Source organism: Primulina tabacum, chromosome 3 (genome assembly GCF_025594145.1).
Source record: "Primulina tabacum isolate GXHZ01 chromosome 3, ASM2559414v2, whole genome shotgun sequence".
NCBI classification, from domain to species: domain Eukaryota; kingdom Viridiplantae; phylum Streptophyta; class Magnoliopsida; order Lamiales; family Gesneriaceae; genus Primulina; species Primulina tabacum.
In genome coordinates, this window is record NC_134552.1 from 39,289,106 (window position 1) to 39,361,194 (window position 72,089).

The following is a 72,089-nucleotide window of genomic DNA, read 5'->3' on the forward strand; positions in this document are numbered from 1 at the left end:
ATGCACGTATATGCTTCCCTTTATTGAATTCAGATCATTAATCGTGACTTCCGTATCAGTTGTTGGTCGATTGATCAATCTTACATATTACCATCGCACCAGACGGCAGTAACATCGACGACACTCTCACTCGTCAACTGAGCCTTGGCCTTACATGTCATCATATCATTTCATATTAGTATTCGTATTAGTCACAATCAAATCACCTCCTTCAAAACCATTCATCATAATCATCACTTATAAAAATTCATGCATAAATATCATTTTTATTTTAAACCAAGCATGCAACACATCTTTAGCATTTATCGTTTTTTATCATGAGTTCCCATAAGCTTTCAAAATAAGCATTTTAACATTCATTATGGCATTCAGGATACTGCCAGGATGTCTAACAGTTTTCAGGTGTAAAATGACCGTTTTGCCCATGAAACCCTAACTTTTCCAATTTATCCTTGGACCTTAAAACGACGACCTGAATCCATCCAAACTTACCATAACAATTTAAAATACACCCATAAACATTTCTTAGACGTAAAATTAAGCTCCTCAATTAAATTCGTCATTCGTTTTAAAACTTGAATCGAAGTGTCGATTTTAACCCGAATCGACTCGAAACTTAACCAAACTTTAACCATAGCTTTTTAACACCTAACTAACCCTTTTTCAACCCAATTCAAGCCACTTAGAACCCTCGGAGTCGCTTAGCAACCTACTGAACTTTTCAGCACCAATTGAACTAAACCCTAGCCCAACAAATCCCAAGCTCCTTCGTCCCTAGCCCTTAACCAACGTGACCAGCCCCTAACCACCCACCCCAGGACCTATACCGAGCCCTTAGGAACCTACTGGACCGGCCTCTACAGCTCATGCACGCTAGACTCCTCCTCACGCACACACCATGATCCTGCGGCCAAGGGGCTTGGCTTCAGCCTTTGCCCACAGACCAGGTACGACTCCTCCCTTCTAGGATCACATCATGACCCTTCGAGACCCTCTGGATGCAGCATAACCCTTGCACGCAGCCTACTCCCTTCAAGACCCAAAAACTGGAACCCTAGCTCTAATGAAATCCAATTTCGTTCAACTCCTTTACCCTTTCTTTTCAGCCTTTCACCATGCCTCTATGGACCCGTAAGCATACTGAAAAACAATTCCTACTAGTATCCCTACCTTGGTAGCCCCTTTCTGCATCAAGAACATGAATTTAAACGATGAAATCAAAGTTGATCATGTATTGGGCATAAAAACGAAATAAATAGAGGATAACGTATTTTTCATGCAAACATTCTTAAACACACATAATGTGAGGCCCAGGGCCGAAGAGGGCGGGCGGTGATCGCCGGTGCCATGAGGTTGCACGGATAATGAGAGGCTCCTGGCAGGCTTTTAAGCGGAGTGAACATGAATGAACCGATCTTATACCGCAAGGAGAAGGATTTCGAAACTGCTCAGGTATGGAACTGTGTAGTTGAAGAGGGCTTAAAAGATTTGATATGTAATACTCATATCAAGAAGGTCCATCTTCTTTTCAGTAGCTAATCACATAAGAAGTCCAATGTTAAATATTCTTGACTTGGGGCAATTTTAATTTTGGGATGGGTGACCCCCTGGGAAGTTTCCTAGGGTGCATGTGAGTGAGGACATAAGCACGCTGGAAAGACTCGTCTTGATACAGTGATGACAGTCGTCGAATTTGGGACATTACGCATAATATGGTATAAACGATGAGTAAAGAAATATTAATGTGTGCCTTTACGTGATTCCCGCACGAAAATTCAACTCTTGATGCGTAGGAACGTTGTCGGAGAGACGGGGGAGAACTTGCAGAAATATCTTCTTCAAAACTCACGTGAAAACCTTATAACGTGGTGTGTGGGCTGTGGTTGCTAGGGAGAGAGTCCTAGTTTTCTAGTGTTATGTGCGTGTGTTGTGGTAGACCATTAGGCCCATTAGAATTTGGACAAATATTTCATTTAGGAAAGTTTTCAAAAATATTAGTCGAGTTCTCAAAAAGTCCTCATAAAAAAAATTGATTACCGATTCAAAATACAACTCTGCGCATAAAAACATCTCGAAAGACACCATTTTCGAAAATTCCATATAAAATATATCATATGCTAAATAATTAAAAATAATCATTAAATAAAAAAATTTCCTTTACGGTCTCTATCCGTTCCTCGATCGCGTTTCGAATAACCTTTAAAATACAATTTTATGCATTCTAAAAGAAAACAATACTTAAACATGTTTACCACATTTAATTAATGCAATTTAATTAAGAATTTTCCATTTTTTTTCTAGATTTGGATGCATTTGGATTACATTATCGTATTTTGGACCTTACATCAATATAAATTAAAAGGTTATTAGAGGAGTTCAGGCAAAAAAGAGAAATTTATGTGTTTTGTGATATTCAGAGTGCCATGCATATCACAAAGAATCCATCATTTCATTCCAAGACTAAACACATTGGAGTCCAATTTCATTTTGTTCAAAAATTAGTAAAAGAAAAAAGTGTAGATATGAAGAAGATCTATACAAAGGATAACATAGCTGATGTTCTGACCAAGTCAGTGAACTCTGATAAGTTTGATTGATGTAAATCTTCAAGTGGTCTAGTAGAAATGTAAGCAACAGGGAAATGCAAAATTTAAAGGATGTGTGGAGAAATGTTTGATTCTCAATCAAATTTTCAAGCGGGATAAATGTTGTCATGTGAATGGAATTTTGGATCGTTGAAACGATGAATGCTTTCGGCGACAGGCAATGTTGATTTTCAAATATGGCAACTAAACATTAATTTCAAGAGGATATAAATTTAGACTTTGAAATTGCGTTGAGAGGAGGAAGAGAAAATATAAATTGGTGCATCCCTTCACCTCATTTCTCATCCTATTTGAGTCCTCTCTTCACCTATCGCATAGTATTTGAGTGTTATTTTTTAAATATTTGTGATAAGTTTGTTCTCATGTATTAAGACAGTGAATATGCTATTTGAAAATACGGTGATTGTAATCTATAAAATGTTATATTGGAATCTTTGTCATCTTCTCCGTGTTCATTATTATAATAATTTTATGTGTTTTATCCTTTATTTTCATATTTATATTTTAAATTGCTGCACATGCCACCAACATAAATAGATTTAATATAACTTCAAGCTAATATCGTAATAATAGACATTAAAACTTATCCGATTGATGTTGAATGTCACACTTGTTTCCCTCGACACATTTATTTTTTGACATGGTTCAACGTTTATTTGTATCTACATCGTTTTTATAAATTTGGCACTTATTTTCATCGTATATCATGATTTTTGCATTGATAAGACACGTAAAGTGTCAAATATAAAAAATACAGAAGATGTGAATCCAAAAATCTTCATCTTATAGTATTGTTGAACTCCTCTTGCCACGAAGGATTTATGCTATAAAACCATATTGATGAAAATCTTTCAAATCACATAGCATAGTGCAATAACTTCTTAATTGACCTCCCATTAAAACTCGTCATATTAAAGGGGCCCGAGGCAAACTATTCGCTTGAGAGATGGATTGCTTTTTAAAGGGGTGTGGGGATATACGGACATGAAAATAAGCAGAAAAATGACTTGCATTTTGGAAATCCCAAGAAGAAATTCACAGTTACCACACACCATCGGATGCATCATATATTTGCAGAATCAGAGAAATTATCTATACCCATTTGATTCAATCCAACGAACGCTTGTCAATGAAAGGTCGGCTTGGCAGATCCAATCTTGAAAGTAAACTAATTGGGTAAGAGACCCGAGGCCGAACTGATTGTAGTTCCTTTATTTATCAAAAGTTAGACAAGACACCTTTGAGTGTCAATCTATCGCCCCTCAACATTTCCTCGCACCAACGGCTTTTGAGCGAACAAAAAAGACTAATGTTTACACACTATTTTCCAAACATAGTCGTGCGACAACTAGTATCTAGCTAGCAGGACCATCTTCAAAACCTACAGTTCTCGAATTAACTAATTATGACACGATGAGACAAAGGCGGGGGTGCTGAATGGTAAAAGGCAAATTTGGCTGATCAAAAATCAATGATCTCAGGAACCAAGACCAGTTAGGTACAGGCTCAGAAAACTAACGCCTATTGAGGCCTGCGGTTCCTTGTCAAGAAAACTGTCCTCGAGGACACATTAGACATGGCAACACAACTTAATGCATTGATTGAAACGACAGCATTTTACACATTTAATAATAGCAAAATCTAAAATACCTATGGCTAATGTCCGTCACTGTAAGCCAAAGGCATTTAAAGAACTATCTTCAGAAGTTAACGGCCCAATTCAAATGACCCAACTGAGGTTGATGATAGGCACCAACTTGTGCTCCAGGACCTGGTGCAGCCACACCAACTCCAACATTACCGCCCAAGGCAGAGCCCAAATGATGAGGATTCGCAATTGCAGCAGGCTGTGGGGATGGATGGTACATGCCAGAGAACTGCATATGAGAAGATTGTGCTGCCGCCGCTGCATGTGAGGGCAAATACGCAGCATGAGGTGTCTGCCCGGGAAGATTGTAATATGAAGCAGACTGCAGACTTGGAAGTTCCCTGGGGTTCATCCAAATCTCAGATGTCTCTGCCTGCTAGTCAATTAAATTGGAAAATGGCAGCAATTAAGCGACGAATGGAATTTTCAACAGGAAAATATGCAAAAGCATTTTTAACTTTTAAGGAGAGGAGAGTGCACTCATATACTTACATTTTTATCATATACAAACAGTCATCAGCAGTGCTTGAAATATTGGAAATCCAAGATAAATTAAAACTCTCTGTCTGATATCATTATCAAAAAAAATGGATTTGAACAGAATAGTTGGGAAAAATCAAACATCTAGATGCACATTAAACAGTCATTCTCTCCCTCATTGAAAACTAGCATGGGAAACCAAGCTAACAAAGAAAAAACAACTTCTACATCTTCTTAACATTTTGCAAATCACATCAATAGATGAATTTCGTTAAGAAAACTCTCATGATACACTACTCTGAAACCTCATTTGCTAGTCCATGTGTAATAAGAGAATAAACCAAATATATAATATATTTATGCAAACCAAAATATTAGTAAACTCGCTCTATCATTTTAACAAGTTAAGATAAAATTTGAATGTGGCCTCCACAATAATGACTACACAGATAAATAAATAATTAAAGAATTTACGCTTCCATTCACCTTTATTCTGGTATATTAAAGTAGAACAAACTATCAATTTTCTACTATGTTGCATGGATACGGGTACGAACACGTCAAATTTTGAAAATATAAGACACGATACTGTTAGGATACGACAACCATTAAAATGTATATAAATATTATATATATTTATATTTATATTTATATAAATTTAGTATTGAAAAGTAAAAATTATAGAGATAGAATGAAAAAGAAAAGAAGGGCGACTCGATTGAATTGAGAGCCGCATTGAGCAGAAATAGAATGAAAGAGACGGACAAATGTATTTAGTGATTTAAAAGCCCAAGCCAAATTTATTTACAATTATTTTCCTTTTAGTCCTTAGAAATTTTAATTTTTTGAATTAATCCCTAAAACTTTTAAATATTTGCAATTTTGCCCAAACGTATCCGAAAAACGTATCCACGCCGTATCCATGGCATGTCCGTATCCGCGTCGAATCTGCATCCGATACTTAAAAAAAAAAATTAAGGTATCCGTGCTACATAGATTTTCCACAAGCCAAATTCATCATTAGCAAGTCATGCATGATAAATTGATAATAAGGTTAAAAACGGGATGTAGTCACCTGAGGATTTGGAGCATAAAGACTATCATTATAGTTGAGCCGAGATGAATCCTCATGCCCCACTGCGTTTCCAACCCCAGGAGTATTGATGGCATAACCTGCTGGACTGGAGAAATTTCCATACCCTGTTGGACCACCAGTTGGGACTGGCTTAAATTGCTGAACACCATACTTGAGGCCGCTTGGAGATATATGTGCGCCATTTCCAGGCATCAGCAAGTAACTGCTTCCGTTAGAGGGATGGGGGTAGGCAGGACTGTTAGAGTAACCAGGCAAGGGCATTGGCGGAACATATACGGGGGAGAGGAACTGGCGATATGGCATTAAATTAGCGTAATGGAAACATGAAGTTGGGGATACATCTGGGCCATCTGTTGCTGTAGCTGCTGTTGATGTTGCGGATGCTGTACCATTGCAATTGTCGAAGTAGGAACAGTGTTTGTTAAATGAGAACTCAGGACCTGTAAAATAATTAATAAATAAAAATCTAAAAGCTAAAGATCAACCCATGATAAAGCATTTATTGAGGAAAACATATACCGAAATTTGTAATACTTCAGTTACCATTCAAAATAAACCATCCCCTATTTCCCCTTGTCATTCTATTCATGTGGATTACCACAAACATGAGAAAGGCAATCACCAAACAGCAGCCTTTCGCTACTGTTTTTTTACTATTTAGGGCAAACACTAGGACTCCAGCATTCATTTGGTTCCAGCACACAACCTAATCTCCACTACAGAAAGCAACTAAGTGCTAGTAAAATCTAAAAGGTCCTACAGTACAGTCAAATGAGTGACAACACACCACAGTGACTGAATGTTTCTTGGAGAATGCCAGCCGAAGGGCAAGAAAGGTGAGAAAACAAAGAGGTGTAGAAACTCATGGCATCTAAATATTTTATTCTAACCTCTTGAGAAGATGGTAGAGCTGGCCCTCGAACCGTGTCATCATCCAATGGGCGAAAATATGGCATATCATATCCCATATGAGGGTCATAATCCTGCTTCCAGTAAAATTATAGTTAAAAAAGTGTCAAGGGCTGCTGATATTAACATCAATAGTTAAAATTAGCTTGATTAATGAAAATATGTAGCGTCCCAAAGTGGCAATCAAATCAGTCCACGAGACATAAAGATAAACAAGAATGCTATTTAATCAGCAGGATTAATCAAATCTGAACTCACCGAAAAGTTAGATAATTCGGAAGTATCTTGATGTATCAATTCCTGAGCATAGGGTGGCGGGTTGTCTCCAACCAACCCAATATCAGCATAGTTTTCCAGGTTCTGTGGGCTGGAAGCCTCTTTCTTCTCAGTTAATTGAGAATCAGACACAGCATCTGAAGCAGCAGGAGAATTGAATCCTGAAGCTTGGACTGAATCATTTTTCATCTCTAGCTGCTTGCTATCACCAGACTCGTCTCCTGAAGCTTCTGGATTTGAGACTGACACACTGCCAATTAATATGGCAGTCATTCAACCAGGGCTCCAAATAAATCGGACAAATCACAGATTGCAAGTCTGAAAGAAATTTATAATGTTGTATCACAAAAAATGACTGGACCATCTAATTCTAGCAGAAGACCCAAATTGTGATTCCGGTATTATCAATGCTTCATTTTCAGGAAATCAGAAAGCACGTCCAATAGATGTACATAAAACTTTATTTGACATGGCAAGCTTATACAATCTTTAATGACTACAACATCAATAGTAAAGAACCTACGGAAAATTTGCATGTAAATGTTTTCATGCCGAGTTGACTCAATTTCTTAAATAAGGTGACACTACATCAGGAGACAGTCAACAACTAATCCTAATAAATGACAGAAAAATGGAAGTTAGTAATAAAAGAAAGCAACCTCGCAGAAGGTTCTCTGGATAATTCTTCAGCCCCCTCGTTGACCTTAAAAACTAAATTCCTAGATGTTTCTAATTCAGTTCCAAGGCTACCAAAAGTCAGACGATATCTGTCAGCATCGGAGACACAGATGTGTGCAGCTATAATAACATTTTGATTCTCAGAGACGGCCGACCCTGAAATGTTATCTTGCATCTCTGTTGCCTCCTCTTTCAATTCTTCAGGACAGGCAGCAGGAGAAACAGTTTTAGCAGAAGTTTCAATAACCACTGGAGTGCTAGCAATTGTTTTGATGGTTGACTTTGGCTTCCACTCCTTATTAGGCTGGGGAGCTACTGCAAGAAAGCATTGGTAAGTTCCATCATAACTTCACCATAGATGCATAAGTATTTCACGATAGACTGTATTATCCATAATGCTAGAAAACACCAACCCTACTAAGAGGGAAAGAAAAATTTTATACAAAGAAAAAATCAAATCCAGGACTTTCTTCCTCATTCTTTTGCTTACATTTCTCTTTGAGAAAACATTCCCTCCCTCCCTCTAGAGTCTAGACATCCATCTTTCTGCATGGTAACTTTACCCAATCACCAAAGAGTTCAGATAACATGAAACCATATGCAGTAGGATAACAAAAACGATTTCAAGGTAGAACTTTGATATCCATGTTATACTGCTCAATTCCAGCTAAATACACAGCATATACCAATTATTATATTATTATTATTATAATAAAGAAGCAAATCACCATGTAGCCAACTTATCAACTCAGTTAGGTCAAACTGCTTTCCATGATCATAATTATAAGTATGAGCAATAAATCCCAAATTCAATAGCATCGACTTTGAAATTAAAGGGAAGAACAACATTTGAAAAGGATAGTAAGCAACAGTTACCTTTCTGATGACCAGTCACTTGATGATGAGATCTGCTGCCAGATTGATTACTTAAAAAAGATCTGCTCGTGGATGGACCAGGTATAGAAGATTCTGGCACCATATTTTGTCCGGATTGGTCACTTTTAGATAATCCACTGGATGGCCTAGCTGATTCCCTTGAGTGGCTTTCCCTAACTAACTGAGAGTTAGAATTAGAGGTGTTTTGAAACGCTGAAGACTTGACAGAAAATTCAGACTGAATGCCGGCGAGGACCCGCGACTCCAACCTCCCGCCTGATAGCCCCGACATTGATTGCTGGTTTAGAATGAAGGGATGGCACATGGACGGGATCCAAAGAGGACGAATAAACCCCAATGATAGAATTATTAGAAGAACTTTCAGAATATGGTAAAGCATCGTTTGCCTTTGTTTGCACTCGCAAATCAGCACTAGGAGTTGGAAGATGCTTCTCCACAAGCAATTCTTTACTGTCATCATCACCTGCTGTGGTATCTTTACTTTTCTTCGCTAGTGAATCAGCAGGACCATTCAAAGCCTGAGATGAATGTTGACCAGCAGGAGAATTTTGATGCCCAGAAGGGCTGGGTGAATCTCTGTAAGAGCTAACAGTGTAAGATACATTTCATGCTCAACAAATTTTAGAGAAACTCACACTTGAATAAATGTGGAGGTTATAGATAATTCAAACTTCATTTTGTGTGTACAAACCAAATATATGAGAAGTTCCTAAGAAATCCCACCAGACATGTACTAAACAAGCAAAGCATGTTAATAAAGCAGGTCACTGCCACATCCCCGAGAAGTTGAACAATGATTCAAAAAATTATTACCCTTTTCCTGATTAGTTATATCAATTGTATATTAATTTCTTTTGATTTTTTACAAGTTTAAAGTACATTTTATTAATTAGCAATCAGACAATTCAGATTAGCCATGAGTAATTAAAAACACCAGCAGTAGAAAATAAATCATTTGAATCAATTATCAGTACCTCTTCACAGGCCCATTAGATATTACTCCCTCACCTCTGGAAGTTGAACTTTGAACAAGCTTTGAATCTGAACTGGCATTTTGACTAACTCTATTGTCCCGAACAACACGGAACTCTCGAGCGGTCCCTGCATCTAGTCAAACCATATATCTCAAAGAAGTTGTAAGAATGCCACATGGCACCTATTCTAACAAGCATATGAGAAATATACAGAGCAAGATGAACATGATTGACACAATACATTGAAATACTCACGAGTAAAAATGGAAGCTTACGGGAAGATTTTTACAACATTGACAAACAAATTTTCCTTCGACACCACGATCTCAGATAAAAACAAGTTTTTGACATTTGATTGTAGGTTTATACGAGGGATAGTCACATATCCTAGAAACATGTGTCATCTTACGGACCTATCAACATTTTGTGACAGAGAAAAGACGAATATAGGAGAAGTTTTGGGATAACTAGGGCAGAATAATCTCTTCAAACTATCAGCACTTTCGATTTAAGTTAACCAAATAGTCATACATCTCAAGTCAATGATACTTTTTCATCTGAGGTTTGATCCATGGTCTAAAAACACAGGACAATTATCCAGAATAGAAACTGTGACTTCCTTCCTTGGCAGTTTTAGATGCAACATAGACAAGATCTATTACATAATGGAGCTAAAGCATGGTAGAGTTATTGTAAAATTAGACCAAACATCAAATCCCCCTGTGATCAGCCATTAAGTTATTTCTATATTTAAGAAGTTGAGCATGTGCCAGCCACACTCGGATAATATTTTCCCTAATCCATCAATGTTTTCAAATATCAACAAAAGCATAAGAAGAATTCCTGCCAGTTTGAAAAAACATAGCATGGGTTAGAAATTGTCTTACAAAACCAAGTTGCTCAAAATGTGTTAATTTACAATATGTTTAAAGTTTTGCAGGAGGCAGAACGAATAGAATGCCTTCTAGTATAAGTATAACTATCAGAATACTGACCATAACAATTCCTCAACACTCATCTAAAGGTTAAACGAGAATATTGACAGAAGAGCATACCACCATATATGACATTTCTTCCATATCCACCTCTTTGCGTATCACGGTCAGAATAAGTATTATACTTCACTGGTATACGTGCAACATCAACGTTATTCTTGGTCTCTGCAGCAACAAAATTCTTATACCCTGAACTCTGAGGCAAAATACAAAATATTTTAAAATTTAAACATATTATCTATCTAAATTACAAAAAGTATAAAACCTGCAACATCTTAACATCTAAATAATAGATGAGACCATACGTATATTGCATGCACATAGATCAAACTCATACAAAAGGCTTTAAAAGGGGGAAAATATTTCAAGAACACCACCTGATGAGCAAATAAAATCTTGACAAGAATGATAGGGGAGATGGCATAAATGGTTTACTGAATAGTCTACAAGGCATATTGGAAAAACAGAAAGTGATGACAGAAAAAATACCTCTTTTCTCCTGTCTCTTTTTCTCTTCACCTCATGAAATGGATCTGAATGAAAACATAACGTATGACATAGAACTTTAAGAAATAAATTAAGCAAATAGGAAAAAAAAACAGAGTGCTCAATTAACTAAGTCGAGGAATATAGATCTACAAAAAAAATAACTATGATGATCATGAAGTACATCTTGAGAAGAACAAAAAGTGAACTCTCTAAAAGAATGCAATTAAGGTTGCAGTCGTTAAGATTAAGACTTGTACCTAACTCAATCCCAAAAGCTAGCTCAAGGGATAAGGATTGTCCAAGTCCATATATACAAGTCTCAGGAATTTTATCCAACCGATGTGGGACAACTAACACACCCCCTCACGTCCATGAATGAACATCTAGAGCATGAAGTTTACAAATGACCCAAATATGGGCAGAACGGATGACCCAACTATGGACAATCCAACACATAACAGTGAAATCTGAGCTATGATAGCATGTTAAGATTGGGACTTGGACATAACTCAACCCCGAAATCTAGGGAAAGGATTGTCCAAACCCATATACACAAGTCCCAGAAATTTTATCCAACCGATGTGGAACAAGGATTTTAAATCCTCAACTATTTATTTTTGAATTACTTTTGTGGATTTCAAATCTACCATAATATATAATATGATTTCAAATCCTTCCTCAAATCTAAATACTTCATTTCAAATGCAAACTCAAAATCAGATGAAACACCCGAGTCAATGCATCAAGGAAATAAAGACACTAATGTTAAACTTAACAAATATCAACTACAGTAAAAACTATCCCACCTCCAAACATAACGCAAAAGCATTCCTTAATCAGCTGTTCCCAGAGGAAACAAGGTTTCCGCTCCTCAATGGAGAATTACAAAACTAACCTGGTCCACGGTCTAAAGTCATCCAAAATTGAGTAGAAGGAAAAATAATTTGTAAAAAAAAACACTTTCCTTTCAAATCAGATTTTAATTCTAACGAAAAGCCTCTATTTGGAACAAAAAACAATACACACGACATTTAAGTAGACTGAAATCACCGTCTAACTAAACATCTCAAAAATTCTCCACCAGAGTCAACAATCCCACTCCATTCTACCAAATATCAAGAGACCACCAAGAACTACAAAACGTAAAGAAAAAGGCACAAATAAAAAATGCTAGGGTACAAATTTAAAACAGAATGAACTTAAACCCAAAAAAAAGGACCTTGATTGAGCAACTTTTGAGTGGTTTCATTAGGATCCATGTCTGTCTCTTTAAGAGCCACGTAAATATCAGCATCGGAGTGATTCCCCACGATTTCTTTGATCGATTGTATGGTCTTCCGTACACTCGCCGATAAAAATTGCGCCCCGCCCTCGTTTTTTGAGCCCGACACCATTTCCAAATCCAATTCAAATTAGTAATAGCCAAACAGTCCAATATGGCAACTTATATCAAGATAAAATTGCTATAAAACTCAAAGACAACCCCTAGATTGAGAGACTCATCGTTAGAATATGAATAGGCTATGAATTGGGAGAAAGAAGACGAAGAGCGCGTCTCGGAGTGAGTGATGGGGATTCAAGGTTGGTGAGCGAGGGTTTTGAAATTAAAATCTCTTTTTCTATTAATTGGGAAATTTCAATCAATTAATTATTGTAGTAAAATGAACAATAACAACAAATTTTTCTTTGTTGGTGGTTTCCAAGTAAGACCAATTTGTGTTCCCACTTAGAAAATTGTCATTTCTCTTGCTCAAACGACTTCATCCAGAGCGAGAAAAAACATTGATATCCGATGAAAAACTTGCTAATACAAACCTCATCACTGGATGACGAGGTGAATAAAATTTTCTAAAGTGAAAGAAGTTATAAGCGCAACTAAGACTCGAAAGTGAACAAAGGAAAGAAATCCAAAATAGTTCCATTTTTTCTTAGTAAATTTTTAATCAATTTTAGAAATCGACCAAAATGTGATTTTTTCGCAAGTAACTAAATGAACAATCAAAATAATAAGTAGACTTTTATATAAAAAAAATCTAATCATTATTGGAAATGGAGGAGCCATCTTGAATATTTTGAACTATGATTTAAATATACCAAATGTCCGCTCTATAACATTCCTCAAAGAAGCATGACGAAGATTGAACAACTCTTTAGCATCTTCAGGGTGACGACCTTGACCTGTGAATTCTTGAAGATGATAACGTACACCTCGAAAAGGAGCCAAGAATTGACGTCGATTTTAAGTCCATTATTTCTTGATAAAGCATCAGTCAACACGTGTGAATCATGAGCAGATCTCTCCCATTCGCTGAGTACGTAAATGAATTCTAAATCAAAGTTACAAGCTGCCAAAACATTTTGAGAAATTACTCCGTTGCGATTACGGTAACTGTTATTGTCACGCCCAGACACTGTCGCTGGAATATGAGTTCCATCAATAGCTCCAATGCAATCCTGCACCAACAACATGAATAGCAATAACAATAATTACAACAATAAAAACAACAAAAATAATAATATACGAATTTCATTACTTACTTTAAAGTAAGGGTAGAATCCTGTACTCCCTCTAATTCTTTCTGGTACAGCTGATGCTGGCTTAGCCATCATATCTACTGCAATGTTGTTTAATGCTCTCAACATCTTGTTGAAGTTTTGACTAGTATTGTAGTGTGATCGATCAAATGTTTTACGAATCAAGCAATATCGAGTATTTTGACCAACAATAAGTAAAAACATGGCAAGCATTTCTTCAACACAAATGTATCTTGTGTCTTGTAAGGGTGTTCTTTCTCTAAGAATGGTGCATAATTTTAAAAAAATATCGGGGTACATTCTGTAAATTTCTCGAAAATTTGTTGGATCCTCTTTTAATATTCTACGAATATAATCGTATTCACTTGTAGTTATTGATCGTCTAGTTAAGGGAGGATGGACACGTTCTCTATGAATGTTAATTATGTGCTCATTTAACACATATAGGATCTCAAAAATTTGGATCAACAAATACTCAAAAGTTTCATGTAATTCTTCTCCTAGTTCTTCTTCTTCCATTTATTATCTACGTTGTAAAGGCCCGTATTTCGTATTCAGATTTTCGTAGTCATATTTTAGCGGAATTATTAAAAATTTTCTAAATAAATAATTATCTTGCTTCATTTATAAAATAAACATGAAAATAATTTTAACTTTAAAATAACAGTGGAAGTCAACATTGTATTTCCGACAACAACTAAAAATAATCCAACATAATAAAATTTAGTTTGAACGTTAAAAGATGCATAAACTAAAACATGAGTTCCTGGGGTTTACTATTGCTGCCCCAAAATAGCTCACTGGTCTCCGCCCGCAGTATCGACCTCATCAATACCTACAACAATCAAGTCTAGTGAGTCTAAAGACTCAACATGTATATATCGTGAATAACAAGTAAATATATCATAAAATCGCATGCAAAGTAAAAATATGGTATCGTAAAACGTACAGTGAAAGTCGTATCATGAATAATTATAACTACGTGCATATCTGAAAATCATACGTAAAAGCTTTGCTCAATAGAGCTTTGTCATATCATATCATAATTTTCTGGTAGAGATAATGTTTCTAAGCAAGTGGCCCATAACATAACGTGAGCGCCTGATCAGACTAAACCACAATATACTGGGCGGTAGAGATCACCACAGTCCTTGGACTGGATATCCGTACCCATACATAATCATAAACCGGTCGTAAGTCACCGGGTGGAGAGGTCCTCGGTTGCGCCTACCGACTTACAAACCCATAAATATAAGGTGGCCACAAGACATATCACATATATCTCAAAAATAAACATTTTATACTTTTATGCACGTAATATATTTATAATCTTGTTTTTTTTTTACCGGATGAGTTGGATCGCTCCCAGGCTTGCTGCGACTTAATTCTAATATGTGACACATGCAATAAATCTTATCTTGACCAAAACTTGACAATCAAACCAAAAACGAGACGATTAGAACAAATAACTTGATTTTTAATTATGGCTTCGTACCAACCCGAACCAACATTAAACCAATGTTTAACCATGATTAAAAATACCCCTAACATACTGGAAAATGTTCATGATGATAGCTGTACACGAAATTGGTGAATGGAATCCAAAAACATAAAACACTCTTTCGAGAGTCATTTTGGCACATTGCACCGTAAATTCTCGTACGACCTCTAAACTCAACCAAATCACTGAACGGCCAAAAACATGACTTTTCTAACTCATTAAGGTACTGTCCAGTCCAAGGCCATGGGCTAAAAGCCAACTAGGAACTCAAACAAGCACCAAAATCAAAACTGAAAGTTACTGTCAAAATACAGCAATAGCAGCTTGTGTGTTTGTGGTGTAAACTCTGAAATTTAATGACCATTAGCTTGAACCACCGACCAAGGACTCTTACCAACATCCTAAGGCATGGCTTGGATCATGGCTAAGGGATAAAAGCCAACCACAACCCAAGCAACCGCCTAGGACAGTCACAGCATACCAGCCGAGAGCATCCCTTGTGGTGGAGTGTTTTGTATTGAAATCTGTTACTGTCTTGTCTCGTTCCAAGGGTCATTTAATCGACCTATGGCTCGATCTAGACATGATGGAGAGTTGTATGAACCATGGCTATGGGCTAGAAACCAACCACAATCCATCCAACACCCAAAAAACCGAAACCATACTCACACAAATCAGAAACTAAAGAAATTTTCGAGTGATGCTTGTGTTGCTGTTTTAAAAATCTGATGGAACCATGAACCAAGTTTTGAAAGGACACCTTGGCCACGTCCTAGACATGATAAGTGAGGGTTCTAACCATGGATACAGTCCCTAGGACAGCCAAGATTCGAACACACACCTTAACCACTCAAATGGCCAAAACCGTGACTCATTTCTGCACCTAAGGGAAAGTTGCTGTCATTTCTTTGTTTGTGCGTGTATGGACTGAAAAAAATGACCCAAAAACACTCTAACACATTCTAAATTATGCCTAGAAGCATCCTTGGGTGCCTGGAATCGAACAACATCCTGAAATCATCAAAACTCAGCAACCATGAATCACAAAAGCAACATGGCCGAGAGACCTGTACAGAATTTTCTTAACAAATTTACTTGCTGTCATTTTCATGTTCTTGCTTGAATCCTGCTTATACAATGGTTTAAACATATCTATAGGACTTGATTGAAGAGCAAAGAAACAATATATACATGCCTGGAATTTGTTTTGACAAAAACAAATCAATACGACGAATACGAGCGGCGGAGTCGGAGTTGGTTTTCTTCCTTGTTTTTCAGCTGTTTTCTCTCGATTCTAGCTGATATTTTTCTGATGATTTTCGAAGGTAATGGTGTGTGATTGCTAGACAATAGAGATGAGTATTATAGGAGGTGATAAATAGGAATTGAAGTGCATTTAGTTGAGAGGTTACAAGTGAAGGAATAGAATGGAATTTGAATTGTTTTTCCTCCTCTAGCTGTAGCTGTTCTTATTCTCTCATCCTTGCTGCTAATTCACGATTTCAGTAGTTTATTGTTTCTGATATTTTCGAGTTTATAGGATGTAGGAATGTTATGTAAGGGAGATGATGGTTACAATAGGTGTTAAATATGCCATAAAATGCATTAAGGTGGAAGGTTACAAGTGAAAGCTTTGAATAACATTTGAATGCTTTCTCTCCTAGCTGCCGTTGCATGTCATTCGAATTCTTGCAACACATTCAAGCTCATTTCATAGTCTAATAGGTTGGGGGAAATTATATGAATTATAGTATTTGAATCTACTACCTATTAGTGAATTAAAATGGGAGAATGAATTCAACTTAATGAGCATTGAAGGTGACTTGGATGGATTTACTACACTTTTTAAATGTCTTGACCGAATTCCTAAAATTTTTGCATGGTATGTTATGGTTTAAATCTTGCATTTTAATTGTTTAAGATTTTAAATACCCATTATACATTTTAATGAATTTACACATTAATTTATAATAAACTCTTGCATGACATTATATGGTTTAAAATTTAAGTATTTAAATGTTATGTTTAATTTCTTGAATATATTATACCTAGATTAATTCATCCTCATTTGTTCACATATTTTAATTTAAGCTTTAATTAAATATTGAACCTAAAAGAATTTATTTAACAACTTAGCTCTAATTAATTTAATAAATCCTAGAACATTCTTTTTCTTTAAATTAAATTATTCCTTGACTTAATTTAAATTTAGGAATATTTTTCTTATTATTAATCTTATCTTCTAATCTCCAACTCCGGTCCGACCTCGCGTATTTATCCTGAAAAGATAAAACTAACCATCTATTTTTAAAATAAATAATCATGATTTAAAATTATTAAAAATGACTTAAACACTTCATATATTTAATTAAAAATTCATTTTTAATTTAAATAGTAACAATTATGCATGGCTTATATGTAATCTGATTTTCGGGTTCTACAACTCTACCCCCCTTAAAGGAATTTCGTCCCCGAAATTAAATCTTACCGAATAACTCGGGATATCGACTCTTCATCTCTGGCTCAGATTCCCACGTAGCTTCCTCCTCCGAATGATTTAGCCACTTGACTTTCACTAGCTTGACCAGTTTGTTCCGAAGCCTTTTCTCTTGTCTGTCTAGGATTTGCACTGGTCTTTCCTCATAAGACAAGTTCGGAGTGAGCTGCAACGGTTCAAAGTTCAAGACATGCGATGGATTCGTCATATACTTCCTCAACATGGAGACGTGAAACACGTTGTGTACTCAGGCCAGATTCGGCGGAAGAGCAACACGATAAGCTAATGTCCCAATTCTGTCGAGGATCTCAAATGGTCCAATGAATCTCGGACTGAGCTTTCCTTTATTCCTGAACCGCATAACACCTTTCATCGGTGCTATCTTCACGAAAACATGGTCACCAACAGCAAACTCTAAATCTCTCCTTCTCTGATCCGCATAACTCTTCTGTCTACTCTGATCAGTCCTCATCCTATCACGGATCTTGACTACTACATCAGCAGCCTGCTGCACAATCTCTGGACCCAATTCTGCTCTCTCCCCTACTTCATCCCAATAAATAGGCGATCTACACTTACGACCGTACAGTGCTTCATATGGAGCCATACCTATAGACGACTGAAAACTGTTATTATAGGTAAACTCCACCAACGGTAACTTTGATTCCCAACTCCCGGAGAAATCGAGGACACATGCACGAAGAAGATCCTCCAGAATCTAGATAACTCTCTCGGACTGCCCATCTGTCTGTGGATGAAAAGCTGTGCTAAACAACAACTTCGTACCCATAACTGAATGTAGACTCTTCCAAAATGATGAAGTGAATCTAGGATCTCGGTCAGACACGATAGAAACGGGAATACCATGAAGTCTGACGATCTCCCGGATATATAACTCTGCATACTGGATCATGGAGAAAGTCGTCTTAATAGGCAAGAAATAGGCTGATTTCGTAAGACGATCAACAATCACCCATATAGCATTCGATCCTCTAACTGACTTCGGCAATCCGACAACGAAGTCCATGGTAACATTCTCCCACTTCCACTCGGGAGTAGGAAGAGGCTTGAGCATACCTGCTGGTCTCTGATGTTCTGCTTTCACTATCTGACAGGTCAGACACTCGGATACGAAACTGTCTGATATCCCTCTTCATTCCAGGCCACCAATATAATAACTGCAGATCTTTGTACATCTTCGTACTCCCCGGATGAATAGAGTACGACGACATATGGGCCTCAGATAAAATATCCTCTCGAATCGAATTGTTGCCAGGAACCCACATTCTATCTTGATATCTCACAATACCGTCTCTAACTGTGTACAAGATACTGCCCTTGGCTTCATCTCTCTGTCTCCAGTTTGCCAACTGCTCGTCTGCTAACTGTCCACTGTGAATGCGGTCTAGAAGAGAAGACTGAATCATCAAAGTAGATAGACGAGGAACTCTACCTCGAGGATATGTCTCTAGATCAAACCTCTGCATCTCAAACTTAAGAGGTCTCGAAACCACCAAATGAGCCATCCCTGCGACTTTCCTGCTCAACGCATCCGCAACTACATTAGCTTTACCAGGATGATAGCTAATGTCACAGTCATAGTCCTTCACTAGCTCCAACCAACGCCTCTGCCGCATATTCAACTCTTTCTATGTAAAGAAGTATTTGAGAATTTTGTGGTTGGTAAAGATCTGGCACTTCTCTCCGTACAAATAATGCCTCCAAATCTTCAATGCAAATACTACGGCTGTCAACTCTAGATTATGGGTAGGATAATTCTTCTCATGAATCTTCAACTGACGAGAAGCATATGCTATCACCTTCCCATGCTGCATCAATACTGCGCCTAACCCGAGTTTTGAAGCATCGGTGTACAGAACAAAATCTCCGGGCCCTGAAGGCATGGCCAATACTGGCGCTGAAATAAGAGCTTGCTTCAAAGCATCGAAGCTCTTCTAACACTCATCGCTCCACACGTACTTAGCATTCTTCTTTGTCAACGACGTGAGTGGAACTGCGATAGAGGAGAATCCCTGAATAAACTTCCGATAATATCCAGCTAGCCCAAGAAAACTACGGATCTCTGATGCATTTTGCGGCACAACCCAATCTCTGACGGCTGCAACTTTTGCTGGGTCTACCTCGATCCCACTGCTAGAAACGACGTGGCCTAAGAATGCCGCTTTCTCTAACCAGAACTCGCACTTTCCGAACTTTGCGAATAGCTTGTGCTTTTGTAAGGTCTGCAATACTGTGGTCAGATGTCTGCTGTGATCCTCTTGATTCTTTGAGTAGACAAGAATATCGTCTATGAATTGAAACGTCCTGCCCTTTTTATTGCTTTAAAAGTACTAGAATTTTTTTTTTAAACCTCACTTAACATCGGCCGAACCATAAAATATCTTGACATCATTTTAAAAATAACCATCCAACTGCTATCTAAAAATCCAAAGGAAAATATTTTAAAGCATAAAATCGTCAAACATTTTACCAAACCTAAAAAGCAATAATTTGAAAAGTAAAGCCCATACTAAACCTCTCAAAAATCTCTCAAAAGCATAAATAAATAATCTTAAAAATCTTTAATCATAAAGCATGAGTCAAAAGTCATAATGTGGAAAAAGTAGAAGCGCTGGTCCTCGGGTTGTGTGCGCCTTCAGCCCAGTCAAATCACTCATCAAGTCCTCCCTCAATACCACCTGCATCCATCACACCTAGTGAGTCTAAAGACTCAACACACCATAATCTTTATAACGAGTAATACGTAATACAGTCAACATATAACGGTGAAAAATACTTGTACTTAAAATATCGTTTTCATGAAGATGCATAAACATAAACATTTTTGTAAACATTTTCATGATGCATAAAACTTCAACATAAACATTTTCATAACATGCAAACATGAATTTCCTTTTCCTCAACATGACATGACATAAAACCTTAAACATAATCATGAACATTTCCTCTTTTTTTCTTTTTCCTTTGTTGAATTCAGATCGTTAATTGTGACTTTCCTGACATGACATGACATGACTGATGGATCCATCTACATAAAACCACAGTACTGGACGGCGGGGACATCAGCGACACTCTCACCGGTCAACTGAGCCTTGGCCTAACATGATCGAATAGAAATAAGATCGTCGGGGCTCCCTCTGAGGCCTTCTCCCATAAATGGGCTCCCTCTGGGGACTTCTCCCCTCACGATATTCCCATTCTTACCTCAAACCTCATAACCTCATAACCTCATATTCGTAATAATGGAAACACGATCGTCGGGCTCCCACTGGGACCATAACCCTCACGACGTCGCCATTATCAACGAATTAGTCACAATCACTTCACTTCCTTCAACATTTTTCATTCACATCACTTAATAAAAATCATGCATAACATAACATTTTGTTTTCGAAACCAAGGCATGCAACATGTCTTTTAAATGTCTTCCTTAAATCATAAAAATCAAATAGACATTTTAAAATCATAATTTAATCATAAGAATTTCATAAACATTTAAAAATAATCATAATATCATAAAAACAGTATTTAGGGCATTGCCATGACCTTTACTAATTTCCCGGTGTAAAAAGACCGTTTTACCCCTGGACTAAACATTTTACGTTTTCGACCTTTTTCTTGATTTCATGACTCTAACATGTCCCAAATAATTATTTAAGCCTACATGAATTTCTTCATAATTTTATTTGGCTTAAATCTTAAACTTTTTAATTAATTCGTTATTAGACGTTTTGAAGGCGTTTTAATCCCGAAAAATCCCAAACTTTAATATAAAAATTCCTAAATTCTAAATTTAGTCTTTTTATATTATTTCAGCCTTTATGGACCACGACTCGACCCCCAGTGAGCCGTTTTACAATTTTTCATTATTTAAAACACCCTATTTGACACCTAAACTTCGACCCCGAGCCAACTTTTGATTTTCTCGAGTTACCCCCGCACCATGTTGGTCCAAAACTTGCCCAACATCCTAGGTTAACCTACTGGACCATTATTTTACCAAGACACTAACCCAAACCATAAAAACGAGAACCTCCTAAGTGACCCTATGCTGGCCGAGACTTTCAACTTGCATGGACTCTATGTTTTGAGCACTTAGTGACCTAGCCGTCAGCCTAGCTCCCAAGCCAACCCCCTGTGCACCTTCCTAGGACCCTAATGAATCACCCTAGCCTAACCCACGAGCCCTGGAACGATACCGTAAACCCTGCAAGCCACCCGAAGCCTGCACCCTTTTTGTGTCACTTCTCGGGTAGGAGTCCTTGCGTGCAAGGACTCCTCCCTGCCTTCGTTCCTGAGTACTAGCTTGGCTAGGACTCTCCCTAGACCCTTAACAGTCCCTGGCCGAGCCCTAGCCCCAGCCGAGGCCAAGCCCAGCCATCCCTCATAGAACCCGATCCCATAACCCATGACAGCAACCTACAGACTTCGGTTCCCTTGCTTCTTTTAGTTTCTGCCGATTGTGGGTGTGTGAGTGTGGCTTTGTTTTTCCTTGAAAACTTTACCTAAACACCATATGGCATCAGTGGCAGTCCCTAAACACATTCAAGGCATGAATTGGCACATAAAAATCATTAGTTCATAGCATGTACATAAGAAATCCGAAAATTCTTAAAAAAAACTTCAAGTTCTTCATGCATATGTTAATTAAATTGATACTATGATGTAATGGATGAGAAAAGGAGATTAAGGTGTGCCTTTGCGTAGTATACGCTCGAATAATCGTTGACGACGAAGAACGGATCGAAACCTTTGACTTGTTTCCTTTGAACCCTTCGAATTATCTCTTCCAAAAAGCTTAAAGTGAAGTGATGTGTGTGTTGTAGTTGGGAGAGGGTTTTTTTTGCAAAAGTGAAGGGTTTTGTATTTTTTGCATTTTAAATACTAATCTAACCACTAAATAGGCTTTAGGCCTAATAAGCCCCAAAATTCAAGCCCATTAGTTAAATTAGGATTTAATAAAATATTAACCAAAGTTTTGATTAATTAAATATGTGAATTTATTAGCCGGGTTGCCAAAAAGTTCGTATTTTAGTTGAAAAACCAACACCGATAAAATTTTCGTCCCGGCGTATAAAATTACTTCAAAACCCTTTATTTTCAAAAATACTTAAAAGCATCGACCATCTTTTAAATAATTAAAAACAATTATTTAATAAAAATCATTTTCTATTTTTCAGCCATTGGTCTCCGTTCCTCGATCGCAATTTGAATAACCTTTAAAAAATATTTTAATGCAATCATGTAGAAAAGTATATTTTAAACATGCAAATATGCACAACATAATTAATTCATGCAATTAAAACATTTAATTAAAATACGAAGGAATTTAATAATTGCATGCATGTGGTTTGCGTGGACCTTTAAATTTTCGGGGCATTACAATCTTCCCCCCTTAAATTGAATTTCAGTCCTCGAAATTCGGTTATCCTCGATAATCAAAACAAAGACGCATGCTACCATCTTTCTTTTTCACAAACAAAACCGGTGCGTCCCACTAGAGTAACTAGGGCGAATAAAACCCTTGTCTAGCAGTTCTTGGATTTGATCTTTTAGTTCTTTCATTTCAGCAGGTGCTAGACGATAATCAGAACTCGCACTTTCCGAACTTTGCGAATATCTTGTGCTTTTGTAAGGTCTGCAATACTGTGGTCAGATAGTCTGCTGTGATCCTCTTGATTCTTTGAGTAGACAAGAATATCGTCTATGAATACTATCACGAACTGATCAAGATACGGCTGAAATACACAATTCATGAGATCCATGAAAATCGCTGGCGCATTCGTCAAACCGAACGACATCAAAAGAAACTAGAAGTGGCCATACCGAGTCCTAAAAGCAGTCTTGAGAACATCGGCGTCTTTCACCCGTAACTGATGATAACCAGAACGCAGATCAATCTTGGAGAAGACTGAAGCTCCCTGCAACTGATCAAATAAATCTTCAATCCTCGGCAGTGGGTATTTGTTCTTCACTGTAACTCTGTTCAACTCCCGGTAATCAATGCAGAGCCTCATCGAACCATCATCTTTCTTCACAAACAAGACCGGTGCGCCCCATGGCGAAAAGCTCGGGCGAATGAACTCCTTGTCAAGAAGTTCCTGAATCTACTTCTTGAGTTTTGCCATCTCTGCCGGTACTAATCGGTACGATGCTCTTGAAATCGGTGAGGTACCTGGCATAAGCTCAATAGAAAATTCTACCTCTCGCACCGGTGGCAAACCAGTGACATCATCAGGAAAAACATCTAGAAAGTCCCGGACAATAGGAACATCGGATGCTGACTTTTTGGGCGTCTCGGGAACAGATACAAGAGTAGCTAAAAATGCTCGACACCCTCGATGCATGAGTTTCCTATCCTGGACATAAGGTATTATACATGGTAAATTAAAATACCTGTCTGGTTCGAATAAGAATTGTTCCATCCCAGGCGGTCGGACTAGAAAAGATCTCCGCTGGAAATCAATCAAAACTCTGTTTCTCAATAGCCAGTCCATCCCCAGAATGATATCAAATTCTGGCATCGGCAGAACGATAAGATCCGCATACACAAGATTACCATGAAGTTCAAGGTCTATATCTCGGATCACATTAGTAGCTGTCATCTCCTCTCCAGAAGGCAATGCTACTGAATACGCTATGTCTAGCCCAATTGTCTTGATTTTGAGAGAATTTGCAAAGGTTTCTGAAATGAATGAATGAGTAGCCCCTGAATCTATCAAGGCTTTCGTAGCTGAACCGACTATAAAGATTCTCCCTGAAAGATTGGAATATCATGCTAAACCCAATAGTTTTACAAGAACTATGCTTATAGACATGCAAAGGTCAAAGTTCTCTTAACCTAAATTCCCGTAGCTAACACTGATTAGAACATGCAATCCTATCATAAATTCTAAGTTCAAAATCTTAACCCAAAACATTAAACTTCAAATAAAATTTAAAGATTTATGATACCTGTCATGAGCATCGTCTCTGGGTTAGTCTCCGCAGCATGGAGAGCAAAAACTCTGCCTTGGGTAGGCAGATTCTTCTGAGGGCAATTCTTCAATATGTGATCAGTACTACCACATTTGTAACACTTTACCGAACCATACATACAAGTCCCAGCATGACGACGTGAGCACTTGGCACAGACTGGATACTCCACTGTCCTTGGGACTGCTCGTCCTTGCTGTTGCTGCTGCTGCCCTCTGATCCTGGGTGGACCGTGGAAAGGTCTCTTATTCTGATGCTGCGGCTGAGGGGGACGGTGTGGTGCCTGAAATGGTCGTTTACCCTGGCGATCGCGTTCAATATCATTCTGGTCTTGCTCTGCCGCTAGAGCTCTGGAAACAGCAACATCATAGGTAGTAGGGCCAGCCACCCTAACATCACGGCGTAAGATCAGCCGCAGACCATTCAAAAAATGCCTCAATTTGGCTCCAGCATCATTAGCAATTAGGGGTACAAAATGACATCCCCTCTCGAACTTACGGATGAACTCCGTAACAGTCAAATCTCCCTGCCTCAGGGTCATGAACTCCGTGGTCAACCTGGAACGCACCTCTTCAGTAAAATATTTAGAGTAGAATACCTCTGTGAAACGCGTCCAGCTCAAAGTAGCCAAATCGGAAGCTACAGATGCTCCTTCCCACCACAGGCGAGCGTCTCCTCCAAACAGATAAGTCGCACAACGAACCCTATCTCCATCTTCGAGCCCCATGAACTCGAAAATAACCTCAAGGGACTTAATCCAGCCCTCGGCAGCCATAGGATCTGATGTCCCTAAGAACTCCTTCGGTCGCATCTTCATGAACCGCTCATAGATTGCCTCCGGCCCCATCAGTCTGGCTCCCACTGCATTGTTCCCCGCAAACTATGCGAAGAACTAAGTCATCCCAGCTAGCATCTGGGCATTCATGTCTGGTGGAGGGGATGGTGGTAAATCTCTCTCCTCGTCCTCATGACGATGCTCATCACCTCCCGTGCGATCAATAATGCGTCTAGGAGGCATGCTGTTCCATAACTATAACCATACGTAACCAACATGCATAATTCCACTATTTCTTTAAATTTAAATAAATACTGCATAATCGTAATCTTGACATAAAATATTTCATGCAATCATGATGTAAAACTATTTCATGCTTTAAACGAAATGCGTAGTCGTAAAACTTACAGACCGAAGACGTGACTTCATGAGCTTCTCGAGAGCTAGTAGTAGTACAACCCTTTACAAGATCATAGGCTCTGATACCAACTGTAAAGGCCCGTATTTCCTATTCATATTTTCGTATTCAAATTTTAGCGGAATTATTAAAAATTTTCTAAATAAATAATTATCTTGCTTCATTTATAAAATAAACATGAAAATAATTTTAACTTTAAAATAACAATGGAAGTCAACATTGTATTTCCAACAACAACTAAAAATAATCCAACATATAAAATTTAGTTTGAACGCTAAAAGGTGCATAAACTAAAACATGAGGTCCTCGGGTTTACTACTGCTGCCCCAAAATAGCTCACTGGTCTCCGCCCGCAGTCTCGACCTCATCAATACCTACAACAATCAAGTCTAGTGAGTCTAAAGACTCAACATGTATATAGGGGTGGGTACGGTACGGTATACCGTACCGAAAATATCGGTATGGAATTTTTCCATACCGATACCGATATCGAAAATTCGGTATACCGAATTTACGGTATGGAAAAATTTCATACCGGTACCGTACGGACACCGAAAATTTTGTCGGTATACCGAAAATATTTCGGTATATCGACATTTTTCAGTATACCGAACTTAAATTTAAAAAAAAATAATAATAAAAAATTATTTTCGGTATTTCGGTATATACCGAAATACCAAAAAAAAAAATATTTCATACCGATACCGAAAATTTCGGTACTCGATATACCGATTTTTTCGGTAAGTTCGGTATTTTTTTCGGTACGATTTTTCGGTATTTCGGTATTTTTTCCCACCCATACATGTATATATCGTGAATAACAAGTAAATATATCATAAAATCGCATGCAAAATAAAAATATGGTATCGTAAAACGTACAGTGAAAGTCGTATCATGAATAATTATAACTACGTGCATATCTGAAAATCATATATAAAAGCTTTGCTCAATAGAGCTCTGTCATATCATATCATAATTTCTGGTAGAGATAATGTTTCTAAGCAAGTGGCCCATAACATAACGTGAGCGCCTGATCAGACTAAACCACAGTATACTGGGCGGTAGAGATCACCACAGCCTTTGGACTGGATATCCGTACCCATACATAATCATAAACTGGTCGTAAGTCACCGGGTGGAGAGGTCCTCGGTTGCGCCTACCGACTTACAAACCCATAAACATAAGGTGGCCACAAGACATATCACATATATCTCAAAAATAAATGTGGGGACCCGGACGCTAATTCATTCCTTAATCGTCTTTAGGAATAATTCAACCAATTATAATAAACAGGGTCTAATTTTTTTTTTTTTAAATACAAAGCGGAAACGTAATGTAATTCAATTCAAATTACATATTAAACATAAACATACAAATCTTGTATTATCTACAAGAATTCAACTAGGTTCAACTATTTATCAGTGCTGAATCCTAAGTTGCTTCGAAGCCCGGATCTTCACGCTATCTAGTCCAGCCTCGTTCTTTTCTTGACCCTGATCCTATCCCACCTGTTGCCATGCACACATACAAACAAGACAACAGCCGGATAACTCCGGTGAGAATTATATTCTCAGTATAAATCATGTATACATGCAATCGTAAAATCATATAACAGATATGTCTAACATGTATTCAGATCAGAATATAAATCAATATCAAGAATAAATCCTATCCTAAACATGTACCATCATCAGGAACATAAATCAATATGTACCATATTCAGGAATATAATCAACATGAATCAATATAACTGTCAATTTGACTCATGACTCCACATTTTAGACTAGACTCAATCCTAGTCTAGGGATCCCGGTTCCAGATGTTAGCATTCCCATATCGACCAATAGTAATAGAAAAGACTCCAGTTCTATCCACGTCGATAGGGTATCGATCACCAGTAATAGAAGAAGCTCTGATTCTATCCACATCGATATAGTATCGATCACGAGTAATAGAAGAAACTCCAATTCTATCCACATCGATATGATATCGATCATCAGTAATAGAAGAGTTACATTCTATCCACATCGATACAGTACCGATCACCAGTAATAGAAGAAGCCACATTTCTATCCACATCGATAGCCAATCATCCGGTGACAGACTCTGGCACTATCGCCAATACACTATCTTGTGACATCGTGCAATGTGCCCGTGGCGATCCCACCACTATCAGGCACTTTTGTCCCAAGATACTCGTCTAATACCTGCTATCTATCAATCAAGAGAACAAGTATATCAATCAAATCAATACAATAAGGTAAAGTATGTGATTTAGGGAAACTCGAGCCAAACCTCACTCGAGTTGTGCAATCCCAACTCAACATTAATTTATACCTTTATCTTCTCGGTCCGATGAAGACGAAGTATCGAAGTCAACTCTGTCCATACCCAATCTGCTAATAACAATCGAATAGATACAATATCAGTACATAACTCAGTTCAAAACCTGTTCTGATCAATACTCAAATCAAAACATAATCGGATCAATGCCAATCGACATATGATACCACAATACAATCTCAACCAATACTGAATCTGATCAATATCAATTTACGGATGTTTCGACGGCATAACAATACAGTCTCGATAACCCCGTCAATTCCAACACCACAGATATAATAGCAGAACTCATAATTTCAATAACAATACAAATCTGATATCGAATCTCAATTAATCAATTCCAAAAATCATAACAATTACATAATCAGTCCGTTTCTTAATCTGACTTCGATTCTATGATGTCTAACATGTCAAGAACATCATATATGACGTGTATTCAATTCCAACAACATCATAATTTCAAGACATATCAAAACGTAGTAAAACTTACGTCCAGTTGTAGTCTACGTCGTTAAGGAACTCGGTGCCGTACTAAGATTATGAATCGGACGGATGAATTTTTGCGTAACCCTCAAATTTCACACGAAAGGAACTTGGAGTTTTCTTCCCTCGGTTCTTTCTCGTTTTTCTCCTTTTGATCCTAAGAATTGTAAGGATTGATATATATATATATATAACATCCACGTTGCATATAGAGACCAAATGTCGATTTTTCGTGATGCATGCCTAGCGCATATGCGCGCCCAAGTCCCGCGCATATGCGCCGAACGTTCTATCCGAACTTACAGAAGTCGCTCATATGCGCGACGTCCTTCCTGCGCATGTGCGCGACATTCTCTGGACTCGAGTCGTACCGATACACCTCCTCGCGCATATGCGCACCCTATCTCGCGCATATGCGCGAGGTCCTCTGCCTTCGCCATGAGCTGCTCGTGCATATGCTCGTCTTTCTTCGCGCATGTGCGCGCAAGGTTCTGTCTACCTCGCGCATGTGCGCCCATCACGTCGCGCATGTGCGCGAGGACTCTTTCTTGCTCCTCATTTTGATTTTCTTTCGTCTTTCCGGTCTGATCCGTTCCGTCTATAATCATATCAATTATCACCAATAGATTATAATAATTATCGCCAAATCCTTTTAGATTAACCAGATAAATTTCTCGGGCCTTACAATAAACATTTTATATTTTTATGCACGTAATATATTTATAATCTTGTTTTTTTTTACCGGATGAGTTGGATCGCTCCCAGGCTTGCTGCGACTTAATTCTAATATGGGACACATGCAATAAATCTTATCTTGACCAAAACTTAACAATCGAACCAAAAACGAGACGATTAGAACAAATAACTTGATTTTTAATCATGGCTTCGTACCAACCCGAACCAACATTAAACCAACGTTTAACCATGATTAAAGATACCCCTAACATACTGGAAAATGTTCATGATGATAGCTGTACACGAAATTGGTGAATGGAATTCCAAAAACATAAAACACTCTTTCGAGAGTCATTTTGGCACATTGTACCGTAAATTCTCGTACGACCTCTAAACTCAACCAAATCACAAACGGCAAAAAACATGACTTTCATAACTCATTAAGGTACTGTCCAGTCCAAGGCCATGGGCTAAAAGCCAACCAAGAACTCAAACAAGCACCAAAACCAAAACTGAAAGTTGCTGTCAAAATACAGCAGTAGCAGCTTGTGTGTTTGTGGTGTAAACTCTGAAATTTAATGACCATTAGCTTGAACCACCGACCAAGGACTGTTACGAACATTCTAAGGCATGGCTTGGACCATGGCTAAGGGCTAAAAGCCAACCACAACCCAAGCAACCTCCTAGGACAGTCACATCATACCAGCCGAGAGCATCCCTTGTGGTGGAGTGTTTTGTATTGAAATCTGTTACTGTCTTGTCTCGTTCCAAGGGTCATTTAATCGACCATGGCTCGATCTAGACATGATGGAGAGTTGTATGAACCATAGCTATGGGCTAGAAACCAACCACAATCCATCCAACACCCAAAAAACCAAAACCATACTCACACAAATCAGAAACTAAAGAAATTTTCGAGTGATGCTTGTGTTGCTGTTTTAAAAATCTGATGGAACCATGAACCAAGTTTTGAAAGGACACCTTGGCCACATCCTAGACATGATAAGTGAGGGTTCTAACCATGGATACAGTCCCTAGGACAGCCAAGATTCAAACACACACCTTAACCACTCAAATGGCCAAAACCGTGACTCATTTCTGCACCTAAGGGAAAGTTGCTGTCATTTCTTTGTTTGTGCGTGTATGGACTGAAACAAATGACCCAAAAACACTCTAAAACATTCTAAATTATGCCTAGAAGCAGCCTTGGGTGCGTGGAACCGAACAACATCCTGAAATCATCAAAACTCAACAACCATGAATCACAAAAGCAACATGGCCGAGAGACCTGTACAGAATTTTCTTAACAAATTTACTTGCTGTCATTTTCATGTTCTTGCTTGAATCCTGCTTATACAATGGTTTAAACATATCTATAGGACTTGATTGAAGATCAAAGAAACAATATATACATGCCTGGAATTTGTTTTGACAAAAACAAATCAATACGACGAATACGAGCGGCGGAGTCGGAGTTGGTTTTCTTCCTTGTTTTTCAGCTGTTTTCTCTCGATTCTAGCTGATATTTTTCTGATGATTTTCGAAGGTAATGGTGTGTGATTGCTAGACAATAGAGATGAGTATTATAGGAGGTGATAAATAGGAATTGAAGTGCATTTAGTTGAGAGTTACAAGTGAAGGAATAGAATGGAATTTGAATTGTTTTTCCTCCTCTAGCTGTAGCTGTTCTTATTCTCTCATCCTTGCTGCTAATTCACGATTTCAGTAGTTTATTGTTTCTGATATTTTCGAGTTTATAGGATGTAGGAATGTTATGTAAGGGAGATGATGATTACAAGAGGTGTTAAAGATGCCATAAAATGCATTAAGGTGGAAGGTTACAAGTGAAAGCTTTGAATAACATTTGAATGCTTTCTCTCCTAGCTGCCGTTGCATGTCATTCGAATTCTTGCAACACATTCAAGCTCATTTCATAGTCTAATAGGTTGGGGGAAATTATATGAATTATAGTATTTGAATCTACTACCAATTAGTGAATTAAAATGGGAGAATGAATTCAACTTAATGAGAATTGAAGGTGACTTGGATGGATTTACTACACTTTTAAAATGTCTTGACCGAATTCCTAAAATTTTTGCAGGGTATGTTATGGTTTAAATCTTGCATTTTAATTGTTTAAGATTTTAAATACCCATTATACATTTTAATGAATTTACACATTAATTTATAATAAACTCTTGCATGGCATTATATGGTTTAAAATTTAAGTATTTAAATGCTATGTTTAATTTTTTGAATATATTATACCTAGATTAATTCATCCTCATTTGTTCACATATTTTAATTTAAGCTTTAATTAAATATTGAACCTAAAAGAATTTATTTAACAACTTAGCTCTAATTAATTTCATAAATCCTAGAACATTCTTTTTCTTTAAATTAAATTATTCCTTGACTTAATTTAAATTTAGGAATATTTTTCTTATTATTAATCTTATCTTCTAATCTCCAACTCCGGTCCGACCTCGCGTATTTATCCTGAAAAGATAAAACTAACCATCTATTTTTAAAATAAATAATCATGATTTAAAATTATTAAAAATGACTTAAACACTCATATATTTAATTAAAAATTCATTTTTAATTTAAATAGTAACAATTATGCATGGCTTATATGTAATCTGATTTTCGGGTTCTACATACGTTGTGCACATTGATATTTGACATTTAAATTAACCACCTGACATAAAACAAGTAATGAAAATAAAAAAAGCTATGAATCCATGAAAAAACATCATATGTCTAACCAAAACAAGATATGTTCAATAAAAAACGGAGTAATTATAGAATAAAAATAATCCAAAAGTTCAAATTCGCTATCAGTTCAATAATTAAAAAGAAATTCAAAAGAACATTAGTAAACATTTTAACACAATGTTTATCCCTCATTTATGCCACCAAAAATAATCATTCATTTAACTTATAGTCTATCCATTCCAAGCGCTCTTCGATTGTCATTTTCAGGAAAGCCATCTTCTTTGATCTAGCATTAAGCAAGTCAAACACCTTGTACCGAGTACGATTCTCCAAGTTTGGGACTTCCTTAATAGCATCCCAACAATTATCATCTACATCACCAATTGATTCAATCTTAGAAGCTACCTTCTAAAGGTTGTAAGAGAGTTTATGCATAATATTTTGGTCAGGACTCTTTGATGTGCTCGATTTTGTTTCAAACTCTATCTTATCTTGTTTTCTAGTGGCTGTGAAGTAAAGTCCTCATGAAGTGGAGGCTGATATGAAGATTCTTGCCTTTCACTTTGAATGAATTCACCACTATCGTAATCAAACATGTAATAATCTATTAAGCTAGTACTTTTATTTTGTTCAGTCTCAAATGTTCTCACATCAATGTCATCTCCTAATTCAATTGAACACTTTCCGGTGGCTGTTCCATTCCCAAATCTTCATAATCTTCAAAAGTGCTTGGCCGATAATATTAATGTTTAGGATGAGACTGTCAAAGAACAAAAACCAACAAGTGTTAAAAATAATTCTAATTTTAATTGAAAATGTAAATTTTATTATTCTAATTTGAGATTCTCACCTTAAAATATTAATCACATACTTCATCATTAGCCGTGAATTTCTTTGTCTCAGGATCCCATCCAAACCCAAAACTATGACGTGTAAGCTTGGAATAATTATTGTATCGTTGTTTGAACCATTTCAAACGACTTTGATATTGTGCGAAAGTCTTTTCACACCTCAGTTTTCCGTTAAGAGTAGGAACTATATTTTTTTCCACTGTTCTTTTGTTCAGCATCCCATTCTTATCACGCCATCCTCTCATGGCAGCATTGACCATGAGTTTTAATAATTCATTGCTCTCCTCAGTCGTCCACATATTATATTTTGTTTGTGAATCGCCCATTTATAATTTCTTAAGAAAAGGTAGAAGTTAAATATCTCAATAATTATATTAAAATATAAACATGGAGTTCTTAAATTTTGTCACCATTTATAATTTCTTAAGAAAAGGTAGAAGTTAAATATCTCAATAATTATATTAAAATATAAACATGGAGTTCTTAAATTTTGTCAAACATGTTAGAACATTAAAAATGCATCATACCTTCATAGTATATATATTGAAACAAAAATGAACACTTGCAAGAAAATAAAAGGGTTCACAGTCGAGAATGAAAAATTTCTATGCTCATAAAAGTGTTCACAGTCGAGAAGGAAAAATTTCAATGCTCCCAACTCTTCTACTCCTAACAGCTGAAAAATGGCATTATCTTTCTACACTCATTAAAGCAACAAAGAAACACTGTATAATATGTGGTGAATAATAATAAAAAATTTAGATGAAAGGCCTATTAAAAAATCACGAATTTTTAAAAGTATAAAATAATTGATTAAATAAGTTAAAAATTAAACTTCAGTATAAGAACAATCAATTTTATGAATGATTCTAATCAAACTATTATTTTCAAAATAATTTTTTACAAATAATAAGTAATATTTTTATTTGTATTCCCTATATAATATGTGGTGAATAAGGACCACAAAACTATTAGTACAATCTTTTTTACACATTTATATACACATACATCGGATCATTCATCGTTTTTATGAGATGAAAGAAAATTTATGAAATACATTAATCATAATGATTCAAGAAAAAACAACAATTCATCTATTTACACATAAATATTGGCAAGAATGACCAATCATACCTTTGAATAGAAGAAATTTTTTTGAGAGAGTGAAGAACCATAGAGATGGCTTGAGATAGAAGAGAGATAGCATATTTTTCAAAAAAGAAAGTCCATCAAAATCTTTGGTATAGGTGGAAGAATATTTTAGATTTTCTGTATTTGTACATAAGGCTTCAAGGTTTGTACATAAATAAAAAAATAAAAATCCTTGAAAATCTATGGATTTTTTGGATACCTCTTAACTTATGGAGAGTTTTAAAAAGTCAAGTTTGAATACCACATGATTTTTTAAAACTCTACCAAAATCCATGTTGAATACCACTAAACATATATAGAGTATATAAAAGTTTAAATTGAATACCTCTAAATTTTAAAATTCCATAAAAGTCTTTAAAAGTATTGATTGAATACACCCCCTTAAGAGTTTTAGCATTTGGCGTAGATTTTTTATCTTCATATCTGAAATCCAGATTGTGTCCTTTTTTCTCAATTTTTTTATGATAAGGTGTCGTTATTGTTGTTACTTTTCTTGTTAACTTTTTTGTTTGTCTTATTTGGTTATGTTTTCGAAATTTTTGAATGAGTATTCTTAAGCTCGTACTTTTTTGTTATAATTATTGAGTTTGATTTTATAAGAAGTTATTTATAAATTTTTTGTTATTGCTGTAGAGTATTTATTTGAAATACTTCAATAATATTTGTAAGTTCATAAATTCGTTTTTATTTCCTTGTTGTCATTTGTTTATCTCCAATTTTTATGTTGTTGTTCTTGAATTTGTTACATGTTTACATTCATAAAATTGTCCGCTTTAGTGAAATAATTATTCATTTGAAATGCAATGAGTATGTTATGTCGACAATTGTGCATTAAATGCATGTCGGGAAATTAGTCAAAGAAAGTTGGGCGGCTGATTGGCAATTGATTTGTCAAAGTTGGGCGGCTGATTTAAACGGAAATAACGCGTTTTTAACGCGTATTCACACTGACAGAGTCTCTAAAAATAGAGTTCCTCCTTTCATTATGAAATCATCAAATTCTCGAGTCTTCTCTCAGTTTATAACATTTGAGTGCTTAGTTCTATAATATTTGTGAGTTGTTTGTTCTCTTCTATTAAGAGAGTGTGTGTTCTCTTTGAAAACACAGTGAGATAGTTGTACATCGTGAAATATTATAGTGAAATTCTTTTCATCTTGCCGTGGTTTTTACCCTCATAATTTTTAGGGTTTTTCCACGTAAATCTCGATATGCAGTTTATTCTTTATTTTCGGGGTTTATTATCTCAAATTACCACAAGTGAGACCAACAAGTGGTATCAGAGCCTCGGTATAAAATTTCTTAAAATTCTGAGTATGCTCTGTGGTTGTAGCCTAGACTGATCTTCCACATCAGAAAAGATTTTTTGAGATTTTATATTAAGGTGGAATTATTTTGTCCAGTGTACTAAAATTGTTGTAGACATAATGGCGGGCAGGTACGAGATAGCAAAGTTCAACGGAAGCAATTTTATGCTTTGGAAAATAAAGATACAAGCAGTTTTAAGAAAGAAGAATTGCTTGACGGCTATTGGAGATAGACTGGTGGAAATTGCGGATGATGGAAAGTGGAATGAGATGATTGATAATGTTGTTGCCAATTTACACTTGGCTATAGCAGATGAAGTATTGTCAAGTATATATGAGATAAAAACAGCAAAATTTATCTGGGATACTCTAACAAAGATGTACAAGGTCAAATCGTTACACAACATGATTTTTCTAAAGAGAAGGCTTTATACTCTTCGGATGGCGGAATCCTCATCGATGACCGACCATATCAACACATTAAATACTCTATTTGCCCAACTCACTTCCATGGGACATAAAATAGGGTAAAATGAATGTGCGGAGCTTCTACTTCAAAGTCTACCAGATTCATATGATCAACTTATCATCAACATTACCAACAATATTCTTATGGGCTTTTTAAAATTCGACGATGTCTTAACTGTGGTTCTCGAAGAAGAAAGCCGACGCAAGAATAAGGAAGATAGGTTGGTAACCTCAAAGCAAGCAGAGGCTTTACCGATGATAAGAGGAAGATTTATGGACTGTGACTTCAGTGAGAGCCAAAGACGAGGTAGATCAAAGTCGACAAGTAAGAAGAAAAATATTTACTACTTTAAATGTGGCGGTAAAGGGCACTTCAAGAAAGTGTGTACGAATATCGACAAGAGTTCTCAAGGAAATGTGGCAAGTACTACAGCGAAGCGGCAACAGTTGCAGAAGGCAGACACAAATTTTGTGATACATGGATTATGGATTCAGGAGCGACGTGACACATGACGTCTTGGAGAGAATGGTTTGATCATTATGAACCAGTTTATCAAAATTAAAATGTTTGATGGCTCCATTCGCACCATATAGGAGGTACGACATGTGAAAGGACTGACGAAAATCTTTTGTCCTTGGGGCAATTGGATGACATCGGGTGCAAAACTCGTATCGAGAATGAGATCACGAAAATTGTTAAGGGTGCCTTGTGGTTGTGAAGGCGGAAAAAGTTGCTGCAAATCTGTATGTACTTTTGGGAGAAACACACAAAGAGGCAGAACTAGCTGTTGCATCAATTGGTTCGGGAGAAGAATTAACAGTGTTATGGCATAGAAAGCTCGGGCATATGTCAGAACGAGGGTTGAAAATTCTCTCAGAACGGAAGCTGCTGCCGGGACTTACAAAAGTGTCACTACCCTTTTGCGAGCACTGTGTTACTAGTAAACAACACATATTAAAGTTTGGCACTTCTACTGCCAGAAGCAAAAACATATTGGAGCTGATTCATTCGGATGTTTGGAAAGCACCGGTTGTATCCCTAAGAGGAGCGAGATACTTTGTCTCATTCATTGATGATCTCTCTAGGAGATGTTGGGTGTATCCAATCAAGAAGAAATCAGATATTTTCCAGATCATCAAAGATTTCAAAGCGCGGGTTGAACTTGATTCAGAAAATAAAATCAAGTGTTTGAGGACTGACAATGGAGGAGAATATACCAGTGACGAATTTGATGCATATTGTCCGAATGAGGGCATCAAAAGAAAGTTTACGACGTCTTACACACCTCAACAGAATGGAGTGACAGAGTGGATGAACAGAACCTTGTTTGACAGAACAAGAGCTATGTTGAGGACTGCAGGTCTAGAAAAGTCATTTAGGGCAGAAGCAGTCAAAACCGCTTGTTATATTATCAATCATTCTCCTTCAGTGGTGATTGATATGAAGACTCCGATGGAGATGTGGACCGGGGAGCAAACAAATTATTCTCATTTGCATACATTTGGAAGTCCTGTGGACGTTCTGTACAATGAGCAAGAAAGATCGAAGTTGGTTTCGAAATCCAAAAAATGTATTTTCTTGGGTCAGCTAATGGAGTAAAGGGGTTTCGCTTGTGGTATCCTACTGTTCACAAGCTTGTCATCAGAAGGGATGTTATCTTCGAGGAAGATAAAGTAAAGGGAGACAAAGGCACACCAAATTCAGAAACTACTATTTTTCAGGTGGAAAATAAGACGGACGAAAGTCAAGTTTCTTGTGAAGCAGTTGCAGAGCACGAAGAACAAGAACATGTTGAGTCCGAAGTTTCCAATGTGAGGCAGTCAACTCGAAACAGAAGACCACCAGTTTGGCTTTAAGATTATTTAACTGAAAGCAATATTGCATATTGTCTATTATCAGAAGATGGTGAGTCATCGAGTTTCCACGAGGCTACTCAAAGCTCGGATGTATCCTTGTGGATGATAGCAATGCAAGAAGAATTGGAGGCAGTAAACAAGAATAAAACTTGGGATCTTGTTACATTACCACGAGGAAGGAAAGCCATTGGTAACAGATGGGTGTATAAGATCAAGCGTGATGGCAATAACCAAGTGGAGCGGTATCGTGCTAAGTTGGTGGTAAAAGGGTATGCTCAGAAAGAAGACATTGACTTCAATGAAATATTTTCTCCTTTGTTTTGGCTTACAACAGTCAGAGTAGTGTTGGCATTGTGTGCGGTGTTTGACCTACATCTAAAACACTTAGATGTGAAAATAGCTTTTCTTCTTAGAGATCTTGAAGAAGAAATCTATATGCTTCAGCCAGAAGTTTTTGCGGAAAAAGGCAAAGAGAACTTGGTTTGCAGGTTGAACAAATCTCTGTACGGTCTCAAACAGACGCCGAGGTGTTGGTACATGAGATTTGATTCTTATATCATGAGCCTTGGATATAACAGATTGAGTGCAGACCCTTGTACGTATTTCAAGAGGTCTGGTGATGATTATATTATTTTGCTGTTGTATGTGGACGACATGTTGGTAGCAGACCCCAACAAAGATCAGGTCCAAGGATTGAAGGCACAGTTGGCTAGGGAATGTGATATGAAGGACTTGGGACCAGCAAACAAGATTCTGGGGATGCAAGTTCACCGAGATAGAAGTAACAGAAAGATTTGGATTTCGCAGAAAAATTATTTGAAGAAAGTCTTGCAACGCTTCAATATGCAAGATAGTAAGCCAATATCAACCCCTCTTCCTGTTAACTTCAAGTTATCTTCCGAGATGTGTCCGCGCAGTGAAGCAGAGAGAATGGAGATGTCTCGAGTACCATATGTATCAGCAGTGGAAAGTTTGATGTTCGCCATGATCTGTACAAGACCGGATATTGCTCAAGCAGTTGGAGCAGTTATTCGGTATCTGGCGAATCCTGGAAGAGAGCATTGGAGCACTGTTAAGAGGATCCTTAGATACATTAAGGGTACCTCGAATGATGCATTATGTTATGGAGAATCAGATTTTACACTCAGGGGCTATGTCAATTCAGATTATGCAGGTGATCCTGATAAGAGGAAATCTACTACTGGTTATGTGTTTACACTTGCAGGAGGAGGAGTAAGCTAGGTTTCAAAACTGTAGACAGTTGTGGCGTTATCTACAACAGAGCCAGAATACATGGCAAATACTCAAACTTGCAAGGAGGCAATATGGATTAAAAGGTTATTGGAAGAGATCAGACACAAACAAGAGAATGTTCCCTTGTTTTGTGATAGTCAGAGTGCCTTGCACATCGCAAGGAATCCAGCCTTTCATTCCAGGACTAAACACATTGGAGTCCAATTTCACTTTGTGCGAGAAGTAGTAGAAGAAGGAAGCGTGGATATGCAGAAGATTCATACAAAAGATAACATAGCTGTTATTCTGACCAAGCCAGTGAACACTGATAAGTTTGAGTGATGTAGATCCTCAAGTGGCCTAGCAGAAACGTAAGCAACAGGGAATGGCAAGATTGAAAGGATGTGTGGAGTTGTGTTTGATTCTCAATCAAATCTCCAAGTGGGAGAAATGCTGGTAATTGTGCATTAAATGCATGTCGGGAAATTAGTCAAAGAAAGTTGGGCGGCTGATTTAAACGGAAATAACGCGTTTTTAACGGGTATTCACACTAACAGAGGCTCTATAAATATAGTCCCCCCTTCATTCTGAAATCATCCAATTCTCGAGTCTTCTCTCAGTTTATAGCATTTGAGTGCTTAGTTATATAATATTTGTGAGGTGTTTGTTCTCCTGTATTAAGAGAGTGTGTGTTCTCTTTCGAAACACAGTGAGAGGGTTGTACACCGTAAAATATTATAGTGGAATATTTTTCATCTTGCCCGTGATTTTTACTCAATAATTTTCAGGGGTTTTCCACGTAAATCTCGATGTCCAGTTTATTTTTTATTTTCGGGTTTTATTATCTCAAATTACCGTATGTGTGACCAACATGATAAATCTATATTTGCCCATAATTTGTTTTGGTTTTTGAAATTTTCATTAAATTTCTTGTTAAAATATTGTGTGGTTTTATTAGATCAATTTTTCGAAATTCATACATGATTATCATAATGCTCGCGATTTTGATACAATGCCCGTAGTCATTGCATTGTTACAAAAAATTAATTATTTTGTTCTTGTTAATGCATATTTGATACTTTGATAATGTTAAATCTTTTTATATATAATTCAAATACTAGCAATGGCTGCGGAAGAGGAAACAGTCGATAAATATTGGGAAGATACTTTTTTCAGGATGCTCCCCTTCCATGTCGTGAAAAAGTGATGTCAGAGTTGAAACCAAATATTGGGAAGCAATAGACTAGTAGGATAAACAATACTTTTTTGGTAAATTGATAGGCATGTCAATTCTTCCCATCAGAAATTGCAAAATAAATTACCTTTTTAAAAGATTTGAGGGTCATTCTAGCTCTTTCATTGTTGGTGTCGATATTTCGATTCTTTTTTAAAGGAATATTTTATTTTTTAATTATTTTTTTCTTGTTGATAATATTATGATATTAACATATTTTTGCTTTTCTAGACTAATAAAATTTGTTAGAGTAACGTCCAAAAATCCAACGTATGTAAAACACATGCATGCAAATGAACTAAGTAGCTTAATTATTTTATTTAATTGATTTTAAATGCTTGCATGATACATATTATATGATTAAATGTATGATTTAATGATTATATGGCATAATTTCATGAGAACTGTAGATTTTTTTTCGAATATTCGATAATAGGTTGGGGAAAGGAGACCGGGGACGACAAGACAAAACGAATATTCTGCAATAAATGTTTTCAAGGCTTCTTAAGATGATTAAATATGATTAAGTTTTTCTAAAAATGATAGAGTTCAAATTATTTTACGAGACAAGCACAGTTTTATTCGGGAAGCCGGTTTTGGACAAACGATGGACTTTTAAAATATCAAATGCATTATTTTTGAAACTAATTTTTATAAAATTCTAATTTTCAATTAAAAATGTGTTATTGGTCCCAATTTATCTAGGATGAGTAGGCCCAATTGCTCCTAAACTTGAAAGCCTAAAACCCAAGCCTATTATCATGCAAATTAAAATCTATAAAATAGAAACCTAGGCTTTGGAGACCCTATACCAGCCAAAATTTGCACACACCACACACATTTCGAAATCTTTGAGAGGATAAAACTAGGAGTCTTCGTCGCCCGTCCGTTCTTCCTCGCGCCCTACGCTGGCGATCGCGTATTCGAGCATTTTAAAATAAAAAAGCACGTATTTAAATCCCTTTGACGCATCATTTAAACAATATTATCCATGTTTGAATTATTTTTTTTGAATTTTTTTTACGTTTTATGGGTTTAACGATATAAAAATTATTTTCAAAGTTCTAATGTTTTTGTAAGGACCAAAATTAAGACGACGTAATTTAACTCCATGCAAATCTTGGAAATATGAAAAAAGACTAATTAAAAGAATATAATTGCTTAATTAATTATGTGACATGCATGATTATATGTTAAATAGGATTTTATTGTCATTATGCATAAAACTGTATTTTTAAGGATTATTCAAGTTGCGATCGAGGAACGGAGACCGATGGCTGAAGAACGTAAAATGTTTTTATTAAATAATTGTTGTTAATTATTTAAAATATGGTTGATGGTTTTTCACATTTTTGAAAATAAGGGGTTTTTGAGGTGAATTTATATGCCGGGACGTAAATTTTTTCGGTGTTGGTTTGTCAACAAAAATACGAATTTTTTTGACAACCCGGCTATTAAATTTACAAACTTATTTTAACAAACCTATTTTAATATTTTAATTAAATCATAATCAAGCACTAATAGGCCTAATTGGTATGCTTAATAGGCCTAAGCCTTGTTAGTTGATTTTTATCATATTTAAAGTGTTAAACCCTACCCTAAACCATCAAAACTCACGTCTGCAATCTGATTAATCTCTTCCAAACCCTCCACCCAATATACACGATACACACACCACCAAAGTTGAGAGGAAAAATCGAAAGCTTCAAGGGTTGTCAAGCCTAGGCCCTCCTAGTCATCGTTCTTCGTCGTCAACGGATAATCGTGTGTTTAAAACGCAAATGGCATGCCAAACATCACCTTTTCTCGTCTATCACATCGTATTATCGTTTTAAATTACGTTTGTATGGAAAGCATGATGTTCTTATTATTATTTTCGGATTTTTGCATATACATGAGATAAACTAATGGTTTTATGTTCCAAATCATGTTCTATACGTGTCAAGGGCTGCCATGATGTTAGGTTATGATCAATGGATATTTTTACACGATTTTAAAAGTTCTAGGAACACCCCACACACACTGTAAATCAAGGAAACAAGCTGGTATGGATTTTTCCTGTCAAGTGACCATGTTGGCTCGGTTTCCTTAAGTTGGGGGTTGGCTTGGTCTTGGCTTCATTCGGTGGGACCAGGGCAGGACTAGGGGCTTGTGAGGGGTCAGAGAGGGGGCCCTAACCATGTTAGGGCTCGAGTCAAGAGCACTGGGAAAAGTCCTAACCCACTAGGATTCCTACCCGAGGCGCGCATGGGAGCTGCGCTTTTGACAGCAGCCGCGCGAGGGTAGGTAACTCGGCCAGGAGGGCTTCAGGCAGAGCTAGAGTGAGTTCTTAGGGTCCTAGGTAAGTGCACAACATGCTGGCTCAAGGTTTGGGTCGGAGGCTAGAGTCCTAAGCACCATAACGTAGAGTCCATGAACCTTAAGAGTCTCGGCCTTGCTTGTTGCTGGAGCTGGGCTTCTTCTTCAAGCTAGGGGGCTGGTTCATGGGGTCAAGTCGGTCAGGAGGGTCAATGGAAGGTCTAGGTAGGGGCTGGCTCGGTGTGGTCCGAGCATGGCTCGAGGGAAAATTAAGATGGCTCGAGTGGGGTTTAGGCGTGGGGCAAGGGTTAGTTCTTTGGGAAATTAATTCGAAACACGGCTCACGGGGGACGAGTCGTGGTTCATGAGGGCTAAAATAATATAAAAAGTCTAAGTTTGAATTTAGAATTTTTATATTAAAGTTCGGAATTTTTCGGGATTAAAACACCTTCAAAACGACTAATTATGAATTAAATAAAAAGCCTATCATTTAAGCTAAATAAAATTATGAAAATTTCAATTTAGGCTTAAATAATTATTTGGCACATGTTAGAGTCAATGAAATCATGAAAAAGTCAAAACCGTGAAATTTTACATCCAGGGGTAAAACGGTCTTTTTACACCGAAAATTAGTAAACGTCATGGCAGTGTTCTGAATACTTTTTTTATGCTATTATGATTATATTAAATGTTTAAGGATGTTTATATGCAAAAATGTTTATTTTAAAGGTTATGAAATTTTATGATATATTATGAAGCAATAAAGTTAAAAGTCATGTTGCATGCTTGTTTTTAAAAAGTAAAGGATATTAAATGCATGCTTTTTATAAAGTAATGAAAATGTAAAACGTTGAAGGAAGTGAAGTAATTGTGACTATTGAGGATATGAGGATAAGAATGGGGATATCGTGAGGGAAAAGGCCCAGAGAGAGCCCATTTATGGGAAAAAAGTCCCAGAGGGAGCCCGACGATCGTATTTCCATTCGATGAGGATAGGCCAAGGCCCAGTTGACCGGTGAGAGTGTTGCTGGTGTCCCCGCCACCCAGTACTGTCGTTAGATGTAGATGGATCCATCGACTTTTTGAGGATGAGGAAAGTCACAAATAAACGATCTGAATTCAATAAAAAAAGAAAAACGTTATGTTCATGATAAAAGGATACATGTTACGAAAAAGGAAAAAAAAAGTGAGGTTTATGTTATGCATGTCATGAAAAATGTTATTTTTACGTAAAAGTATTTTCATTGTTGCTTGTGATTTTTATACGTGTTATTTGTTATAAAGTTTATGGTGTGTTGAGTCTTTAGACTCACTAGGTGTGATGGATGCATGTGAGTTTGATGGAGGTCTTGATGGTTGACCTGACTGGACTTAAGGTGCATACGACCCGAGGACCAGCGCTTCTACTTTTCCGCACTTACGATTTACGATTTATGATTTACGTTAAAGATTTTTACGACTATTCACTTATCCTTTTGAGATATTTTTGAGAGGTTTAGTATGAGCTATACTTTTCAAATTTATTGCTTTTTAGTTTTGGTAAAACATGTGTAAATTTCATGTTTTGACTATATTACTTGATTTTCAAATACTAGTAGTTGTTTTATTTTTAAAAATGGTGCAAAATATTTTATGAAAATATTTTTATGTATGGTAAGGGTTCGGACGATTTATTGAGGTTTGAAAAAAAAAATTCTAGTACTTTTTAAGCAATAAGATTTGCAGACGTTTCAGTTTTTACGCTTGTTTCTTTAACTATATGATTCCTAAGGACACGCTGCCAATAGGAGTTGTCTAAGGGACGGGAAAAGAGTTGTGAGCGGATAAAAATACCTGTTGGAGTCGAGCATGGCTAAGGTTGGATAAGAACCTAGGGTTTTCGACGTGTACTAGGTGATCAAGGGCTCGACTAAGAGCTTGGCTGCGTACGGCTCGACCGGGGTTTGTCTAGGGCTAGGTGAGAGACCTAACTAAGGGCTAGGACTCGAAGGCTGCCATAGGGGGGAAGAGTCCACAACCGCATGGACTCTTCCCCATGCGCGATTAGGAAGCCTCGGGCAAGGGGCTCACGGCGGTTGGTTGAGTTGGTCTAGGCTGGTCTATTAGGGTCTAGGGAGGATGGTCAAGGATTGGGATAGAGGCTCGTGCGACTTGGTCCAAGGTGGATCGATCAAGCGTGAGGGAAAACACGCTCGGTTCTTGTTCATGTGCGCCAAGTGCTGTGCATGGGCTAGGGGCTGGTCGGCTTGGCTAGGGTGGTCTAGGCTAGGTCTAAGGGTGGTCCAGTGAGGGTCAAGAGGGTTGGGGCTCGGTGGTGGCTCGAGTACAAGAGTTCCTGTCTCGCTAAACTCAAGGAACGGTCATGGCTCATGCAGGAGATTGAGGCGTGGGCTAGGGGCAGGTTAGATGGGTCAATAGGGTAAATTAGGGTCCATAGAGGGTTTGGTCAGAGGATGGCTCGAGGAGGCTAGAATTTACATTAAATAAAAACATTAAAAAATAAATTTAATCTTAAATAATTATTTGGGAGGGTCTAGAGTCAAATGAAAGTAAGAAAAAGTCAAAATCGATAAATTTTACGTTCAGGAGCAAAACAGTCATTTTACACCTGGATAGTACGAAAGGGTTGGTGGTGTCCCAAAGGATCATAACGCATGTTAAATGATATATCATGATGTTTTTGTTGAAAATATGATATTTTTTTTATTTATGGTAAAGCTGTGATACTGTTAAAATTTTATTTGTTGAAAGGTCATGATATTTTATGATTTAAAAAGGGAAGAGAAAAATATTTTGAAGGATGTGAATTGACTGTGACAAAGATGATATGATACATGATTTTTGGGAATATCTTGAGGGAAAAGGCTGATAGGTATTGTTTTTACGTGTTTTTATTGCATTAGTTTTGTGTGTGTTTGCATTGTAGGTGCGTGCATTTCATAAACATTTTGTTCGTTTCAGAATTAGCATATGCATATAATCGTGTCTCACTCGTACGGGATGAATTTGCAGGTAAAATGGCCGGAGAGATGACATCGGGAAAGAAATACACAAGCCACGCGAGAAAGAGAGATTTCCGAAAATGCTGACAGAAGAGTTGGCGCCCGAGCGGTACGATCTTTCCGCACAGGCGCGAGATGTGCCTTTTAAAGGTTAAATTGCAAAAGACTTGGCGCTCGGGTAGCAGAATCTTACCGCTCGAGCACGAGTACCGCACTTGGCGTGAGAACTTACAGCGGAGTTGGCGCTCGGGCTGTAGAATCTTACTGCCCGAGCTGTACTCAATTTGAAAAAATATTGAAGACGATTTCTTTCCTTTCGGGGGAGGTAGCCAAGTGGTGGCTGCAATAGGAACCCTAAGGAACGAAAATAGGACACTTTGGAGCAGCCACAAAATTTGGAGAAGAGAGAAAAGTCTTGGGGGAAGCTTGGAGCGAAGATTTTAAGATTTACGGGAAATATTCTTCGCATTTTCGTCACGTATAGTATTTTTAGTTTTTTTCTCTTGTTCAAATATTGTTTTGCTTAATTTGAACATGAATTCTAGTAGCTAATTTTCAGTATTTGTTGGGATTTAAGGGGATCCTATCACGAAACCGAGTTTAGTTAATTCATCTATTGACTTTTGATTTATTATTGATTGTACTATTATTTTCATTGCGTTGTTGAATTGACTTTAACAACGATTTCACATTGCGAATGAGTTGGAGAGAATAGCCCGTGGTAGGAACGAGTAGCATAATCCGTGGATTTACAATTTACACAGAAATATGAAGTCGGATACACGTCGATAGTCACTGTCCAGTAGGTCGAAAGCTAATAGGATTTAATAGAACGACATGCAATTCACCTTTGTTAAATAATTAAAAAATTTAATTACTTCATTACGTTGAATTAGTTTGGCATAGCTTGAGAGGGCATGTTCAATTGGATAGGAAATACCGTCGAAAGCGTAGATCATTGTCGAGCGAATTAAGTAAATTCGCGAGGGGTAGGTGAACTGAGATTCCCAACAAATTAATTTCTAATTGAATCTTTAATCAATTATTTTAGATTAATTATTTCATCATTTAATTTTTGAATCATTTTTTCGAGATTTTATTTAATCATTGTAGTAATAAATAATCATCCAAATTATCGTTGCTAAGGGTTGAATAACTAAGAATAACAATTGCGAAATACAATCTCTAGAGAAACGATACTCGTACCTTTGTACACTATATTATTACTTGATATCGTGCACTTGCGATTATTTCGAGCTTGAATATTATAAATTTTTACTAAGGATTTCACTGTGCAAGTTTGCTCGATCAAGTTTTTGGTGCCATTTTAACAGGGAATGTTAATCCACAATTTTTTTTCAGTTATTTACATTTGCATTCTTTATTTTGTTTTGCTTGACACATTCGATTTATTTACATGTATCTCTCTCGGTCCATGCCAAGATCTCTGGAGCCTTAACTAGAGATATTCGACCCCGAGATTGAAAGAACCCTACGCAGACGAAGACAACAACAAAGGCTTAGAGACATGATGAACAGGAACGAGCGAGAGGAAGAGCAGCATGAAGATCTAAGAGTCGAGGAACCAAGGCGCATACCCATGTCGGAGTACGCACAACCTTCGCTTGATGGAGCATGTCCAAGCATAGTGCGAGGGGACATGCTGACACTATGAAGCTGCGAGGGGACATAACCACCTTCTCTCAATTTGAGCAAGAGTCACTCTACGAGGCTTGGGAGCGCTACAAGGACTTACTGCGGAGATGCCCACATCATGAGTTGCCTTTTGAGTTAGTTGTCCAAATTTTTTACTTTGGTTTAATTTCGTCTAACCGTACCATGATAGATGTTGCTGCTTGTGGGAATCTGCTGAGGAAAACGGTCGAAGAAGGGTGTGAGTTACTGGAAGATATTGCTGCTAGAAGTTATCAACCTAAATCTGAGACGAATAATGAGAAGAGAATTGTAGGAGTTCACGTGGTAACTGACTTTCCTGCTTTCACTGAACAATTAGAAGCACTTAATAGGAAAATAGACATCTTGAATGTACACGGAACAACGATGTGCCTGCAAGAGATATTATGTGATAAATGCGGAGGAGAATATCATGTTAAGGATTTTCAAGACATTGGTGCTTTCTAAATCCAAGAAGAAGCACCAGTAAATTAAGTGGGGATTCAGAACCGCCCTAGGAATGATTCATATTTGAACACATAATTAAACGTCTACTAATTTAAGATGCGGAAATATTTTTTTTTGTAAAAGCTCACATTTTCGTAAATATCAATTAAATATTTTGCATGCATGCAACCCTACTGAAAAATATATTATTTAAAATAAGCGTAAATATTTAACAATTTAAAATAGTTCAGTTTAAAATGACCATACTCGACCAACAGAAAATTCATAAACATAACGAGTAAAAATCCTAATAATCATCATCGTATCAAAACCAATGTATAAAAATTCTCATGTCCTCACAAAACTCATAAAAATCATAATGTGCGGAAGACATGTTGTCCTCGGGTCGTGCACGCATATCCAGTCCTGCCTACTCAGAGTTCGGCACCTCCAGTCCCCTCATAAACATGCTCGTCTACATCACGCACGTCGAGTGAGCCTACAGACTCGGCACACCTGTACCGGAGTAACAAGTACATATACACAGCAGTGAAAAATATACTGTAATCAACATACCTTTCATGAAATTTAAAAGCGTAATGTAAACGTGACATGAAATCATTACATGTCAAAATAGCTCATAATATCATCATATATTTATATATCATTTACTTTAATGAATTCAGTTCATTAGTTGAGACTTTCGTATCATCATTCATCATTATACGATGGATCCATCTACATAAAACCGTGGTACCCGCCGACTGTCAGACATCAGTGACAGTATTACCTATCCACTGTGCCTAGGCCTCATCATCAATATTTACATATACATCTTAAGAATTTACATATACATCGTTAGTCACAACTAATTTCCATCCTCCAAAGCATCATCATTATTATAAATTAACAAAATCATGCATAAGCGTAAATTTTCTTAAAATCAATCATGCAAAGTAACTTTCATAACTTCATAAAAATCGTGATCACGATGCATAAACATTTAAAAGAATGATAATTTTGTGGTCGGGGCTCTGCCAGGATGAAAAACTCATCCCAGGTGCAAAATGACTATTTTGACCCTAGAACCCAAAATGACAATTTTACCTCTAAATTTCGACCCGAAGCTTACCAAACTCCTTAAATCATCCCAAAAAATATTAAAATGTATTTCTTAGACGTAAATTTGAGCCCGTTTCAAAACTTAATCGATTCTTTTTAAAACTTGGACCGGGTCCCGGTTTTAACCCAAATCAACCCTAAATTTCAACCAAACTTTTCTTAATTTGAAATATGACTTAAACCTACATGTCCAGCCTAAAAACCACTTATTCAGACCCCTTATGACTCCGAAAAGGTAACTGAAAGTTGCTGTAATAATTCTGCACTTGCTATCCGAAAAAACCCCTAACACACCTAGCCTTGTTTCTTCGAGCCTAGTCCACCCTTGACCGAACTAGCCCTGAACCAGTACACCCTAGGACCGAGACCAAGCCAAGGACACTCTATTGGACCAACGTTAACCTCACCTACCATCCATGCAATCCCCCTAACGTGACTCACCCGAAACAAGACCACACATGCCCTGCTCGGTTCATGCTCGAGGACTAACCCTTAGCTCATGACCAGCCACGGTTGTACCCTCCTAGACCATGACTCAACCCCATTCAGGACTGCATCAGTGACTTGGATCATCACCCCCAGCCGAGTCCCTCTCCATAGCCCGACCTAGCCCAAGCGTCGAACTAAGCTCTCACACCGATCTTCCCTCACCATGACTCAACCATTCCAAAACTCCAGCCCTATCGCACCACCTTATATAGTTTGTACAACTCTTAAAATTGATGCCCTAGCAGCCCCTTACATTAAAGTCATTGAAAACGTGAGTTATGAATCGAACCATACATATTTCTTGTCAAACCGAATGCATAAACATTTTATCATGCAAGTACGAACAATAAACATATCCAGCACACATATCAGCATATATACGACAGTGAATGATGAGAAAAAGAAGGTACATGGTGTGCCTTAGCGTTTATATGATCAAAAGCTCGAAGAACTATGCACGGTACGTGAACCGGAGAGGCGGAGAGGAAGCTTTCTTGAAGAAACAATGGGGGCTGAAGCTTGCTGTTGGTTTGCTGTTGTTTACACGTGAAAATGCTGCTGGAATAAGGGGTTGGACGGCTGCTGAACGGTAGAAGTGTTTAGGGTTAATAAAACTAGGTTTAGGTTAATATAATAACATCCTAATGGGCCCTAATTAAAATTAAAAGGGTGGAAAAGGATTTTGAGCCCATTAAACATTAAAATAAACCCATAAAGCTCAATAACACTCCCGAAAAATATTTTGTTTATGCAAGTTTTTGAAAATATTGCCCGAGCCCTCAAAAAGTCCCCCGAATCGTTAAAATTTGCCTACTGGCTAAAAATATGACCCAGCGGGTAAAAATACCAAACCAAGGTCCATTTTCAAAAATCATACTTAGAAACACCTAATATAGTTAATAAAAATAAATACTCCATAAAAGTATTTTTACTTAATATTCTCAGTCTTTGTTACTCGTTCGAGTGCGAAATTCAACTTTTTCCTGAATATTCTCAGTCTCTGTTACTCGTTCGAGTGCGAAATTCAACTTAAAACCTTAATGCATGAAAATTTAAATGAACCATGAATTAAAACACAAATTAATGAAATAAACATGAATTTAATGCATTAAAATAATTTAATAAAATACAAAATAAATTTAATAACTTGTATGCATGTGGTCTACGTGGACTTTCAATTTTTCGGGACGTTACAATCTATCTCCCTTAAATTGAATTTCATCCCCGAAATTCGTCTACCCTCGATAATGAAGAAGTTTAGACTCTTAATTCTAGTATCTCAATAATTCATGCTTCCGCTACGCTACTCTGATAAAATAAGTGTTAAGATGTTCTTATGTATACTCGATCCTAATTAAATTGCCTACCAAATTTCTCATTCGCGAAATCCCAACTTAAAACGGCCTATGACGAATTAGTTCTATTCTACTATGAACTTGACTTTGACCTTTCTTGCAATTCTTCATACTAGAAGTGGATGTCCAAACTTATCGCGCTTTACTTTTCTTATACTATACCCGTATTGCTCATCGACCTATTACATTAGCATTTATGCAGTTCAACTTAAGAAACCTTAGCACCAAAAATTACTGATCGACTTCTATCCTCGGTAATATAATTAAAAGTTAAACCTTATCTCAACCCCATAATAATATTAGCCCAAGATCCTTGAATCGAATCTTTATCTTACGGGATCAAACTTACGTAACTTACTATTTACAAATACATCCCAGATGTAAAATTGTTGAAAATCTTAAATCTCGAGTAATGTTAATCCATAAAACCCAATTATACAATTTTAATCTTCTACCTATATTTTAAAACCCTTCAAGCTCCAATTACATGTTTAAAATATTTCTTTTCCAATACAATATAGTTGAGGCCTAAGACCCTTGGACTTTCCTTCTTGAAACAAATGTCGCATTCTTACGTATCCTTAATGCTTAATTAATTCTAGCGTATAAAACTTAATAAGTTATCCCATGGTAGCATTAGACTAACTCTAATAAATCAACTTCGCTTATAACCCATAGAGTTCTAGAACCCCCATATCAAGATTTTAGATTTTTTATTCGATAAAAATCTTAATATTCATTCATTGGTAACCTATGTTGAACACAACTAATTTCCTTTTGTTTTTATTTCACCCAAAATTTTTGTATGAACACCTATCTCATAAACTTAAAATTCAAGCTTACGCAACCAAAGTAGTAATAAATTGTATAACTCCAACACACATATCCGCTTAGTTCCAGGTTTCTTAATGAATTTCAAAAATTTCTCAAATCAAAGTGTCTACCTCAATTCTTACATGTGTCTATCGATTAATCTAAAAAGTAGAACACCAGTTACTACTAAACAAAAATTCAATATAGTCAAATCATTTTCAATCATTTCCTAACTGCCCAATAGCCAAATCCTTAATCATGTCCAATTCCAACACAAAGTCAGCATGCATGAAAATCATATAATTTTTCATTTCATGTTGTAACATGCATAAAAATTTTAAAGAATCTAATCTGATCAAAACATAACGGCAGATAAACATGTATTGTAAAATTTATACCATGTAAATGTTAGAGTAGGTGTCCGTCGAGCCAAGTGTTGGCCGATGGTTCATATTGAAACTCTATGTATAAACAATTTTTATTTTAATAATATTTGAAATTATTGTTATGGCACATCTTTATCTGTATACCCATGCTTGTTGCATAGATAAAGTCCTTGAATATACAAATAGTAGAAAGAATATGAGATGCTCATATGATGAGTATCATGAAACTCATATTTGGAATACTGTATATTCTAAACAGTTCCTAATCGATTCATCCGCCGTTAAGAAGGATAAAGGCCGCTCGAGTCTGAGACTAATATCTGCTATGTGAGTACCATGTTTCATTGGTAAGAGATATTGTGATGTCCGAGCATCCAGATAGGTGCTCCTTGTAGAGTGCACTGAACAACCCTCCATAAAGGACTTTCTAAGTGGTTCTCACTTATCGAGTGGAAACGTCCTAGTTTTTGGTGTTACACCATTAGTCCTTATGACCCGGGACAACATTGAGACTCTATATGCTAGCTTTGCACTTTGACTTGTTTACCGACTCATATGAGGTCATCAGGTGGCAAGGTTGGGTGTTTTGTCGAAACATAAAGGAGTCGATGCATTGTAGTCGGAGATTCACCGCTTACTTTCGGGTATGGATATCCTACGTGAGTGTTGGTGGTAATTAAGAAAAGGGTTTCTTAGATTACACCATCGATGCAGCTACGACATGACACATAATATCGATTCTTTGGCAACTCTCGATATATCAATAGTTGTCGAATCGTTCGGGATATATGAGATGAAGAGACCGTACTGTACGCTATTGGTTCTTCCAGGCACTATCATTTGATACCTAGGGAATCATGTAAGCGATGCTGCTAGGCGTTTTACATGATTGGTTGGGTAATATCAACTTGAGTTATGACTTTATTATTATCAAGGAGTTGATAAGCAAGAATGGAGCAACTTAGGTATGCTCATATAAGGACATGTTTAGTCCCGAATCACATAAAGATGTGAAGCCACTGCTAGTTGTATCAATGAACCATTGAGGGTCACACAAGTGCTAACTTTCCAGATCCCGTTGAGAAGTAAAATAGCTCAATGTGTAGAACAGCTTATAAAAGAGTTTATAAGCACAAAGAAAAATAGAAGTATGAATTTTATAAGAGGATTATGAGGAATGTAACTCTTAATTTGTGAAAGTGTTCCTAAATTAAAAGTTGACACAAATAAATAATTTATTTGAAAATTGTGATTTTCATAAACATTGTTATGAAATAAATTAAATTAATTCAAGTGTTGAGTTAATTAAACACTAGTGGAGCTAGTAGAGTCCAAATAATTAAATTAATTCAAGTGTTGAATTAATTAAATAATATTGGGTTTTGAAGAGCCCAATTGAAAATAATTATTCAACTAGTGGGCTTGAGTAAATTCAAGTAAATATTTAATTGTTCTCATATGTATTTGAGATATTTAAATAAAAGTCAATGGGCTTTGTAAATGTTACAAGCCCAAATAATATGCATGGGAAGGTGAAGAGTTAGGAGACAATTTTTTTCACTAAACAAGGCATGTGTCTCACATGCACTTTAACTTTTTACACAACCAAGAAAATCCTTCTCTCCCACACACATGCAATGGCCGAAACTTCCTCTATTTTTTCTAACACATTTTTGCTTCTTCAATTGTTGAGGAAAGTAAACACTTCTCAAAGAAAAATGCTCTAATTTTTCTAGTGCAAAATTAGATTGGATCTTCCTTGTTAGTGGTGGACATAATTTGAAGGAATTTGAGCAAGGAGTGCTCAAGGGAAGCTTGTAGATTGTCAACCTTCAGAAGCTAAGTTATTTACAACTTAGTTGGAGCCAACAATCAATCTTTGTGATAGGTAGGTAAATTTTTAAACATACTATGTATGACATTTGTGTTTGTTTTGTTATTTGCTACACATCTAGTGGGGTGCTCGGTTTTATTATCTTAAAAATATGATTTTCGAGAATTCCGTTGCGCATCCGGGCACCTGTAAACGATCCCCTTTCAGTAAACATGGAGGTGATGGCATACAACTTTCAAAACATGTAAACTTACAGACTTGATGCTTGAAGACTGAGCTGCTGAAGCTGTAAGTGGCATAACCCTACACTGGATCCATGCTCTGATACTAACTGAAACGTCTACTAATTTAAGATGCAGAAATATATATTTTTTTTGTAAGAGCTTACATTTTCGTAAATATCAATTAAATATTTTGCATGCATGAAACCCCATTGAAAAATATACTATTTAAAGATAAGCGTAAATATTTAATAATTTTAAATAATGCAATTTAAAATGGCCAAACTCGACCAATAGAAAATGCGTAAACATAAAGAGTAAAAAAAATTGTAATCATCATTGTATCAAAACCAATGTATAAAAATTTCATGTCTTCTCAAAACTCAAAAAATATTAATGTGCGGAAGACATGTGGTCCTCGGGTCGTGTACGCACATCCAGTCCTGCCTACTCAGAGTTCGGCACCTCAAATCCCTTCATAAACATGCTCTCCTACATCACACACGCCTAGTGAGTCTACAGACTCAGCACACCTGTACCGGAGTAACAAGTACATATACACAACACACAGCAGTGAAAAATATACTGTAATCAACATACCTTTCATGAAATTTAAAAGTGCAATGTAAACGTCCTTTCATGAAATTTAAAAGTGCAATGTAAACGTGACATATGAAATCATTACATGTCAAAACAACTCATAATATCATCATATACTTATACATCATTTCCTTTAATGAATTCAGTTCATTAGTTATGACTTTCGTATCATCATTCATCATTATACGATGGATCCATCTACATAAAACCGTGGTACCCGCCGGCTATCGGACATCAGTGACAATATTACCGATCCACTGTGCCTAGGCCTCATCATCAGCATTTACATATACATATTAAGCATTTACATATACATCGTTAGTCACAACTAATTCTCATCCTTCAAAGTATCATCATTATCATCACTTAACAAAATCATGTATAAGCTTAAATTTTCTTAAAATCAAGCATGCAACGTAACTTTCGTAACTTCATAAAAATCGTGATCATGATGCATAAACATTTAAAAGCATGATAAAATTGTGCTCGGGACGCTGCCAGGACCAAAAACACAACCCAGGTGCAAAATGACTATTTTGCCACTGGAAACCCAAAATGACCATATTACCTATAAATTTCGACCCGAGCTTACTAAACTCCTTCATCCCAAAAAATATTAAAATATATTTCTTAGACGTAAACTCGATCCCGTTTCAAAATTTAATCGATTCATTTTAAAACTTGGATCAGGGTCCAGATTTTAACCCGAATCAACACAAATTTCAACCAAACTTTTCCTGATTTGAAATATGACTTAAACCTACATGTCCATCCTAAAAACCACTAAATTCAGACCCCTTATGACTCTAAAAAAGTAACCTAAAGTTTCTGAAATAATTCTACACTTGCTATCCGAAAAAACCCTAAATTACCTAGCTTTGTTCCTTCGAGCCTAGTCCACCCCAGCCCCGAACCAGCACACCCTAGGACCGAGACTAAGCCAAGGACACTCTACTGGACCCACGTTAACCTCACCTACCATCCATGCAATCCCCCTAACGCGACTCACCCGAAACAAGACCACACATGCCCCGCTCGGTTCATGCTCGAGGACCAACCCCTACCTCATGACCAGCCGGGGTCGTACCATCCTAGATCATGACCCCTTAGGACTGCACCGTGGCTTGGATCATCACCCCCGCAGCCGAGTCCCTCTCCATAGCCCGACCTAGCCCAAGCGTCGAACTAAGCTCTCACACTGATCTTCCCTCATCATGACTCGACCATTCCTCAAATCCAGCCCTATTACGCCACCTTATACAATTTTTACAGCTCTTAAAATAGATGCCCTAGCAGCCCCTTACATGAAAGTAATGGAAAACGTGAGTTATGAATCGAACCATACATATTTCTTGTCAAACTGAAAGTATAAGCATTTTATCATGCAAGGACTGAACAATAAACATATCCAGCACACATATCATCATATTAACGACGTGAATGATGAGAAAAAGAAGGTACATGGCGTGCCTTAGCGTTTATATGATCAAAAGCTCGAAGAACTATGCGCGGTACGTGAACCGGAGAGGCGGAGAGGAAGCTTTCTTGAAGAAACAATGGGGGCTGAAGCTTGTTGTTGGTTTGCTGCTGTTTACACGAGAAAATGTGTTGCGTGTTTTCTTGATTGCTCGCAAGCGCACGACGTCAAGTTATAGTAAAATGTATTTTTGAGTACAAGTGTCGATCCCACGAGGAATGTGTATATAAATGTATATTAGTACTTGTGATTAAAATAGTCTCGACTTTATTTAGAATAATCAATTAAAAGATTTGTTTGCAAGAATAACTAAATTGAAAATGGATTTAAATGTAACACCAATTTATAGCAATTAACAATGGAATAAAAGATCTAGAGGTCCGATTTCACGCAACTGTCCAACATGTGTAATTTCTTGTAGCTATGTTATAAAAATCCTTCTTATTCATTAGCCAAGAATCCTATAATTATCTACTCCCTCTCCCGAGTGTTAAGTAGACTGTAAATATCTAAAAATGGATTGCAACGTTCCTATCAACAATCTACAAATAAATAACACATCAAACACTAGATTCTCTATGGACTTCGATAGCATTATAGACCCTCCCGAACTCTATAAATACCATTGATGTATTTTTTCTCATTTCTTGTTTATAATTTCCTCTTCCGAGTGATAAATTGTAAACATATAAATCATTCAAATTATGGCCAATAATTTGAAAGCATTAAGATTAGAACAATACAAATGAACAATATGAAGAACTTAAATAGCTTAGTTCATAGATTCTAACACATGGTTTCTAGTTTTGTTCCATCTTTCCTCTATAAATAAAAATTAGTTCATAATAACACAAGCAAAACAACAAAACATGGTTTTAAAAAAAGACATATCAACTGAAAAATAAAAGAAAGAAGAACTTAGAACAAGAGTTTGAAGTGACTTGAGTCTTCAATCTTCTAGCAGCAGCCTCCACTCTTCCCTTGGCTCCCCAATACCCTAGATGGTAAGTAAATGATGTCTTTTTATAGTCCAAGACAAGCCTCAATTCGCAGCACACCAAAATCTTGGACTTTCATGCGCAGCACACCAAAATACAGATTTTCTGGATTTTGCCTTGCAAGGAGCGCGGGTGCGGTCAAGAAGTCATCGCGGGTGCGGTGTTAGTTCTGGCGCGCGCGCGCAGATGCGGTATGGATTTTAGCGCGGGTGCGATGTTAAACCGCGGGTGCGGTGTAAATATGAGCGCCGGTGCAATATAGCCTCTGTATTTTTTTTATCTTTTGCACTTTCCAATTCAACACTTTAATACTCCAAACTCTCATTCTAAGCTTCCAAACTACAACAACAAAAACAACAACAAATCACATAAAACCTGCTCAAGAATCACAAAATTCCAAATTAAAAACAAGTAATAAAAGTGCAATAAATTGCACTTATCAAACTCTCCCAAACTTAGGATTTTGCTAGTCCCGAGCAAAATAAAACAACACAAACAAACAAGTCATGAAATATTTTTAAAAGAACTTGGCCTCAAGATAATTTAACTAACTCTTCATGCATTCACAAGTCAAATCAATCCAACCAATTTTTCATCCGGATATAATCATGCAATCGGTTAATTTTCTTAATTTCTAATCTCTTCAACTCATGTTTCAAAACAATCTCAATCAATTTCAATTTTTTATTAACACAAATCAAGAGGTCTTTTTCGGTAAAAATTGGGTTCAAAGTAATATTCATTCAAGAAAGGAGTACTAAATAAATATTTGATGCAATGAGGTGTGTGTAAAGTTGATCAAGATTCGTACTCAATGGAAGTGTTTATCCATTGTCCATAGGCTTGATCCTCCCAATCCCTCTCCACTATTATATTGGACAACTATGAATTGGTCAATAGTATTTGCAATGCTTGTAATGTTAGGCCTTGTCTTATGGCTAGAAATGAAGAGTAGGAATTCAAATAAGGGAGTCAGTTAAATCTTTATTTCTTTTGCAAAATCCACTTTTTCCTTTTATCTCCATTTTTTATTCATTTCATCTCTTTTTTTTTTGTTTTTCTCCAACTTCTTCAATGAAACATCATTCATTTTCCTTTTCTTTTGTAGGAGAATTTCAATTTTTTTTAATCCTTTGAATTCTTACTCCCTTGAGAAGGTAGGAAATTAATGTTTAAGATATTCAACGGGTAGTAAATGTGGGATATTTGAAAGGATATCGAATGGGGGTCTTTTACACATATTCACGTGTGCCATCCGAATTCATATAGGCTACAAAGAGGTAACAAATGATAAATTATTTTTATTTGGTAGCTTGAAAGGATCAATCGATCCAAAAAATCACCTAAATCATTCCTAAATCATAGTTTGTCCGTATTTCACCTAAAATGTTGTTTGGATAGTTCTAGACAAAATCTCAATTCACCAACACAGAGTAGAATCTAATCATCGTTAAAAATGGTGTCTCAATGCATCAACCAAATACATATATATTCAAAAGAAAAGTGCTTGGCTTCCAAGAAATTTCAAGAACACAATTCTTTTCTCAAATAGGCTCAAGAGGGCGTCAAATGAATATTTATGAACAATATAAATAGGCCCGAATAAAATCAAAGATTGCCTCAATCATATATGTGTTTGCAAAAATTTATTTCAATGTCAAATGAAAATCACAGAGTTGTTTCTGAAATTATAAGTCTCAAGCTTACAAAATCTCATGATTGTTCTCTAAATTTTTCAAATTGATTGATAAACATGAATAAAATGCATGACCTTTCTTCTCAATACACAAATTTTGTTCATCATTGGCCATTTCAAAAATTTTCATGACTATGACACTACAAACACACAAGCAAATAACTAAAAAGTAAATAAAACACTCAAATAAAACTAAATAAATAATTGAACACACAAAATAAAATAAATAACATCTCCCCCAAACTAAAATATGTGCATCGCCCTCGATGTAAATGATAATGAAAGTTAGAGGAATACACATACCTCGGGCAACGACCGTCAATGATCATTGCCATCCTCATCATCTGCGCCTTTCTATTTTTACAATCATCGACCGCGGGTGCGTTCCAGAACATACCGCGGGTGCGGTGTAGCTACTAGAACACAATTTGGATTCACAAGATTTGGGGGAATACAAGAACACACTAAACCAAAAAATCACAACAAAAAATAAGAATACAAGAATAGAAGCAAAACTGAAAAAGAAATGCAATAAAAAAACAAAAATTTGGGTTGCCTCCCACTAAGCGCTTGGTTTAACATCTTCAGCTCGACTGTCACTGCACTGTTCAAGGTGGGTCGTGAGAACTTTTAGATGCCTTGATTTCCACCCTTTGACCTTCAACATCCATTGTCAATTTTCTTTGTTTCAAGTCGATGATTGCTCCAGCAGTAGCCAAGAATGGTCGTCCTAGAATGATAGGGACATTCTTACTGTTCTCCACGTCTAGTACCACAAAATCTGCTGGAAACCTCAATTTATCAATTTTAAGTTCAACATCGTCTACACAACCCAATGGCACTTTCACCGATTTATCTGCAAGCTGCAAGATTACTTCTGTGGGTTTGATCTCGCTCAGTCCAATTTCTCGTAGAGAGAAGTTGACATTATATTCACACTTGCTCCTGAATCACAGATAGCTTTTTTCACCAATTGACCCCCTATTTCAGATGGCACAACAAATTCACCGGGATCTAGCAGCTTCTGAGGAAGATTTCTTCGTGTTCCTTCTTGAAGTTCCACTTCCCCCTGATCTGCAGAATCAATATTAGTGTGTAGGTTCTTGAGATCGTCAAGAACTTTTTTCTTTTGAAATTCAGCTTGTAGTTGTAAAAATCTATGAGGTTAGGGAAATAAAGAAATATCAATGCATTGATTCGAATCATACATCTCATTTTTCTTACCTCGAAATCTTTTGGTTAGAATTGGTTTTTCATCCTGGATAGGTGTGAGTTTAACTTCTTTATCCTCTCTGCTTACCACACCAATCTCCTCGTGTTGTATAAAAATGGCATTCACTTCTCTCAGATTTGGGTCTGCAATCTTTTGAACTGCGCCTGATGGTTGAGATGTGAGTTGCTTCGTTATCTGCCCCACTTGTGACTCAAGGATTTTCAATGAAGCACCAATATTCGCCATGTGTGTTTCAACGTTGTCAAGTCTAGACTCAGTCCTAGCCATCCTCTTATCAGATTCAACAACAAATGTCCCAACTAAATCCTCAAATGATGGTTTCCATTCCCCGTTTGATGTATTGAACCCCGGTGGAGGATTCAATACATTCTTATTATTCGCGTATGAAAAATTTTCATGGTTTCTCAAACCAGGATGATAAGTGTTAGGGAGAGAGTTACCTCCATAACCTCCATAGCCACCAAAGTTCCTGTTGTTGATGTACTGTGCTTCTTCGGGAAAAGCTGGTTCTTCAATAACAACCGATGCATTTTCAACTCTGGTGTACTAGCTTTATTCATAGCTGCAATTTGAGATGTTAAAGCTGAAACTTGTGCCGTCAATGATGTAATAGGATCTACGGCATAAATTCCAGCTGGTTTCTTTACTCCTGACCTCTCAGACGGCCACTGATAACTGTTAATGGTCATTTGTTCAAGCAAATCATATGCTTGATCATGTGATTTGGCAAATATCGTGCCACCAGCTGCTGCATCCACAGTGCCTCTTGTTTGTCTATTCAAACCATTGTAAAACAATTCAATCTGTACCCAATCTTTAAAACCATGGTTTGGACACCTCCTCAACTGTGGGGACCCGGACGCTAATTCAATTCTTAATCATCATTAGGATCAATTTATTAATTCAAGTAATTTGGGTCATAAAAAAAATTTCTTTAATTGCGGAACGTAATGAAATCTAACTAATATACAGATTCGTATAAATAAAGTACAAGTCCTGTACAATCTATATTCAATAAAAACTAAGGTTTAACAACTAATTATCAAGTGTTCAAACCCTATCTTTAATCCAAGTCCGTAGTCTCCACTCTAATCATGATCTCTCTCTCTTCTTGTCTTGACCCTGATCATGTCCCACCTGTTGTCATGCACAAATACAAACAGGACAACAACCGGATAACTCCGGTGAGAATTATATTCCCAGTATAAATCATGTATACATGCCTTTCATATAAACAATATAAAAGCATGAAATAAACATTCATAACATGTATCAAAATCAGAACATGAATCAAATATTCATCACATGTATTATAATCCTAAACATGAATCAATATCAAGAATAAATTATATTCTAAACATATATCATCATCAGGAACATAATTCCATATCAAGCAATGAATCACTCTCCGTGATTCTCAGACTCAGACTCGACCCAGCCCTAATCTAGGGATCCCGATCGGAATAAGAACATACACCCACCTACACTCCCGATCGGGGTGGTAGTATGTTCTTATTCACGGACTTTGGCTCTTTCCATATCGAACACCAGTAATAGAAGAAACTCCAATTCTATCCACTCCGATATAGCCAAACGTCCGGTGTCTTGACCTAACCGTCACATATTTTGGCATTTTCACCAATATCCTATCCTGTGACAATGTGCAATGTGCCAGTGACGATTCCATCACTATCCGGCACTACTGTCACAAGATTACTCATTCACAATTAGGCGTATCCGCTTAATGACTCAATACATAAATCAATTATTCAAAGGTATCAACCTCATACAATTGCAAATATCGATGCAATAAAGTAATGTATGTGATTTTGGGAAACTCAAGTCAATCGGACTCAAGTTGTGCAATCCCACATCAACATAAATTTATACCTTTGTCTTCGCGGTCTGACGAAGTCGAAGTCAAATCTGTCCATATCAATCTGAAATACAATATCGCATAGGCACAATCTCAATATGCAACTCAATTTAAAATCTATTCTGATCAATACTCAAATCAAACATAATCTGATCAATATCGAATCAAGATACAATCTAATCCATATCGACGATATCATGATATAATAAAAATTACTACTGAATCTGATCAATATCAATTTACTGATGTTTCGACGGTATAACAATACAGTCTCGATAACCCCGTCAATCTCAACATCACATATATAATACCTGATATGAATCTGGCCGGACATGGTGTTCAAGGGAGTGATGAGCAAGGAAGAGGGGCTCGTGATGCATGAGAGTATGTTGGAAAGCCAAAAGAACATTCTTCAAGCATTGTTGGATCAGGCCGAGCCTACATGGATGTCCACACGGACCTGCACACGGGGGCCGTGCCATTTACAGCCGAGGATGAAGAATTCCAGTGTCTACACGGACCCGAGCACGGACCAGTACACGGGGTCCGTGTCCTATGACATTTGCGAAGACCGTGTGTACACGGACCCATACACGGAGGTGGACACGGGGTCCGTGTCCTTTGTTTCCAGCTGAAGTTGATTTCCCGAGTGTACACGGACCCGTACACGGAGGGCTACACGGGGTCCGTGTCTGAGACGGCTGAGCGAGAAAATTTCCTTTTCTAGAGTTTTAATTATTTTGGAGACTAGATTTGATATCTTTTGATTTTTGAGACAATATATGCTCGAAAGTTTCATTATTGTAAACAATTTGTGTTCATTATTGATTGAGTTTATAAAAACTTTTCTTTGAGAATCCTCTCAAAACAAGCTTAAGTTTCGTTATAAATTTTACGTCGTATCAAATCAAACTTAACAAAAGATTTATCTTTTGTGGCGTTTGTCAATCGAATATCACGAGGGTTGCCAAGGACGGGTTCTTTGGAGGTTCTCTTGAACGAGATTGTTTCTATCGTTGATTAATTGTTGCTAGACCGCGTGATCTAGAGGCGATTGTCACATCTATCAATTACTTGTTTCAAAGATCGGGAAAAATCAAAGATCTCGTGGGCGGGATCATATGAAACGACCTCGATTTTTTTTTAAACCATAAATTCTAAATTACTAAATAAAATAATTTAATAATTTAAATCTCAAGTGCATAAAACAAAATCCTAAATCATCACCTAACCAAAACTTCTTAAATTGACCTTTAAAAAGATCAACTAACAATAAATAAAGCATAAAAATATTTCTAATAAAAATCATGAACATAAATCTTTAAATCACAAATCTAATAAGCTAGTGCGGAAACATAAAGGCCATCGGGTGTGTACTGCTGCACTCGATCGACTCAATCGTTACTGCCTCCAAAAATCATCAAATCCTGCATCATACAAACCTAGTGAGTCTAAAGACTCAACACGTTCTAAACATAGATAACAAATAATACATTTACATCCACATGTATTTAAAAATCATATTTTAATTTAAAATAATCTTTTGAACATAAATAAACCATTAAAAATCATTCAAGTATAATTAAATCATAAATAGTAAAATCATTTTAAAATAACTTTAAGCATAAATAAATCATTTAAAAATAGCTTTAATCATCATCATAAATCATATATCATAAAAATCATTTTTATCATAAGCTTTCACTCATATATCATTTTGGGTGAAGTTTGATCTTTGAAAGTGACTAGCTTTTATCCTTTGGTCGACTGCAGTCTTAGCTCCACATGGTCCATGGGGGTGTGCACTAGGCTCCACCGTGGAAATACGATCGTTGGGGTTCCCTCGGGGGCCTTTTCCCATAGACGGGTTCCCTCGGGGGCCTTTTCCCAAACATGGGTTCCCTTCTGGGGCCTTTTCCCGTAAATAGGTTCCCTCTGGGGTCCTTTTTCCCCTCACGTTATCCCCACAAAATCATATATCATAAATCATATCTTTTGTCACTGTCAATTCACATCACTCAAAATATTTTTCCTTTTCTTTTAAAATCATAAAATACGACAGCTTTCCAAAAATAGCATTTTAAATAGTATCAATTGCACAGCTTTAACATAAATCATAAAAATACATATTATCATCAAAATCATCATTTTAAATAATATAATATCATTTAACATGCGTTATGATCCTTCGGGACGCTGCCAAGCGTTTACGTATTTCTTTAGTGTAAAAAGACTGTTTTGCCCCTGGACGTAAAAAAATTCTCGAATTTATCTTTTTCTCACTTTTAATGACATGGGATTATTCTAAATAATTATTTAATCTTACAAAAATTTTCTCATATTTTTATTTGGCTTAAATCGATGACTTTTAAATTAATCTTTAAATAAGATATATTAACGCGTTTTAATCCCGAATTAACCTAAACCTTAATATAAAATTCTCAAATTAAAAACTTAGACTTTTAATAATTATTTAAGCTTAAACCTAATTTTTCATAATTTAATAAAGCTTAAAACTAGGCTTTTTAATTAATTCTTTAATTAGCGTTTTGCGCGGCGATAAAATCACGGAAAATTCCAAAACTCGTTATTTTAATCCCAAATTTTAAACATAACATTTTTAGTATTTATTCTACCCTTCCAAGTCATGAGCCATACCCGTGGACCCATGGATTCAATTTTAGTTCCTTGATTTTCGAAATTGACACAATAGTGAACCCACCGAGCCATCACTCAATTTACTCGAGCCACGCCCGAGCCGTCTCGAGCCAAACCCGAGCCAACCAACATAGGAACCCTACTGACCAAGCCCAGCCCCTAGAACCAGCCCCTAAGTCGCTCAAAACATCCTGGACAGTAGACCCAATTCCAGCGCTAAAGGAGAATCACGCTCAAGAATTCCTAGCCAAACCTGGACCCTTCCAGCCGAGTCACCACCGAGCCCACACGACCCTAACCTTCCCTAGACCACGCCCAGACCAAGCCCAGACCAACCCAAGCCCTGCACCCAAGAGGCGAAGCACAAAATCAGAAGACATCAGCTGCGCGCATTTTTTTTGCTGCCTGCGCTTCCTCGCGTTTTGATCAACCATCATCGAGCCCACAACTCCAGCCCCTTGCCCGACCCCTGCCCATCATCCTAGGACCCTGATGAACCACCTAACCTAGCCCCAAGCCGAGCAACCCTCTGTAACTCTCGGCCACACCAGATATCACCTTCGAGAAGTGTCCTATCAACCGAGGACTCTTCTCCTCCCTGATGCAAGAGTCCTAGCCCACTAGGACTCTACCAGGCCCTCGCCCCTGACCCTCCTCGAGCCCTAGCCAGCCCTGACCGAGCCCCCTTGCACCCATGCAAACTATTGAACCCTTGAACTTTGAATAACCCATGCAATCCTACGGTTTTCTTTTTTCTTTTTTTTTTTTTCTGAATTTACACTTCGGTTCCAGCCTTATTATCTGAATTATTTTTTCATGTTTTGTCCATAATTCAATCATATTTTATCATGTTTTTGCAGCATACTCGTTGGATTCAAAAACGTTTTTAAAATAAGATTGAAATCATCGAAACTTTGAAAATACGTAACGTACCGTAAAACAATCGAAGACCAATGTTTTTCATGCATAGTCGATTAACACACACATATTATGATTTGTATGATGTTTAAAAAAAGTTTAGAAAACGTGCCTTTGCATTTATAACGCTCGAATATACGATCTTCGGCGAGGGTGCGACGTTGGACGACCGGAAGACGAAGAACTCCTAGCCTTTTTCTTCTCCTTATATTCAAAAAAATTGTGAATGTGTGCAAGGTGTTCTCGGCTGATGGAGGATGAAATATGAGGGTTTGAAGACTAGGTTTAGTTATTTATAAACTTAATTACATATTAATGGGCTTTGGTTTTGGGCTTGCATGTTCAAGGGTAATTGGGCCTACTTAAATTAATTAAATTGGGCCCAATAACACTTAATTAAATAAATCATAAAAGTTTATAAAATAAATTTCCCAAAAATAATATTTTTGATATTTTAAAACTCCTTATTTGCCCAAAACCGGCTTCCCGGGAAAAATCGAGCTCGATTCGAAAAATAATTCGAACTCCAACATTTTTCGAAAATTTAAATCATTTTTTTTAATCATATTAGGAAGCCTTACCACTATTTAAATCAAAATACATATTCTTGTCTTGGTCGTCTCCGGTCTCATTTCCCCTACCTATTATCGAAAATTCGTGCAAAATCCTTATTTTCATGAAATCATGTCATATAATCATTTAATCATATAGTAAACATCATGCTAGCATTTAAAAGCAATTAAATAAAACAATTAAGCAATTAAATTTTTTTGCATGCATGTGGTTTACGTGGACTGATTTTTCGGACGTTAAATCATATCAATACCCGAATTCATAATCAATATCGGTACAACTTATAATCAATAACAATACACTTCTGATATCGAATCTCAATCAAATAAACTCCGAAAATCATAACAAATACATACACAGTCTGTTCTTCAATCTGACTTCAATTATACGATGTCTATTATATCAGAAACACCATATATGATTCATATTCAATTCTGAAAATATCATAATTTCAAACGATACCAGAATTCAATGAAACTTACGTCCCGTTGTAGCTGTCGTCGCTAGGAACTCGGTGCTGTACTCGGATTACAATTCGTACGGACGGATTTTGCACGATCAAAATTTGCAGTACAAATAAGCTAAACTTTCCCCTGAAGCTCTCGTCTCTCTCCTTCATCCATCTGAAGGGACATAGGCTGGTATATATATATATATACACGTTGCATGATTAAGGGGCAAGTGGCGATTTTTCATTCTGCATGACTCGCGCATACGCGCGCCCAAGCCCCGCGCATATGCGGCGAGAGTTTTGTCCGAATATTTATCAGCTCGCGCATGTTTCGGCATTCTACCACTCGCGCATATGCGCGACTTCACCCCGTACATGTGCGCCCAACTCTCTACCTACCTCGCGCATGTGCGAGGCTCACGTCACGCATGTGCGCGCAACTCTCTGCCTACCTCGCGCATGTGCGTGGCTCACGTCGCGCATGTGCGCGCAATGTTCTGTTCAAGCCCCTTGGCTACTGGACACCTCTCGCAAATGCGCGCCCTCACGCCGCGCATATGCGCGGGGTATTCTGCCAAACCCACGCATGTGTGCGCACCAGATCGCGCATGTGCGCGGATGGCATCTCCCTCGCACATATTTCGTGTCTTTTCTCGTCTTTCCCGGTCTGATTCATTCCGTCTATAATCACATCAATTAATCACTAAATCATTTCAGATTAACAGGATAAATTTCTCGGGCCTTACATTTCTCCCCCTTAAGATTCGATTTCGTCCTCGAAATCATAGGCAATCAGATTAAATATCCAATCAGATACCAAAGGAGGTATATACAGAAGCTAAAAGAAAACTCACCTCAAGGAAACGATGCTAGAATCTTTATTTCATCTCAGACTCTGTCTCCCAAATAGCTTCCTTGATGCCTTAACCATTCCTTTGAACTTCCAACCACGGAATAGTTTTATCTTGAATCATCTTTCTTCTGCTGATTCTGATTTCAGTCTGGAATAATGCTTCAAGAAGTATAATCTCATAATACCACTCGAATAACTGATGATAGAAATCTGCAGTCCTCACTGTACAATGCCTCGACTGATGCTATCTCGATACCCATCTGATAATTATCGTTATACGATAACTTACAAGTGACAATAAATCATGTCAACTAGTGCTAACATCCAGCACTATAGTTCCTGGATATTCTTCAGAATCAGGATAGTTGCTCCAACTATCTGTCGATCTATAGACGATAAGTGAAAGAGTTTATTGTATACTCTGCCAAAAGTTCAAAATCAAACGAAAATCACATTTTGATATAATCAACTTTGGCATTCATTACCATCTGACCCCTTTTTCTGACATAAATCTCAGTCGTCTGGTCGTATCTGTACGTCATCCTGTACAATATCATATAAGCAGATTCAAGCAATCTGTTAATCATAATTACATCATAGCAAAAACTTATCCCGATTTCAGTAGTGTCGTCATACAATCCATAGAAATGTACTCCCATTTCTATTCAAGAATCGATAATCTATATAATCAACCTCCTGGTTTCTATTTTCCTGTCTTCATTTATCGACGATGCATATATTTCAATACAAACTCTGCTACAACAAATCTCCTCTGTTTATATCAAAACTGTCTTTTTGAATAATCATACATTTTCTGTCACCAGAATAAATACTGAAGCGACTACCGTGCGCTTCTGACTATATCTGTCATTTCAGATTCGAAATATTCGGCACAAACAAGTCGATTATTTACATATAATACAGTATTACCTACCTGATATTTTGATCGACACTTTGTTCTGATTATCGAAACCGAGTTCTGAACATTCTGATCAAACTTCTAGACTGCTTTAATTTTCAAAATCAGCTCTGATTCGGCTGGAACTGTATATACTCTCAACGGTTCCCAATAATCTGTATCACATCTTCGACTTTGTTTAGATCAACTGCTATATCATCTTCGGATGTAATGTACCCCAAACAATATAATCTGTCTCTAATACTGTTTTAGAACAATAACAATTCTCAAGCAATTTCACAACAACAGTCACATATACAATAATCCGTTAAACTCAGGCAAGAAAATAAAGAAGTTTCTGACATCGGTATCATTCTCAGTCACTGATCACTGCCTCAGCTGTGCTAATATCAATCGATATACCATATTCGGATATCACATACTCGGAATACAATCTGTTTTAATCAAGATTCATATCTGAACAATTTCTGTATACAACAATTTCAGTTCTCAGATTCTTCAATACAAGATATTCAATTTAGTCAGTCATATGCCACGAGTATATCACAAAATATCATAGATAAACGGCATAAAATCATCAGAATACCTCTGAATACCGGATTCATCAACTCTTAATCAGAACTGAAGTACTTTACAGAGAAACACACAATCAGATGTAACTTTCGGTCAATAAATCCTCTAACTGATATTTCAATTCTTTCAAATCAATCAGTATCATTCTGTACGGACTTCTAAAATAAAACCAGTACCTGGTATCAAATCAAGGCGAAAATCACTCTCCCTGATATAAGGCAAATCCGGAATTTCATCTAGAAAGACTTTAGCAATTCTCCTGCTACTGACAAATCATTCCATGATACGCTCAGTTTTAGTAATCCACTGAATACATAAGGAATTACTCCATTCCTTTCGATAATCATCGAGTCATAAATAATACAGATATTAAAGGAATTTTTAATCGAAAATCCTTACCGTACATAATTTATTCTTCGGCCATTTCAGGTCCGAATCTTACCATCTCCTGGTAAGAATCTATAATAGTTCTGTACTTGTTCAATATATTCATATCAATAACGCAGTCAAACTCAGACAACACAAGTACAACACAATATAACTCAATCTCATTCTCACTTCACTGCAGTATACGATATTTACAGAATTTACTGGTATCAATCTTTCCCCCAAAAGATAAAAAAATCAATACTACAGCATATACAGATCCAATAGAATAAAGCATATGTCAATGCAATTCATACAGAATCATGTATAAGATGTACGAGAATCTCCCAATATATATGGGACAAAATCATAAAAGAACAGATACCTGTCACTACATCATCAAGTGCATCCTGGATCTGTTCCTTGGTCACTACCACCAGACGCCTCTGCTCCCTGGAATCTTCGGGAACCTCTCTGCGGACATACTCTCGCAAAATGTCCTGACTGTCGGCAGATACGGCAACTACCAAATACTCCTTGGCATTGCTCAGTGGGACATCTTCCTCCGCAAGTCCTGCAATAAACTCTAGTATAACTCGGGCTAGAACCACTGGAGCTAGATGAACCGCTCGGTCCGCTCCCTAATTTCTTAAATTGTTTCTTTCGAGCTTTCAACAAATCTGGCTTCCACTTGTACTGCCACTATCAAATCTGAGAGGGGATTGCTGTGTCTAGGGTCGGATCACATCCAACCTCCCTCGTTGTCGACTCAAACTTGCCTCACCTCTCCTTGCTTTATTCAAAGCATCACCAAAATGCTGGGGTCGCTCTACCTTTACCAAGGAAAATATCTCAGCATTCAATCCGTTGATGAACTGATCCGCTACAGCTTCATCATTCCCAGCTATAAGAGGAGCAAAACGTAATAAAGTAGAGAACTTAGCAACATATTCTTCAATATTCAGTTGGCCCTGTTTCAAATTCTCAAACTCTGTTTTCTTGTCCTCTCGGTACGAAACTGAGAAAAATCTTCGATAGAATTCAGCTCTAAAGATTTCCCACGTAATTACCGTACCACACTATTCTAATATTCTTTTGGTTGTAATCCACCAACTCCTTGCAACATCGTGTAACTGGTTGGGCACTAGTTTAATTCTCCGTTCGTCTGGATACTCAAGTGAATCAAACAATATCTCTATATCATCTAACCAATTTTCACAATCATCAGATGTCTCAGTACCCTTCAGAATCGGAGGTTGAAACGACTGAAACCTCGTCATCATTGTTTCCATCGGAGTTTCTGACACATCTATTTGATCAATCGAAGTACTACCTCTTTCTGGAATTCTTCGAGGAGGTATATCTGATTACCACAAGAGTTAGTATCACATGAGATAAATCAATCTCAGTCCCTTTCTGATCAGCTTACCTTCTGATCAAGAATTGGTTCTGATTCATTTTCAAATCAGACATATTACCAAATCAACTCAGATATTCAGGTAACACGTATTTAAAAACAATAACACATAATATCATGCTAGCACACACAATGTAATTCAACATTATAATAAATCACATGCTAGCAATCACATGCAAGGAAAGAAAATTCATTCTACCCCGCTCACTAGCCTCTATCTTAATCTAAGGTAACCTACAGTTCTGGACCTATTGCTCTGATACCACCTGTTGTGGGGACCCGGACGCTAATTCAATTCTTAATCATCATTGGGATCAATTTATTAATTCAAGTAAATTGAGTCATAAAAAAAATTTCTTTAATTGTGGAACGTAATGGAATCTAACTAATATACATATTCGTATAAATAAAGTACAAGTCCTGTACAATCTATATTCAATAAAAACTAAGGTTTAACAATTAATTATCAAGTGTTCAAACCCTATCTTTAATCCAAGTCCATAGTCTCCACTCTAATCATGATCACTCTCTCTTCTTGTCTTGACCCTGATCATGTCCCACCTATTGTCATGCACACATACAAACAGGACAACAGCCGGATAACTCCGGTGAGAATTATATTCCCAGTATAAATCATGTATACATGCCTTTCATATAAACAATATAAAAGCATGAAATAAACATTCATAACATGTATCAAAATCAGAACATGAATCAAATATTCATCACATGTATTATAATCCTAAACATGAATCAATATCAAGAATAAATTATATTCTAAACATATATCATCATCAGGAACATAATTCCATATCAAGCAATGAATCACTCTCCGTGATTCTCAGACTCAGACTCGACTCAGTCCTAATCTAGGGATCCCGATCGGAATAAGAACATACACCCACCTACACTCCCGATCGGGGTGGTAGTATGTTCTTATTCACGGACTTTGCCTCTTTCTATATCGAACACCATTAATAGAAGAAACTCCAATTCTATCCACTCCGATATAGCCAAACGTCCGGTGTCTTGACCTAACCGTCACAGACTTTGGCATTTTCACCAATATCCTATCCTATGACAATGTGCAATGTGCCAGTTATGATTCCATCACTATCCGGCACTACTGTCACAAGATTACTCATTCATAATTAGGCGTATCCACTTAATGACTCAATACATAAATCAATAATTCAAAGGTATCAACCTCATACAATTGCAAATATCGATGCAATAAAGTAAAGTATGTGATTTTGAGAAACTCAAGTCAATCGGACTCGAGTTGTGCAATCCCACATCAACATAAATTTATACCTTTGTCTTCGCGGTTTGACGAAGTCGAAGTCTCGAAGTCAAATCTGTCCATATCAATCTGAAATACAATATCGCATAGGCACAATCTCAATATGCAACTCAATTCAAAATCTATTCTGATCAATACTCAAATCAAACATAATCTGATCAATATCGAATCAAGATACAATCTAATCCATATCAACGATATCATGATATAATCGAAATTACTACTAAATCTGATCAATATCAATTTACTGATGTTTCGACGGTATAACAATACAGTCTCGATAACTCCGTCAATCTCAACATCACAGATATAATACCCGAATTCATAATCAATATCGGTACAACTTATAATCAATAACAATACAGTTCTGATATCGAATCTCAATCAAATCAACTTCGAAAATCATAACAAATACATACACAGTCTGTTCTTCAATCTGACTTCAAT

General features: G+C 36.9%; 2 protein-coding genes and 1 pseudogene across 2 annotated transcripts; all 3 read right to left on the bottom strand.

Moving 5' to 3' along the window:
* Window positions 1-4,183: 4,183 nt before the first annotated feature.
* LOC142541069 (uncharacterized) lies at window positions 4,184-12,775 on the bottom strand (annotated as a pseudogene).
* Window positions 12,776-13,166: 391 nt separating this feature from the next.
* Window positions 13,167-13,655, bottom strand: LOC142538707 (uncharacterized). Its single transcript, XM_075644007.1, has 2 exons — window positions 13,587-13,655; window positions 13,167-13,502 (listed from the first exon to the last, which is right to left on the bottom strand). The coding sequence occupies exons 1-2, from the start codon at window positions 13,653-13,655 to the stop codon at window positions 13,167-13,169; spliced, it is 405 nt and encodes a 134-aa protein (XP_075500122.1).
* An 18,544-nt stretch (window positions 13,656-32,199) lies between these two features.
* LOC142538708 (uncharacterized protein At2g29880-like) lies at window positions 32,200-33,166 on the bottom strand. The gene is made up of 2 exons (XM_075644008.1): window positions 32,861-33,166; window positions 32,200-32,397 (listed from the first exon to the last, which is right to left on the bottom strand). Exons 1-2 carry the CDS (start codon window positions 33,164-33,166, stop codon window positions 32,200-32,202), a joined length of 504 nt encoding a protein of 167 aa, XP_075500123.1.
* Window positions 33,167-72,089: the final 38,923 nt, after the last annotated feature.

Coding starts and splice junctions, on each gene's coding strand:
- LOC142538707 (XM_075644007.1), bottom strand. CDS start 13,655: ATGGCTAAGCCAGCATCAGCTGTACCAGAAAGAATTAGAGGGAGTACA. Junction 13,503..13,586: donor GATTCTACCCTTACTTTAAA/GTAAGTAATGAA, acceptor TTGTTGGTGCAG/GATTGCATTGGAGCTATTGA.
- LOC142538708 (XM_075644008.1), bottom strand. CDS start 33,166: ATGGGCGATTCACAAACAAAATATAATATGTGGACGACTGAGGAGAGC. Junction 32,398..32,860: donor AATTCACGGCTAATGATGAA/GTATGTGATTAA, acceptor TACAACCTTTAG/AAGGTAGCTTCTAAGATTGA.